Source organism: Canis lupus, chromosome 18 (genome assembly GCF_011100685.1).
Source record: "Canis lupus familiaris isolate Mischka breed German Shepherd chromosome 18, alternate assembly UU_Cfam_GSD_1.0, whole genome shotgun sequence".
Taxonomy (NCBI): domain Eukaryota; kingdom Metazoa; phylum Chordata; class Mammalia; order Carnivora; family Canidae; genus Canis; species Canis lupus.
Window position 1 is genome coordinate 40,299,533 of NC_049239.1, and position 72,089 is coordinate 40,371,621.

General features: G+C 35.2%; 5 protein-coding genes and 1 pseudogene across 5 annotated transcripts; 5 read left to right on the plus strand and 1 right to left on the minus strand.

Moving 5' to 3' along the window:
• The first annotated feature begins 9,031 nt into the window (after positions 1-9,031).
• On the plus strand, positions 9,032-9,988 carry OR10AG63 (olfactory receptor family 10 subfamily AG member 63). Its single transcript, NM_001389025.1, is given in 1 exon segment — positions 9,032-9,988. A coding segment is annotated over 1 exon segment (957 nt).
• Positions 9,989-15,597: 5,609 nt separating this feature from the next.
• OR5T8 (olfactory receptor family 5 subfamily T member 8) lies at positions 15,598-16,572 on the minus strand. The gene is given in 1 exon segment (NM_001389029.1): positions 15,598-16,572. A coding segment is annotated over 1 exon segment (975 nt).
• A 17,716-nt stretch (positions 16,573-34,288) lies between these two features.
• OR10AG64 (olfactory receptor family 10 subfamily AG member 64) lies at positions 34,289-35,221 on the plus strand. Its single transcript, NM_001389033.1, is given in 1 exon segment — positions 34,289-35,221. A coding segment is annotated over 1 exon segment (933 nt).
• Positions 35,222-43,781: 8,560 nt separating this feature from the next.
• On the plus strand, positions 43,782-44,732 carry OR10AG1 (olfactory receptor family 10 subfamily AG member 1). Its single transcript, NM_001389035.1, has one exon. The coding sequence runs from the start codon at positions 43,782-43,784 to the stop codon at positions 44,730-44,732; it is 951 nt and encodes a 316-aa protein (NP_001375964.1).
• On the plus strand, positions 51,083-51,963 carry OR10BJ1P (olfactory receptor family 10 subfamily BJ member 1, pseudogene; annotated as a pseudogene).
• Positions 63,298-64,263, plus strand: OR10AG65 (olfactory receptor family 10 subfamily AG member 65). Its single transcript, NM_001256446.1, is given in 1 exon segment — positions 63,298-64,263. A coding segment is annotated over 1 exon segment (966 nt).
• The last annotated feature ends 7,826 nt before the right edge of the window (positions 64,264-72,089 follow it).

Below are 72,089 nucleotides of genomic sequence, written 5' to 3' on the forward strand. Positions count from 1 at the left end.
ATCCCCTGAGGATAGGCTGATAACTTCATGTGATACCCATATGAAGTAGCTGTCTATTATTGATTGGTTCAGATGAACAGATCCTAATATTTTTGCTGTGAAAACATCCTAATTCCTGCAGTGATTCTTCAATGGTGAAAATTGACATTCCAACACAAAAAAAAGCAATGTTTTACATTTTGTCACCAAATAGACTTTAGAAAATCTGAATATCGATAATACAAATATGAAGATATATCTAGTGGTGATTACTAGATTAGCTTGTCTATAGTATCAAAAATATATGTGATTATGAATGATATTAATAAGTGATTTCAATGTTTTCAATCAAAAAATAAGAAGTAAAAGAAATGTAGAGGACTTCAATAATGGGGGACCAAGGACCTCCATGATCACTATATCTTTAATAAAACAAATACTTTAAAAATGTTAAGTCATTTTTTTCAGAGCTCTGGATATCAACCAAAAGTTAGAAACAATGTGAAGAGCAATAAAACTGATGAATTTTGGTAAGAATAACAGGATTTATGGCACTGTAACTTGACCTAATATCATCACAGTTCGCATAGTTGTACAATAGTCATGAAAACTAACAGTTTGACAATAATGTTAACTGCTACGTAGACACTGGATTGTGTAGAATGAGTTTGGACTCCTAAGGATGTCCCAAACCCAAAGCAATCAATATATTCTATAAAACATAAGGATATATAGCATTTTATATGATATCATAATTAAATAAAAAGACATTAATAACATTGAAAATTCCCATGTACATGGATATTGAAAATTATCAAAGTAACGTGCTCCAAATGACAATATAAATTATAAATACTGGACAATGTGAACTCAAAAAATAAAATAAATTATAAATTTTCATATTAAAAGTGATGTAATTTATGGAAGTCATTAAAGAAGTTTAAGTGCTAATACTAGCCAAGACATAGTTAAAATATATTACAAATAATTAGCCTTAAATACTCAAGAATGTATGAACAGGAGGCTACTATATGCAAGGCAGTGTACACGAATTATAAAGAGAAAGCCAAAGAAATGGATGGGATTTTTAAGATGATCTTTTATTCCATGCATGCAGAATGTGTTGATAGACTGATTCAGCTAGGGACTTTTAAATGTTTTAAGAGGAGTTTATGTACCAGGTAAACAGCACAAGAAGGAATGAAATGAGCAGACTAAATCATGTATGCTCAGGAACCATCTGACTCATTCTCTTTGCTCTAGCTTCCTTATTCCACTTCCCTGTCATTACCCCTTTGTTACTTCTCTCAGTGAAAATGTAACTGTCATTATCACCTGTGCTCACCTTACTGGGGAAGAGACTAGGATGACACTAACACTTCAGGGTCTAGGTGACAAGAGTTTCACGAATTATTTTTTACATACAGTTAATGTTAGCATCTGATTGTGTGCCTCTCTTCACTGAGATTTGGCATGGAGAAACATTTGGCAGCTAGATTTCTAACTAAAAACTGCAGAAATACAAAATAAACTCACCAAATTGTAATAGGATATACTGCATGATTAATGGACTGTCTCATAGTACCCATAGAAGCTGCCAGAACCTGAGCACAAGATCCAGATCTGGGAAATAACTTGAAAAAAGGACTCATATCTTCTTATGTCAAGTGTTTTTTTTTTGTTTTTTGTTTGGAGTTCAATTTGGCAACATATAGCATAACACCCAGTGTTCCCCCCTCAATGCCTGTCACCCAGTCAACGCCCCCCTTCCCTTTCCACCACCCCTTGTTCATTTCTCAGAGTTAGGAGTCTCTCATGTTCTGTCTCCCTTTCTGATATTTCCCACTCATTTTTTCTCCTTTCCCCTTTATTCCCTTCCACTATTTTTTATATGCCAAGTTTGATAGTGTTCACACACCTGTTTAATTTTCCTCTATGTATCCTATGTCTGAGTTCTGACTTTCCTCCAATCAGTGTGGAAGGAGATGTGTCCAGCAATTTCCAAATTCAAAAAAATACATCCAGAGGCACAGAGGGTAAATGGCTTCCTCTTGGTTCTTATTCACACCATTGCAGGAAATGGTTCTGGTTGAACCATGTTTGGTATAACAACTACTATGGAGCCAATCAACGGGGGCCAGATGTGTGCAGTCAGGTGGTACATAGTGGCCATGTATGATGAGCAGGTCAGAGTGAAGAATATTCTTAGAAAATGTGTGCAGAGGGTGAGTAGAAAAAGCAAGGTATCTATGTTAATTTGCTAAGCAGAAGAATCAAAAATCCCTATGATTCTGAGGGTTTTGAGGAAGAATAATATAGGACAGGATCCCAGGTTTAGTGTGAGGTTCAAGTCTAATAATCATTCCAGGATAGGTGACTTTGACATATTTTACTGGCTGGTCCCATGGTTGCTGCGGTCATTTCTGGGCCAGACAACCAAAGTGGGGAGGAGTGGAATTGCAGGTGATATCCTCTCAAGCAAGTGAGTAAATGTGCACACAGAGTTCTACCTTCTATTTCATTGCCAAAAATTAAGTCAGAAAAGGTGCAAAAGAGACTGGAAATACATCCTAGCTACTATGGAAATCAAAAGAAAGGAAGAAGGAAAATTGAATTTCACAGACACAGTTTCTAGCATTTTGCGTGCTACTATCATTAAAGCCAAAGAGAGCCAATAAAAGAAATGAAGTGCAAAAAATGCCATGATTTAATTTTCATTGTAAAAAATGTTATCTTTGAAATATTAAAGAGAAGATTGATGAATGTGAGATAAAAATTTTATCTTTTGAAAAGAAAGAATAATTTTTTTAAAAGTATTTCAATTAAGAAAGATTGCAAAGATATGAACTAAGGGAGTGTCTATGTCCATGAAGGATATAAGTGGAGTTAACTAATATCTAAAACATAGAGTCAGCACAATTTGATGATTGACTAGATTATGTGGGGAAAGTGATGGAGAATGATAAATATGTCATATTTTCTAATGTAGCTGATTTTTTATGTGGTAAAATTGAGAATCAAAACCAAAAGAAAGCCATTGGAAACAATCTCTATGTAAATCCTGTTACCATGCCTCACAATGGATACACAACCTCAATCTTCACCTTAGCCACCATCAGATCCCACATAGATTACTGGAATCCACCCCCTTAAACTTGAATGTCTTCTGGCTTCCACTCTTGTCCATGACAGAGTATGCTGTACTCTTATCTAATCCCATTTTCAGACATTTTAGTCAGTGATAACAATGGAAGATAACACAATAAATATGATTAGTGACTTAGAAAGATTAAATGATACAAGTGTGAATTATTGAGTCCCTAAAAAGCCCCAGAATGTTCTATGTGGCTGGCTCCATACTTGGAGCTGAATGTTAACCAGTAAACAACACAAATGCCCTGGAATAAAGGAGCCAATGACAAGAAGAGAAGGTCAAATTATGGAATAAAAATTAAAACATAATATCATAAGGGTCAAATTAGTTGTATAGGAGGGCTATGAGAGCATTATAGTAGAAATATTTAACTTTGCCTGCAGGAATAAATGGGTCACTTTAATAGAAGAACAGATGTTTGACAGTCAAAACAATCTATAGAGTACAGAGTTTTCTGAGCCTCATGTAGTCCATAGCACAACACGTTATATACTTAGACACTCGTTGAATGATTCAATAGAGAAAAGCTGCATGTAGTAACTTAATTATTTTGATAACTTACCAAAGGTTTATAGCAACAATATTCAGTCTACCTTTCCCTCCTAATATTTTTAAAACCCTCATCATGTCATTTTCCCATCTTCAACTTCATGATTATAGAAAATTTGAAATTCAATGTACTGAATCTTCCTGTCCAAATTCATTTTTTTCTCATGTAAGTATATGTAAATAAAAAATCCCACCTATGGCACAGAGGACCTTCACATATAAACAATCCAGATGATGCATGGACTCAAGATAATCGCAAAATTGCATTATTTGAGTTTAAGAAATGGTGTTTTAATAATTCTAAATTTAGTATCCTCAGATTTCATGCATAAATATAGATCAACTTTAAGAGTAGTAGGGGAATTGCTCTATTCTCCAAAGAAGGAGAGGATGGCAAGAAAGGTAAAGAGGAGTAGCCAGGAGGCTACTGATCCTCAGACCATACTCCATAGGGAGGGAATCTTCAAGGTAGCACTGATCCAACTGGAGACAGCCTTGGTTACTCTCTAAATTACCACCTGATAAACAGATTATTGAGCTTAAAAATGCAACATGTCATGGAGAGAAGATGCCCCTGCAATGAATAAGGGGCTATTTTCTACCAAACCTCCACTACTCAATTTAAGTAAAGAATGAGTTTCATAGAAAAATAAGAATGGCTGGAATTTGTTCCTTGAGTAATAGAAAACCAAAATTTACATGACATAAGATCATAGTCTTTATTAAAGAGTGACACGGTGATTTCTCCACAGTATAAAGAGGTAAGCAGTAATTATTTTACCCTGCTTATTTTATTTCACATATTTTTCAATTCAAGAATCAAAAGCCATAAAGGAAATACTTTCTTCCAATTAGATTCTTTTATGAGATAAATCTTCTGAACTTGAAATATACAAACTATAACTACAGGTATCAATCTTTCATTTTTATAAAAGTAAATGATACATAAAATGGACATGGAATCTTTTTGTGATTGTGAAATGTTTTATATTTCTTAGTTGTATTCATATTACTAAAAATATTAAATTCAAAATTGTATTTCCTATTCAATATTCTATGGACCCTATTAAGGTTATTTTTTTAGTATAATTGACATACAAACACACAATATTACATTAGTTTTAAGTGTACAACATAGTGATTCAACAACTCTGTAAATTATCCTATACTCACAAGTGCAACTACCATCCATCACCATAAAATTCTATGAAGCCCACTGTATTTTTATTAAGAAAATTGACCCTTTGATTACATGGGTGAGTTTGAAGTCAGGTCACATCCGAGCTTCCTGATATTGGGCAAATTGTTTAATCTCTGTATGCCTCTGGCTTTTTATGCAAAATGTGAATAATAATAGTACCTACTTCATTCAGAATGCAATAAACAAGATAACACAGGGAACGTCATTAACAGACCGGTTAGCACATAATAATTGTTCAAAACCTAACAATAAAAAAGTAGTTTCAAATAATCAGGCCTCTCAACTGTCCATAGCTATGCTTGTTCCTGCTAAAATAGAAATATTGGTAAAGGAAGAACTCAAGTTCTCATGCTAAAACTGCACAATGTCTTTAACTGTTAATAAAGAAAATAGATCAATTTCAGAAAAGAAAATAGTTGAAGAAAGTTCTCTCAGGATGTTTTCATTATTAAATAGGATTTGAATTAAACTTTCTTTTTTTAAATTAAACTTTCTAATTTAATTTTGCTTATATACCTTTAACAAAGCCTACTTGTCTAATTTACTCAAAGTACAGGACACTGGCACAGATGAGAGAAAAAAATTGAAAATAAAATCCCAGTTAGAGTGGTTTTTCCCCAGATATTGCTGCTGGCTAGTATCTTTCCAGCATAGAAGAGTCTATTGATTTTTTTAAAAGATTTTATTTATTTATTCGAGAGAGAGAGAGGGAGAGAGAGGCAGACACACAGGCAGAGGGAGAAGCAGGCTCCATGCAGGGAGCCCGACGTGGGAACTCCATCCCAGGTCTCCAAGATCACACCCTGGGCTGAAGGCAGCGCTAAACCACTGAGCCACCCGAGCTGCCCAAGTCTATTGATTTTTTTTTTTAATTTATTTTTTATTGGTGTTCAATTAAGTCTATTGATTTTAATCTGTTTTCCTGCCAAAACATGACCTGTACATTCTCTCTTCTCCTAGGTTAAGAAAAGTCTTCTCCAGGGAAGAGTTTAAGATGAGAAAATTTCAAAAGAAAAAATATATGTAAGTTAAAATCATAATGATATATCAATAAGTATGATAATTATCATAATAGTGTCTACTAGAACTACAACTTATTTTAAGTAAAGTGATTAATGCAAACTATGCTGCTTAGTCTGCAAAACAACTCCTTGAGTTACATGTTATCATTACAGCATCAAAAAAGGAAAATTGAGCTCTGATCATTTGAATAAGGACAGTTTTCCAGAACATATCTAATTTCTGTTGTAAGTTACTCAATATGAACTTCTTTGGTCAGTGAATTTGAATCTAGTTGAATGCAGCGTGATTGCTGAGATAGATGGGAAATATTCATTTGTGCCACTACCCAGGGGGAATTATTTAAAAGATCATTCATCCTTGTAAGCATTTGACTAGCTATTGGAATATGAAACTGAAGGAGCACATGAGGGCAATTTATTCCTGGAATATGCTTTATTACTTTCTCTTAAAAGTAAACATCACAAAATTATTTCTTTCTTTTTAAGATTCATTTATTCATGAGAGACACACAGAGACATAGGCAGAGGGAGAAACAGGCTCCATGCAGGAAAGCCCGATGTGGTACTTGATCCCAGGTCTCCAGGATAAGGCCCTGGGCTGAAGCCAGCGCTAAACCACTGAGCCACCCCGGCTGTCCCTACAAAATGATTTCTGTGATACCTTAAAATCTGATGAAGTCCCAGATTAGACATCATGACCTTAATAAATTGTCTGGCGCTCCCTTATTATCCTTAGTCTACTTTGTATTGAATGCACTAAATTTGTCCATTAAAACCACACGTATACTACAAAATGTACGTTGATTGATTGCCTGGTACATTCATCAAACATGTCTGGGTCATTGAAAATTTAATTCTTCTATTGCAGTTGTTTTTCATTAATGTACAACTTCTGAAGAAAAAGAAATATATAAGAAAGGTGGTATAAAATCTTGAAAGTTTTGAGAAGGTATAAGATGGAGAAATAATTACCAAAGTGTGAAAAGAGGAGAAAACAGAGAAAGAGATCAACAAAACAAAGGTAGAGATGATGGCAAAAGGGGATTTGGGGAGCGTGCACTTGGTCTCAGTTTATAGAACATATTATTTGAACCTGAAACATCCAGGTCTTGATCCCTTTTCTTGACTTATGTTAGCCAGGAGAGGGCTTTTATCTTCAGAGTATTCTGAAAGTTTCTGAAAATTTTCTGAAAAATTAAAGTCAGAATGGAGGATTCTCTGAATGAAGGAGGGAAATATTTAGGATTGGTCAGAAGTAAACATAAAATATAAATTATACATTGTTTCAGTCATGTGGGATCTGTCAGAGGTGAGAAGAACCAGGTCTCAAAAGAAGAAAAGTGGGGATTGTATTTTGGAAGAAGGAAGGAGAATTTGGAGACTGGGAAATTGAGGAAGAGACTTCAAAAGTCATGGCAATATGGGTTTTGGAGTATGTAGCAATCTTAAAAAGGTCACAGGTTAGTAATAATGAAGTCTAGATGGACATCACAAAAAGGGTTGTGGTGTCTAGAGTGTAGTGCCATGGCAGAGACCTAACTTAGGTGGTCTAAAAATGCTTATTTATGGAAGGAGCTAGGTAGACTCTGTCTACACTGCATTTAGTGCTGTACTCCCTGGTGGTTAGTCAGCTGTAGATGTTTAGAATACAGGTGGCCCTTGAACAATAAGGATTTGAACCACACAGGTCCACTATACATAGATTTTTACAGTACACACTGTAAAAGTGATTTCTCTTCCTTATGATTTTCTTAGTAACATTTTTTCCTCTTTCTTACTTTATTGTGTGAATACAGGATATAATACATAATATATACAAAACATGAGTTGTTTATATTAGTAATTAAGTTTTGAGAGAGCCAAAGTTATACGCAGATTTTTTCTTTTTACTTCAATTCAATTAGCCAACATATAGTACATCATTAGTCTCAGATGTTGAGTTCAATAATTCATCAGTTAGTTGCCTGTAACACCCAGTGCTCATCACATCACATACCCTCCCTAAAAGAAGATTTTGGGCTGCCCATAGTAAGGTTGGTGCAGTGTTCGAGGGTCAACTGGATATATTATAGTCATAATACACAGTATTTATCCAAAATAAACTATAATATACTACAAAATATATGTTCATAATATATATTTAAATTAATCATGTATTGTATATTAATAATATATACTACATATATTTAGAAACTCATACTTAGAGGAAGAAGAAAAGGTATGCAAAAACAGATCTCACATTATGTTTGGCATCAAGTGTATGAACACTAAGATCAAATTCTCTTGCACATTTTATTTTCCCTTTTCCTAGTTTAAATATCTCATAAAAGAACCAAACTTATTTAATTATTCCTGAATCATAATATTTGAAAGATAAGCAGAGTTACTATGATTTTGGGGGCCATGGTAGGGTTAAGGACTTATTATAATAAAACTGTATATAATTTATTTTACATTTTAAATATATGACTTGCTATGATGCATTATTTCTAATATAACTTTGTATGATATATTAAATGAAATAGTTTTCTATGATGGAAGCTAGGTAATATTCTCTGTTTTTCCAAAGAGTCTCAGTCTCTTTCCCAGATACTGTAGCCAGGGTTGGCCTGAACTGGGGCTGGCTATGCAGTCTTACTGACCACCTTGTCCTGTGGTTATCTGAGATGCAGTTCACAGGGGAAACATCAAACCAAACAAGAAAGAATAATATAAATGGATTGTAAATTAAAAGATGCTAGGCAGAAACAATACAAACAAAATATAGTAGATTCCAGAGTGATGAGGAAGGAGGCACATTTCTCATTAAAGAACGTCCTGTGTTAACTAGCAAAGTTCTTATCCTGAGAATAGGGTACCTGACACGTTTTGCTTTTATTTTATTGTTGTCTGTTTCAGTGTGTTATTCATTTATATATCTATTAGTATTTGCAGGGAGATTAGAGTTTAAGATTGCTTTCTGTTTTTATATACTGCAATTTTTATTACCAACAATACAAAACAAAATAAAAGCTGAATATCTATTGTTTGTCAGTGGATTTTAAACCATCTGTTTAATTTGCCCCTGTTCTGCAACTGAGCCTAGCAACAAGTGAATTCTAAGCCTTGAAATCATTTTGCTTGTAGATGGAATCCACAGGACAAAATCCTCTGCAGGCGAATCACACTACATTAATGGATTTCATCCTGGTTGGTTTTTCTGATGTTCCTAACCTCCGAGGACTACTTTTTGGGGTGTTTCTGATAATCTATGTGATTATTCTGATGGGTAATAGCCTCATTATCATAATAACCAAGGTCAATCCCTCCCTCCAGACTCCTATGTATTTTTTCCTTGGGAACCTTTCTTCCTTGGAAATATGTTATGTGTCGGTCACTGTCCCCAGATTATTAACAGATCTTTGTAGACAAAATAGAAATATTTCTTTTCTGGCCTGTGCTACTCAAATGTACTTCTTTCTGATCTTTGGAGCCAGTGAGTGCTTCATTCTGACTGCAATGGCTTATGACAGGTATGTTGCCATTTGTAACCCCTTACTCTATCCTCTCATCATGAACAACAGGCTGTGCATCCAATTGGCAACTGGCTGTTGGATCACTGGAATTCCAGTACACATAGGGTTCACCTACCTCATCTTCTCTCTACACTTCTGTGGGTCCAATAAGTTGAATCACTTTTTCTGTGACATACCTCCAGTACTTAAGCTTGCCTGTGGGGATACGTTCATGATTGAAATGTTGGTTTATGAGGTTGCTGTTCTAGTTGTCACTATTCCTTTTTTGTTGATTCTTGCATCTTATGTGAAAATAATCTCAACCATCCTGAAATTGCCATCAGCAGCTGGGCGAGCCAAGGCCTTCTCCACTTGTTCTTCACATCTCATGGTTGTGGCTTTATTCTTTGGATCAGGCATCATTACATACTTAAGACCAAAGTCCAGTCATTCAACAGGAATGGACAAGTTTCTTTCTCTTTTTTATACCATTGTGACACCAATGTTTAACCCCATAATATATTGTCTAAGAAACAAAGAAGTTATGGTGGCATTCAAAAAATCCCTACCAAAATGGATTGTACTATGACTCAGAAACATAACTCTATAAAATTTGTTACTTATTTATCAAGTCCTCATATACTCATGCTGGTTCTTCTCCAGTTTTGCAATGACTCTTACTTATTTTATGTAAATGATGTCATATTTTTATCTAACATAAAATAAATCTGGAGGTTATTTTTAAATAGTAAATTAATTTCAAACTTAATCCAAGGTATTGAAATACTTAAAATAACACATTTCTATTAAAGGTTCTATTATTAAAGGTTGCTGTTGTTGTTACTTGTTTAAGATTCCAGAATATGGCCAATGTTTTCTTTTACACAAAGAGGTTATTCATTTTTATCTCTCCAGTCCCAACACACTGCATAAAAAAATAACAGACATCTAATTAACTATGTTATATTAAAAGCATGACTAATAGCAAAAGTTGAACTACTGATGTCTTATCTGCTTATGATCAACAATTTCATTATAATCAGGTGGGGTCATGTAAAGAAAAGAAAAATTTGAATCCATCAGCAATGAGTACAGTTAACATGTTACAGAGTTGACATCCTATCTGTTTTTATTGGTGATTCATCAGCTAATTCCCTAAAGCTGAATTCACATATGAAAAGGGGTGCCACATTATCTCAGTTCCAGAATCCAGTCTTAGTATAAAATACTAGCTCATCCCCTTTACTTTCATTGTGTTAATTAGAAGACTTGATGATAATTTAAGTAGATATACTGTAAATATATATAGAGGATAAAAGCATGTGTGTGTGAGGGGGGTGAAGATAAAGGTACTTGAGTAATTGAAACACATTTTTTATAAAACTATTAAAATGTTAATTCTGGGTTGTGTAAGTTACTTTTTTTTACCTCTTTCTCCCTTCCTGAAGAAGAAACCAGCAATTTCCCTTCTTTCTTTTTTTTTTAAAGATTTTTATTTACTTATTTTAGAGTGAGAGAGAGGGAAGGAGAATATTCAAGCTGATTCTTCCCTGAGTGCAGAGCCTAGTACAAGGCTCGATCCCACACTCTGAGATCAGGACCTGAGCCAAAAATCAAGAGTCTACTGCTTAACCTACTGGGCCACCATCCAAGAGCCCTATCTCTTTTTTTTTTTAATCTTTTTTTAAAAGAAATTTTATAGTGTTTTAATGACAAAGAGCTGTGTTGAAAGATAGGAAAGGGTAATTTTGAACATTAAAGAAAAAAATTTATAAAACTCATATTAGTCAACATTGTTCTTCCTGTAACCATTTCCTCCACACAATCCTGAATTCTGTAAACCTCTGTGCACCACCCGTTCCAGGACCTTGGGTACTCCTACCAGGCTTCTTATAATGTTCCTTTCCAAATACAGAGTACCTTTACTTCCCTCCACATTCTGCATCACCCAGCTGTATTTACCATCAGAGTCCTTTAAAAGGAGAGAGTGCACATAACACAACTTCTCTACAATTTTTCTTGGCATAAAACCTCAACTTATAGAAGAAAAATGAACAACATATATTAAGAAACAATTATCAAGGTAATAATAATAATATTCAATTTTAACAAAATATAGCTTTGTATATAAGAGATAGACATATCATAAGAAAACAGATCTTAGAGATGTTAATGTGAAAGCACGGCCAAAACAAATATCACGGGACCAGTCATTTTAGTTTTTAGCAACGTCACCTCTAGAACTGCCCCTCCTCCGATAAGATCAGACTTGTCTATTATGTTTGGAATATTAAAATTCTGAAAGACGTCTGCAGCAGCAGAACAAAGGGTGAGTATCAGTGTATACAGTGTTGGTATTCTAAACTATGCTATCAGTCTATACATGAATATCAAAATTTTATTTCCCTCTAAAATGTATGCCCCTAGAATGTTGTATTAGACACTACATATGGGAAATCCAGTCTAAAAAGGATGAAAGGGGATCCCTGGGTGGCTCAGTGGTTTGGCGCCTGTCTTTGGCCTGGGCCTGATCCTGGGGTCCCGGGATCGAGTCCCATGTTGGGCTCCTGGCGTGGAGCCTGCTTCTCCCTCCTCTTGTGTCTCTGCCTCTCTCTCTCTCTCTGTCTATCATGAATAAATAAATAAATCTTTAAAAAATAAAAATAAAAAGGATGAAAGAAATAGGAATATCATAGAAAGGCTATTGAAAGTGACAAAACTCTTGTGTGTCTGGAGAATTGTCCCAGTCATGTGAATCCCAGGAGAAGGGTGGACTTTCTAGGTTCAGCCTGACTTCTTGGATGAGGAGGGCAGCCATGCCAGAGGCAAGTCCCATGTGAAGATGAGAACTTGAGCTGCAAAATACTACCAAGTTTTTGGAGACATAGAACATTAACTTATAGGCATTTTTATCTCTGTTGACTCCCACAGAGGAAACAGTACTAATATACAACATTTGACCTGAGGGAGGCTTTTAAAATTTTCTGCATTTATATCAATTGAATTTTGTGGCAACCCCGCACTGAGCAAGCCTATTGGCACTCTTTTCCCAACAGCCTTTGTTCACTTCACGTCTCTGTATCACATTTTGGTAACTCTTACAGTATTTCAAGCCTTTTGATATTATTAGACATGTTATGTTACTCAGTGATCAGTGATCCTTGATGTTACATTTGTAATTTGGGAGGATGCCATGAACTGTTTGCATATAAGACAATGAACTCCATTAATAAATATTGTGTGTGCTCTTACTGCTCCACTGACCAGCTTTTCCTGTCTCTCTTTCTCTCTTTGGGCCTCCTTAACCCTTGAGACACAGCAATATTTAAATTAGGCCAATAAATAATCCTATAATGGCCTTTAAACGTTCAAGTGAAAGGGAGAGTCACACACGTCTCACTTTAAATAAAAAGCTAGAAATGATTCAGCTCAGTGAAGAAGGCATGCTCAATGCCAAAATAGGGTGTAGGCCTCTTTCACCAAACAGCCAAGTTTTAAATGCAAAAGAAGAAAAAATCTTTTTTTTTTTTTTTTTACTTTTTTAGAAAAATTCTTGAAGGAAATTAAAAGTGCTTCTCCAGTGAACATATAAATGATAAGAAAGTGGAACAGCCTTCTTGTCAACATGGTCAATATGGAGAAAGTCTTAGTTGTGTGGATAGGAGATCAAACTAGCCACAGCATTCCTGTAATCCAAAGCCTAATCCAGAGCAATGGACAACTCCCTTCAATTCCATAAAGGCTGAGAGAGGTGAAGATGCAGAAGAAAACTCTGAAGCCAGTAGAAGTCAGGAGGTTTAAGAAAGAAAATGTCTCCATAACATCAAAGTGCAAGATGGAGCAGCAAGTGCTGATAGGGAAGTTGCAGCAAGTTATCCACAAGATCTAGCTAAGATATTAATGAAGGTGGCCTCACTAAACAACAGATTTTCACTATAGATGAAACAGCCTTCTACCAAAGAGCATCACGTGCTACAGGGATATCTTTCATGAAAGGAAGAGTCGATCAATGCAATAAACGTTACTGTTGTCCTATTTTAAGAAATTGCCACAGCTGCCCCCATCTTCATCAGCCACCACCCTGATCTGTCAGCAGCCATCAACACTGTGACAATGACCCCCCCCCACCCCCAGCAAAAGGATTATAACTTGTTGGAAGTTGAGATGATAGCGTTTTTTTTGTTTGTTTTTTGTTTGTTTTTTGTTTTTTGTTTTTTGTTTTTAGCAATATAGTGTTTTTAACTTGAAGTATGAACATTTTTAAAAAATCATAATGTTTTGGCACACTTAAGCTACAGTATAGTGTAAACATAACTTTTATATGCACTGGAAACCTCCCCCAAAATTCATTTGACTTGCTTAATTGTGATATTTACTTCATTACGGTGGTCTGGAACTAAACCTGCAAAGTCTCTGTTGTATGCCTATAATTAACTTTGAAGGAGATCTATCCTTGCAATGCAAATAAGGCCTGTTGAAAGCAGGGCTTAGGGGAGCTTGGGTGGCTCAGTCAGTAAAGTGTCTGCCTTTGGCTCAGTTCATGATCTTGGGATTCTGGGATGGAGCCCTGCATTGGGCTCCCTGCTCAACGGGGAGCCTGTTTCTCCCTCTTCCTCTGCTGTTCCCCCTGCTTTTGCTCTCTGGCTCTCTCTCTGTCAAATAAATAAATAGATGATTAATTACTTTTAAAAAGAGAAAGCAGGGCTCAATGTGTGTATGATAAAGACTCTCTTCTGTACCTGCTTCTTAGGCATGGGCAATGAGGAGCTTTGCCATCTGCAAGGGCATCACAGGGTGGAGGAGAAAACAGAGCCAAAGCTGAGTTTGTACCAAGCTTGTAGAGAACCCGTAAAAATAGATTGGGGCTTAGTTGTGTCAACCTAATTCTGCCAGCTGGTTGTAATTTACCCCGAATCGTGCTTGTCTTTTGTCATTCTTGAATTTAAGTATAATTTTGATTAATGCTAATGCCTGGTCTCTGTGTTCTATGAGGAAGTAAAAGTGGATTTAATGTCCATGTCCTGCATAAAATAATCATAAGGGAAGAAATGCATCCTTAAAAACACATGGTAAGAACACCAGGGACTTGAACACACTATCTGTGGTCCCAGAATCACAGGCTGGGATTAGACTGCTGCCAATGCATAGATTAAAGGTTAGAAGAGAGTGTTCAATCTGAAGTCAGATACAAATGACTCCTTGAAAAGTGAATTGGGATTATGTGAGTTGTGATTTTGCTATGAATGAGGTGGTATTTGCTCAAGATAGTCAGATATGAGTATAATGTTCATTTATAATTGCAACTGTGGGAGCCTATACAATTTGAGTTACATGGAGATGAAAGATAGTACTACAATTTAATCTGAAGAGTGAATGCATATGTGACTCCATGAGTATGTATGTGTAAATAAACCCAATATTTGTATGATGAAGTCTTCTCCCCTAATACTTCAGAATATAGCTCTATATGGAGATTGGGTCTTTGAGGAATAATTAGCTCAAAATGATGTTGTATCCAATATGACAGTTAGCCTTATAAAAAGTGCTAACCTTAAAAATAAAAACAGCTAATTATCTTAGTGGCAAAATGAGTTTATTCAAGTAGCAGAGAATTACATTTGGGCCATGCAAGCTATGGGAAAAACATTGGCAAGTTCAAACAACAAAGGAGAGGAGTTTCTCTTTTGTAGAGGAAGGGGAGACTTGGGAAAGGCTATTATAAACAAAAAGTCTATTGGAGTAAACAGAGTTCAAAGTATAGTGGTTTTGCATTGGCTGGGTTGTGACTGTCTCTCATTGGCTGGGCTGTTGCCAGGGGAGGAGGAAACCTTCCTTCCTCTTGCTGGAATTAGTAAAATAAGAATTCTTCTTCTATTAGGAATATAAGATACATCTCTTCCTGTTGGTTCTCTTACTGACACGTGGTAGGTGTAAGTGCTCCTTCTGCTGGCCTCCTGACTCCTTTTTAAATTGGTTTCTCTTTATTCAGTTTCAGAAACAAATGGATGACACAGTTTCTGCTTGTGTGAAAACCACACTAGCAGTGAGTTGACTATGATCTTTATTTAAACATGTCCAAGAAGAATAGAAAGACACTAATAAATGAAAACAAAACACTTTAATCATAGCTTTTTGATATGAAGACAATTACAGCAGTCTTAATTTCTTTCAATTGGATGTTTAGTGTGAAAAGTATACTTAATTGGCAAACCAGTTTTTACCAAATACCCTTTTCACTGCATCTTTCACATCTTTGTTCCTCAAACTATAGATGATAGGATTCAGCATGGGAATCACAATTGTGTAAAATACTGACACTATCATATCATGATCCAAAGCATAGCTGGAATTGGGTCTCACATACATGAAGAGAACCGTACCATGAAAAATTGACACTCCAGTTAGGTGAGAGCCACATGTAGAAAAGACTTTCCGCCTCCCTTCAGCAGAATGCACCCTCATAATGGCCACCAGAATGAAACCATAAGAGACCAGGACTATCAGAATAGTGGATATCTCAATAGATCCCGCAAAGTAGAAGACTAGCAGCTGGTTTGTGTGGGTGTCAGAACAAGAAATGGCAAGGAGAGGAGGGATGTCACAAAATACATGTCTAATTTCATTGGATGCACAAAAGGATAGAGTAAAAGTAGCCACAGTGTGTAAAGTAGCATGCAGGAATCCACATACATAGCAGGAAATTATGAGTGGCACATAGACTCTGGGTGACATTCGAACTGAATACAGGAGAGGGTTGTAGATCGCTTCGTAGCGATCATATGCCATTGCAGCTAAAATAAAGCATTCTGTGGTCCCAAAAGAAATAAAGAGAAACATCTGTGCTGCACATCCAAGGAATGAAATGGTTTTATCCTCTGCTAGGAAATTGACTAACATTTTTGGAGTGACAGCTGAAGAATAACAGGCATCCAGGAATGATAACACGCTCAGAAAATAATACATGGGGTTGTGGAGCCGAGAATCCCCAAGGACCAATAAAACCATTCCCAAATTTCCTATCATTGTAAAAAGGTAGATTGCTAGAAATAGTAAAAATAGGAAAACTTGCAGTTTAAAATCATCTGTGAAGCCCGTCAATATAAACGTGGTGACTTCAGTCACATTTTCCATCTGAACCCTGCACAAATCTGAATCTGACAGCACTGCTGACATTTCAGTCTCTACTCATAGATTCTAAAGACAATATATTTTTTTTTGAAAATATAATCTACTCAGTCATATCCTCATGTTTGTCTCTTAGAAGGATGTATGGATACCTTTGGCACTGAAGGAATAAGCAGCAATGAAGAAACAGAGTCCTCATGGATGCATTACCCTGAACAAACAGATTAAACAAGTTACTTCATTTCATTGTTGGCTAAATTTACCATGGGAAAAACAATGGCACTTCATGTGGTTCAATTTCCAGTTTTCCCATGTCTCTCCATAGTTTATTTTACTTTTATTGTTTTTCAAATTTTAACTTGGTACCAAGTCAAGATCTTTCTCTACACATATGGTCGTTATCCTCACAGAGCTCTTGGGTGTATTTTGAAATACATTTCTGTGAAAAATGATTCATGGCCATTCCTTTACTGGGTTATGGTTGCATATAGAATTTCTATATTTACTATGAAATAAATATCACCTGATAATAGATAATAAAATTGTACCAGTGAATTCTAAAACAATAAAATCATTATATAAGCACACCATAGTGTTTTATTACTGCTCTATTTTTCTAGGCTGTCAGACTGTTTCCTACCCAGTGGAGCATGAAGAAACATAAGCACATAACAAATGAACAAAATGTTGCAGAGTCACCAGTAAATGGATTAAAAGCCTCCATCCCTGAAACAATTAAATATTGCATCTACCATATTTAGATGGCAGATTTTGGCATGGCGACTCTTGTTTTTCCTCTGCGTGTCATAGACCAAAATTTATAAAGGAGTAGAAAATCTATAGTGTATAGGACTGGTGAATTCAGTGAGCTACAATTGACTTATAACTTAAATGAAACACACCATGTTTGTTATACTGAGATACCCACACATCAAGGAGAGAATGGGAAAATCAGCTTAGAACTATTATTAGAAGGGAAAAAAAATCCACCTTTATTTTCCCCCAAAAAATTCCTCCCAGATTCATATGAAAATCTTTCTTAATACATAGAATAAATAGCTTTTTGAATATGAGGGTTTCAAAGCAAAAAAAAAAAATGTTCATTTGATCCTTAGAGAATTATAGAGCAAAAAAAAAAAATGTAATGAAGCTAAATATTGACTTCTCTGTTAATTCAGGCAACTTATACATTACTCATGAGAACACACACACTCAAATGTTTTCTTAAAAAATAACTTAGTTTGAATGGTTATGTGATAAAATAACTTATAAAACCATCAATTAGCAACATTAAAATGTATGATTGTATTGCTTGACCATCAAAAAATACATTATGTTTCAAAATTTTTTGTTTTCTCTTTCTCTCTCTCTTTCAAGAATCCATGTATTGTGTACATAAATATTTACTAAAGAGAATCAGATACAAAATAGGAATTAAGTAGGTAGAAAGAAACAGAGTGAAAAGAAATTAAAATATGAAAGCAAATTTTGAAAATGGACTAATAGATGGTCTACTAGAGGATTCCATTAAGAAATACATGTTGACTGACATACATATGGGAAATTCCAGTTTCAATACAGTTCTAACCTTTACTTAACTGATGTGTCTGAAGTAGCACACCTGTGGAAGACAAAGAACATTATACTAAGACTCTAAAATCCTGGATTAAAATCTCAGAATTAGCACCTAATATGACCCGGCAATAGAATTCTATGCTCCTAACAAAAGATTAAGATTGACCAAAATTTTTGTGCATCTCTTGTTCATCTACATGAACATCATGTGATTGCAGAGTGCTTATATATGAGATGCACTAAAATATGTTTTAGTAAAGTATTTGTTATACGTGAGGGGCACATACACATGAAATATGACTTCCAAATTTTATTTAATTACAACAAAATAAATATGGAGTTAGAAGATCAATTTTTCATCAAAGCATTGAATAATGAAAGAATCCCAAGTGGTTATTCTTTTATTGTGTATATATCTCTTAGATGACACTTACATATTAAAATACCAATCTCATGAGACTAAACCTAATGAATCCTGATATCCTGTGGTATCAGACATCTTAAAAATGTAGCTCTGTCACTGCATACTGACTTTGGACATGTCAGTAAAATAATAGTATGTTTACTCAAATCCCCCCCATAGTTTTGTCCATAATAATTTCCCATAACTCTTGATATCTGATCATTTGTGTAGGGCAAGAAGGTAGTTTATGAATAAAGGTACATTTTGTTCCAAATTATGACAGAAAATATGAGGTTCATTTACTTTATCCAAGATGGTTCTTCAAACAGGCATTTCTGTCAACTAACATTTAAAGACATTAGAACTGATTATTTTTACATCTAGCTGATTTTCAAAGACAGAAGCTTGAAAGGCAAAATACAGATCCCAAACTAAAATCAAGAGTTCCTCAACTCTAATACAGTCAGAAATAGACCACATGGACGCCATGAGAACTGTACTACAAACACTAAGCTTGAGAAGAAAGCAAGATCTGATGACAATTGCCATAAATTATGAAGTGGCTACAAGATGTTAGGAATTTTGTGTGCTTCATTGTGTGCAACCTACAAACTAAATAATTCAGATCCCTTTATTGATGATAACACAGAGGACCAGCTGGAGCTGTAAATTAACCCAACTCACATAGTAAATTACTAACAGAGGCAAGATTAAATTCCAGGTTTCTCTGTCACACATATTAAGCTACTTCCACATGTCCATATTGAAAACCCGCTGTGACATGCGCTAATTCTGGAAGTGCTATCCCCTCGAATCAATACAAAATAACATCTGCATATATTTGAATTTCTTTAAAAAGCCATCGGGCTTAAGTACACTTAAGACACACAAAATAAAAACCTGCAGTAGCTTGTAGATTAGCTAACTAGCAAAATAATTTTAAGTTGATCTATGATCCCAAAATGGCATATACCTAATGCCTGTTTTATAACTGATTTTTCCACCTAATGCTTTTCCTAAATTTTAAATATAGCCATTTATTACTACTATCCTCATTCTCACTGTTACCGCCCATCGAAGAAATTAAAGCAATTTTCTAATTTATAGCTCTATTGATCTAAATATAATGGGAACTTTCCAATTTCTCCTACTATATTCCCTGGAATACCTTCATTCAATTTTTAATTCAACAGTAAGTGGACTAGAAATTTCTATCTTAGATTTAAATTTAAAATGTAGAATCTAGTTTGAAGTTTACGTTCATAGCTTCTAAAATAGTTTGTAAGGTATGAAAAACCTTTCCTCTTACCTGTGGAAATAAACTGCTCACTCAGTTAAGGTACACTACAAATATTAAGCATTTGGACTCGTGTGCCAGGTTCTCAAGCTCTTCTTGAAGTCCACAATGATGCCCCAAGGACAAAAAGCATTAATTCTCTTCTGGGACAGAAAAATAACAAGATGACTTAATTTTTTTTTTTTGCATAATGAACAAGTGACTAGTTCTGGAGTAATTATCTACATGAGAAAAATGACTATGTGATGCACTTTGGCCTCATACAACCTGATTCTCAGTGGGAAAAATATATGCGTAGGGCTGGGAAAGAAATCTAATGCTACACAACATAATCCTGGCTCTGATATAAATAGCTACATGCCATTGGGTTGATGACTTAAGTTCTTCGGAAAATGTAGTTTCTCCTTCATGGGAAAAATATTTGTTTCCTTCTTTCAAAATTCTGTAATCATGTACATAATGAAATAATTTGAAAGCATAACCTATAATGGACTTCAAAATCACTTAATAAGGCTTATCGTCCTTACTGAACTTTTATTTTTTAAAATATTTTATTTACTTATTCATGAAAGACACAGAAAGAGAGGCAGAGACATAGGCAGAGAGAGGAGACTCCTTGCGGAGAACCCAACGTGGGACTCGATCTGAAGACCCGGGATCACACCCTGATCTGAAGGCAGACACTCAACCACTGAGTCACCCAGGTGCCCTGTACTTATTTAACTTTTAAAGTGCTATACTTCTAAGTAGTTCAAGAGATATATATAAGTTCATTGAGAGTTTAACAAAGGAGATATAAATAAATGAATAGCAAGTATTGACAGGAGATATGATGTAGGGTACAGACAACTACAGTATTTTATATAGTTCATTAGAATATTAGAGATGTGGCAGAGATAAATGTCAATTTTTTGCCTTGTATGTGGTCCTGTCTTGTCTTGGGGATCCCATATACTAATCTATATCTTAGTACTTAGTTATGTACTTACATTTTTTTTAAATTGTAAATAATACATAGATACCTGAACTGTACACTCAGAGTTTCTAAATTAGCAAAGAATGTTGGCCATAGAATATGGGTGAAAAAGAAAAGGAAGAAATAAAGGGAGACAGAGAAGAAAGAAGAAAGAGAGGAAGAGAGAAAGAAAGAAAAAAAGGAAGGAAGGAAAGGAGGAAGGAAGGGAGGGAGAGGAAGAGAAAAAGAGAGGAAGAGACAAATAAAGAGAAAAAAGGACGAAAGGGAGATAGAAAGGAAAAGAAATGGAAGAAAGATGAGAACGACGGAAGGACGGACTTGCGTCCAAAAGAAATTTTCTGCAGAAAAACTACTCCCGACCCGCCCCCCCCTCCCGAATAAAGCTCCCTCCCCCCCTCCCCCGTCCCCCCCCGCTACGCTCCTCATCCCAATCCCGCGCCAACGAAATCGCTCCTAAGCCTCATCCCGCAGCCATACCTCCATCCTCCCTATCCCGCCAAGCAAGAAAGAAAGAAAGAAAGAAGAAAGAAAGAGAAAGAAGAAAGAAAGAAGAAAGAAGAAAGAAGAAAGGAAGAAAGAAGGAAGGAAGAAAGGCAAGGAAAAAAAGAAAAGAAAGAAAAAAGAAGAAGGAAGGAGAGAGAGGATGAGGAAGTTAGGGAGGCAAGAAGGAAGGAAAAAAATGATAGGCATCCCAACTGAGAAGACGGTATTTGTAGCCAGTTCTATTATGAACAAAGATATATTCATTAAATGCAAAATACCCACGTATTCAGTGTAACTCTAATTAAAATTAAACAAGTGTTTTTGCAGAAATTACAGGATAATTCTACATTTCATATAAAAAGGCAAAAGAAATATAGTAGTCAAAACAATTTTGAAAAAGAACATAGCATTGGAGGATTCCCATAAGTTGATCAAGATTTACCACAAAGCTAAACTAACATAGAGTGTGGCATTCATGAAAAGATAGACTAGATCAATGGAGTACAGTAGTCTTCAGAATTTCATTCACAAAACATAATCAGTTGATTTTTGACAGCTTCTAAGAAAAATTCATGGAGAAAATATAATCTTTTAAAAAATGATGCTAAATATGTAGAATAACCTTACTCCACAAAAAGGAGACAGCGACTCATTCCTTGCCCCAAATAAAACCTCATCTCAAAATGGACCTTAGGCCCTAATATAAAACCTTATTCTATAACGTTTATAGAGAGAGCATAAGACATTTGTGTGACCATGGGCTAGTCACAAATCTGTATGTAAAACACAAATTCATGAATCAGAGGAAAGAAAAATGATGAAGTGTTCCTCATAATTAATATCTGCTTAGTGGAAGACAATGTCGCGGGAGTGAGTCAGCCACAGACTTGTACAGAATATGTAATAGCTACCCTATAAACAGTATATCCAGAATATATAAAGATCCTAAAAACTCAGTAACATGGAGAGAAGAATAAACAATAAAAGATAGACATAAATTTAAATAAACACATCATCGCAGAAGATACACAGATGTTAACTGTGTATCTTTCAAGCACATGAAAAATTTTTCGATAGCATTTGGGATGAGGGAAATATAATTTAAAACCACAATATAATCCTATACACCTATTAGAATGACTAAAAGTTTTAAAGTATAATAGTAACAGGGCAGCCCGGGTGGCTCAGCGGTTTAGCGCCACCTTCCACCCAGGGTGTGATCCTGGGGACTCGGGATCGAGTCCCACGTCGGGCTCCCTGCATGGAGCCTGCTTCTCCCTCTGCCTGTGTCTCTGCCTCTCTCTCTCTCTGTCTCTCATGAATAAATAAATAAAATCTTTAAAAAAAATAGTAAATAACAATAGAAAGTTCTCTTAAGGATACAGGGCACAGGGAGCTCTCATGTGTTGCTAGTAAGAAGCAAAATGGTACAGCCACTTTAGAAAACAATTCGATGGTTTCTTACAGTGAAAATACAGTTACCATTTACTTCAGAAATCTTGCTCTGTGCTCTTTACCTAAGACAAATGAAAACATATGTTCACACAAAGTCCTCATTGCATTATTTATAACAGCCTTATTCACTATATTGCAATGCTAGAAATAATCAAAATGTGCATCAACTAGTGAATGAATAAACTGTGTACTTCATTATCCTTACTCATTTCTGAGCTTGTTTTATTCTGGACTTTCTGATATATCCAGATTCTGCTGCTGCCCATGAGAAACTAATTTTTCATTAAGTCTCATATTTAGTGAGCTAGTAGTCTACTGTCCCTAAGAAATTCACTGGTAATTAGGGACTATTTTACTGAAAAATAAAGCCTCTCTTATTTAACATTTAATGTCCCAATACTATTTCCCTAAATATAGAAAAAAATGTGAGAATATTCTTGTTCCTTTCCCCCATCATGTATTTTTTTATTCATTTCAAAAAGACATCAGCTAATAAAGAATACTGTATCGTTAGCCTTTAGAGAATAACTTCTGAATGATTCTAGTTTATATTTTTAGAAGTTTTGTGCATTTAACACATGCATGTTACCTCTTTTTTATTTACAATTTAAACTGTCATTAATCTAAGAATGGATGAGCAGTAGAACCTTTAAAAAAAAAGATATTGTAGAAGTTGTACAATTTAGCAATGCATATCAAGTTTTTCCACTCCCTAAAATTTTAAACTAGTGGAGATGGATAGCTGTTAAGAGAAATTGGAACTAGTTATCTGAACAATCCAGGACTTTTTATAAAAGGTTTATTTATTTATTTATTTATTTATTTATTTATTTATTTATTATAGACATAGAGAAAGAGAAAGAGGCAGAGACACAGGAGGAGGGAGAAGCAGGCTCCATGCCAGAAGCCCGACGCGGGACTCGATCCCAGGACTCCAGGATCGCGCCCTGGGCCAAAGGCAGGCGTCAAACCGCTGAGCCACCCAGGGATCACCGTATTCGTCGTTTCTAATGGCTGAGCAATATTCCATTGTATACAAAGACCACATCTTCTTTATCCATTCATCTTTTGATGGACACCGAGGCTCCTTCCACAGTTTGGCTATCGTGGCCATTGCTGCTATAAACATCGGGGTGCAGGTGTCCCGGCGTTTCATTGCATCTGAATCTTTGGGGTAAATCCCCAGCAGTGCAATTGCTGGGTCATAGGGCAGATCTATTTTTAACTCTTTGAGGAACCTCCACACAGTTTTCCAGAGTGGCTGCACCAGTTCACATTCCCACCAACAGAGCAAGAGGGTTCCCTTTTCTCCGCATCCTCTCCAACATTCGTTGTTTCCTGTCTTGTTAATTTTCCCCATTCTCACTGGTGTGAGGTGGTATCTCATTGTGGTTTTGATTCGTATTTCCCTGATGGCAAGTGATGCGGAGCATTTTCTCATGGGCTTGTTGGCCATGTCTATGTCTTCCTCTGTGAGATTTCTGTTCATGTCTTTTGCCCATGAACAGAAATTTCACAGAGGAAGACAAAGATAAACTCAAAATGGATGAAAGATCTAAATGTGAGACAAGATTCCATCAAAATCCTAGAGGAGATCACAGGCAACACCCTTTTTTAACTCGGCCACAAACTTCTTGCAAGATACATCCACGAAGGCAAAAGAAGTAAAAGCAAAAATGAACTATTGGGACTTCATCAAGATAAGAAGCTTCCGCACAGCAAAAGAAACAGTCAACAAAACTCAAAGACAACCTACAGAATGGGAGAAGATATTTGCAAATGACGTATCAGATAAAGGGCTAGTATCCAAGATCTATAAAGAACTTACTAAACTCAACAGCAAAGAAACAAACAACCCAGTCATAAAATGGCTCAGCAGTTTAGCGCCGCCTTCAGCCCAGGGTGTGATCCTGGAGACCGGGATCCAGTCCCACATCAGGATCCCTGCATGGAGCCTGCTTCTCCCACTGCCTGTGTCTTTGCCTCTCTCTCTCTCTCTCTCTTTCTCTCTCTCTGTCTCTCATGAATAAATAAATAAATAATCTTAAAAAAGAAACTAAAATCATTGTGCTAGAAGTATTCACTGTATCATTCTGCCAAGTCTTCCTAGTTGAGAAAGGTGACATCTGAAAAGAGAATCATGATGGTGCCCAAACAAATAGCAAGAAGTTCCATTAAGAAAGCCATTTTTTTTTGGTTTGTTTTCTTTCAGAGCATTCCCAGTAAATACTGGCAACTCATTTGAGTCCATTTTCAATCATACTGGATTAAATGATGAATGAAGTTTTATTTTTTTAAAATCTCTCTCTCCTTTAACATAATACTTGTTCACACTATTTATTTTTGGCACACCCTAATTTACCTAGTTAGTTCTTTTGTAATCTAAGTAGATATGGTTCCAGTAATATCATTTTATGAAAACAACACCAATGAATTAAGACAATAATTTCAGAGCACAGAATGTTAATAGTAACTGATGATCAAATATTTCTACATGGTGCCAATCTAGAGAAATAATGGAAGAAAAACTACCAAGAAAGTTGATTTTATAACAATTATGTAATGCCTCTGTTCCAGTATTCTACTGCTTCATTAAAAAAAAAATACTCCAGACTTTTTAACTTAGAATAATACTACTTCATTGTATCTCATAAATGTATGGAATTCAGGCAGGACACAGCTGGGTGACTATTTTGTCTTGTGGCACTGATTGTGGTCACTCAGAAGTAGTCAGAAGGTGATAAGTCTGATCTAGAATGTATAAAATGGCTTGAAAAAATCTATTTTTGTGTAACATATTCTATTGGGGAAAAACAGTTAAAATTAGGAAAACACATTGTTAAGCTTACATAAAATAACCAAAAAAAATACAATCATATGCATAAAAATTGTATTTCCAGTACTTGGTGGTGTTTAATTTGTTTTGGGTAGTCAGAAATTACAAAACAGCTTCCCATAATAACTGGTATTATGTATCTCTTTTATCTCACCAATGAAACTTTTGCCTAGACAACAGAATTTTATATGTGATTAACTATATAAAAGAAAAGAAAAATGATAATTAAGTGCAGATTAAAAGAGAAGAAAGGCAGAGTAAAAATTTCGACAGTTACTATAATTGTCACATGATATAAATGTATGTCTATAGAGAAAATATTCCAGAATCTTCAATGAAATTATTATAGTTCATAAATGAGTTTAACAAGTTTGCTGAATACAGTCAATAAATAGAAATTAATTTATTTTTATTAAAAGAGGCAAACATAGTTTGATATATAAAGCACTGTGCCAAAAATGTTGTGCAAATAGAATCAAATATATCAAATACTTGAGTGCTATAATTCTCATAAAAATATGTAGAAAGTCTATCTAGTAAACTATGAAATAATTTGAAGGACCTTTAAAATAAATAAATAAATGGATATTAAAACAATGTACTGGAAGACTCAACATTGAAAAGAAGCCAATTTTCCTCACTATGAACCACAAATTCAATGACAGAGTAGAATCCCATCTGTGTGTGGGGGGGTGTATTTGTGTGTAATTTAACAGGCCAATTCTAAAGTTTTGAAAGTGATGACAGCCAACAATATCTAAGGCATGCTTGACAAAGAGCAAATGGAAGGACTCCCTACCGGAATCAGATTGGGGAACCATGGGAACTTTCATTCAATGCTGGTATATGGACAGGAACTCAATTAAAAAAAGAGCTTGCCTTCATCTAGAGACTCTCAGCCTTAGATATGTATCCAGCAGAATTGCTTACAATGCTTCCAAAACTACAGAGACTCATATGTGTGTAAGTTGCATTGTTCAAGGAATAAATGATGGTGTACCATTCCTTCCCACAAGGCTTGCACACCCTCACCATTAGTATATAAAATGTGTATTTCCAAGTGATTACATTGGGAAAATGTCCTAAGATTTCTTATAAACTAAGTATCTGTGCCCTTTAAATATTTATTCCTTTTTCTTTTCTTTTTTTTTTTTTTTTTTGGAGGGAGGTACTAAAAAACTTTTTAATAAAATTGATTGGGGAACAGAAATATCTGGAGACCACTTCTCCTTTAGCCATAAATATTCTCCCTTTCAAATCACGTTATTGATCTTTTTTTAAATTTTTTTTTTAATTTATGATAGTCACAGAAAGAGAGAGAGAGAGGCAGAGACATAGGCAGAGGGAGAAGCAGGCTCCATGCACTGGGAGCCCAATGTGGGATTCGATCCTGGGTCTCCAGGATCGCGCCCTGGGCCAAAGGCAGGCGCCAAACCACTGGGCCAGCCAGGGATCCCACATGTTATTGATCTTAAGCCATTTTTGAAACAATTTAATTCCTAATGCCACAATGATGACTTTGTAATTCCATCATTCCATCATCTGTCCCATCCTTATGTATCAGAAAGTTTGGCACTCTGAGAAGCTAAAGATAATGCTAAGATTTTTCTGATAATCATCTGGCCTAGACATACCTTGAGTCAGAGGGGATTTCTCTGACAGCACAGTAAAGTTAGGACAAAGCAAAAATAGCTTTCACAAATTCTAAATTGCACAAAGTTGATCTTCAAAATTCTATTTTCCCCAATTAGTCTTTTTTTTTCTTGAGTGAAATTGAGGATCCTTTCATGTGTTTAAAGGATGATTTTCTTTCCCTTTCTATAAATTATCACTTCATTTATTTGGCCAATCTGCCCACCTGCCTTCCTTCCTTCCTTCCTTCCTTCCTTCCTTCCTTCCCTCCTTCCTTCCTTCTTTCCTCTCTTCCTTTTTTTCTTCCTCTTTCTTTCTGGACTTCTTGATATTTAAGTAGAGGTTATTCATAATGGCAAATAGCATTTTATCTGAGATACTACATTATATCAACATTATCGATAGTATTTTGATTTTACTTTTGGTCCAAGTTTGTTTCTATCACATAGAATTACTATTTTTATGTAGCTGTTTTATTTTTTGTTCAGTTTTGATGGCCTGCATTTCTAATCTTGAGCCAAAGCTTTCCTGTGCTTCAAAACTATAAAAAATTCGAACTCTTTCATTATCTCTTTTTCTAAAATATTTAACCATGTGGATCATTAGATTTCCTTACTGTAGTGTAATGTATTACTAAAAAATCTGTATTTTTTTTTCTCCAGAAGTTTCCATGCTGTCCCAAGTGCATGTATTTTAAATGTCCACATTTAAAATAGCCAGTTTGGTAGGCTATCTTTACTGAATGACAAATTCTTTTGTATTTGAGCCTTTCTCTGGAATTGTACTCTAGAGCATCAGAAGATCTTTGTGTCTATGCCTGGCACTATACAGTGCTGATTATGAGGCTTTGAACCTTCAGCAGAGCTGCTTCTTAGATGTGGTCCCGCGGTAGCTCCTGCCCAGCCCGCTTCTCACTCACTTGCTGTGCTCTACCACATCTGACTCCCCTGTGAGGACTCTCACCTTCTCCTCTCTGGCCTTCTATGTTCTTCTGCACATGTTCCTGATATATCAATTAGCTTTCCTAATAACTCTTTGCTATCACATTACTGTAGGAGTTCCCTCCCTTGGAAATATTTTCTCTTCCTACTCATAAACTTGTAGAAATCACTGATTACTGAATAATAAGAAGCAACATCTTATTTTTGACATGAGGAATCAATTCCAAGCCAGGATTCTTAAACAATCTAAGTGTTGGAAACCGTTGTCGTTGAAGCCTAGAAGATACCAACTGTTTTAGTGGCATCTTTCCACCACCTTCAGTTGGAAAATTCAAGACATTTATTATCCTACATGAGGTGGATAGCATTTCCACTTAAAAGTGGGTTCACACTGAAAATAAAATTAGGGGAAGGTGGCAAAATGCTGTATTATGCAGAATTTCTCCCTGTCAATAGTCATATTGGTTACAAAACTAATTTTTAAACTAGGTATGATACATCCAACAGCTGGCTTTCAGGCTGCCTTGGTACTCATGAAGAAGTCAATAAGATATCAGTTTTTAAAAATATTTTATTTATTTATTCATGAGAGACACAGTGAGAGTGAGAGAGGCAGAGACACAGGGAGAGGGAGAAGCAGGCTCCATGCAGGGAGCCCGACGTGGGCCTTGATCCCGGGTCTCCAAGATCACACCCTGGGCTGAAGGCAGTGTTAAACCGCTGAGCCACCCAGGCTGACCTAAAATATCAGTTTGATGAGTTAAAATATTACTTGTCTTCAAAACATTTATAGCTATAGGCAGAACCCTAAACATGGATCCGGAAATCTTTTATAGAGGAGAGTAGACGAAAACAGTTCAGGAAAGTGTGATGGGAGCAGTCTAATAGAAACAGAAGCTCGGTATGGAGTGTTCATAACAGAAGATGAATTGGATGTATGTCAGTTTTGGATGGACTTAAATGATATTGCTCAACATCCTATCAATAGGTAACAAATAAGATGCGCTCCATGCTCTATTCCACAGAGTGTCTGAGAGAAAGTATTCTGGGTAGAGTGAGAGCTATCTGGAAAAAAATGTAACAAATCACAGAGTGCCCAAGTGATACTTTTAATTAGAAATATAAGTGTGTCTGATGGGAGAAATCCCACAGTGTAAAGATAACTTTTTTATTTAAAGAGCACTTTATTTTTGGAAAGAACAGAACAATTAATAGTTGAATGGTGGAGTAAGTGATTGCATCTAAAGTAATATGAATATTTAAACAGTGAGAAAAAAATTAGTATCTTTCCAAATAAGAAAGGTAATTATGAACCATTTTATACTGTTATAAGCTTTGATCATAATATATTTAAGTTTAAAAATTAATATTTAATATATAGCAGCAAATGTGTCATATTAAAGCAAGTGCTACATATTTATTTCTGTTATTAAATATAATTTACAGTCAAATAATAATATTAAATAGTGATATTAAATCTCTTTGAAATACTGAAAACTTGAATAACTGATATATTTTCTGTAAGTATGGTAAATAAATAACAGAGAAAAACTTCATTTTGAGCCAAGCTCTGGTAATGAATACACATTATTTCTTAATTTTAGCTTTAATGATATTGTACTAAGAGATCTTAAAATTAAACAATTTAGCTAATAAAATCACAATTTTAGGGAAATCCAGGGAATATTTTATTCTTTAAAATAAAAAAAGTTTTAAAATTAATTAGAGGGTTTAGTTTGCTAATGAATAGCAAATATACAAAGATAACTGAAGTAGGTAGACATGTTGATATGACCAACCAAACTGATTTAGAGTACTGTTGTCCAGTCCCTCTCAATCATTTGGATTTTTCAGGAGAATAGAAGTTTGAATGTAAAAATAGCTATATTAGAACATTAGGTTTTATTTTTCTTGATGAATAAATATTTAAACATTTACAAGAAAGGAGAATAATATCGATGATTTTGTTAGAGCACATGGAATAAATATTTGCTCTTTCTACTCCATTCCCTCATGAGAATAACATAAGCAAATCTTACGTGTTTTGTGTTTTACCTTGATAATTTAAGTGTCAAAAAGTCAGATTTGTCCAACTAGAAATTATATTTTATTCAGCACTGGAGGTTATTACATTGAAATAATTAGAGTGAAATTATTTAAATTAAATGCTGCCATTCTTAAAAGTGAGACACAAATATTGGATTATTTTGTTCTTGCTTGTACTAATTCTTTTATCCTTTTTAAGAGTGATGATTCCATTTAAATAGTATCTACTGCTTCAGTTCATTGTAGAATCAAATACTCAGCACTGTGTTAGCTATATTGTAATTTGGGGGAATCCATATAAATCCCAAGTAGGAAAGGAATTATAGCCCATCCTCTTAGATAATTTAGTGTCAGTGAAAGAAAGGCAAACAAAAGGAATTTAGCAAATTGCAGCACTAAGTCTTGAACAGAGATGCATCCTGTAGGCAAAAATAATACTACAGAAAAACTGTATATTGGCAGAGAATTTATCGAGAGTTTGCAATTTGAGTGTTGAATTGCTTGGAATTTTTATAACATTTCATGATTGCTTTGAAATCTCATTGCATTTTATAGTACTTGGGTGACACAAAGAGAAGTTATTTATGGGGTGTTTTTCCAAGTTGTGTGGAACTCTGAGTATAATCCAGAAGAATAAAACCTAGTTTTTTTTTTAAATCATAACTAACACTTGCATAAACTTTTATAAATGCCAGGGCTTCTTTAAGGTTTTTGCATATATTAAATGATTTAATTTATGTAATGACCAGAAGCATAAGAACAACGGCTGGCTCATTTTTAGCTGAGAATAGAGTCACTTGCATGAAGTCACACAACTAGCAGTGGTGTGAACATGTTTCAGTTCCATTCATCTGTGGAGGACTGTACTCCTTACCCACGACACTGCGCTGATGCTAAATTTTGTAGACAATGTGCCACCCCATCAAAACAGAGAGATTAAAAAAAAAAAAAAAGACAGAGAGATGAAAGACAAGCTGGGCGGACCTCGTGGTGAGCCAAGAGACATGGGGGTGCAATGTCCGAGGAGGGACTCATAGGGAGATAGATCTGTACAAGTGTAGGAGCAGACCTGAGCATGACTGAGCCCCTCTTAAAGTCACTTTCCAGAGTCTCCTTCTTCTCACTAGTCCTGGCCCCAGTGAAAGGGAAGAGTGGAAAAGAGTGATCAACAACAAGGAGATGCGATAATTCTATTACATACAATTTTGTTAGATGTTGCACTATAACCCTGCAGAGTATGTTCAAAGAGCAAAATATAATCATAACTTAATCCCAACTAATAAACAATAAGTTTAAATTTGATAGGTAATAGTGTTGTCAATAGTCTCCCATTCATTTCTTATGAATGAGGAAGCAGAAATTAGAAAGGTTAAATAATTGCTTAACATCTTACAGATGATGATAAATCATGGAAATAGAATTCACACCAAAAAGAAAAAGAAAAAGAAAAAGAAAAAGAAAAAAGTCACTAGTTTACAATTGAAACATGGGTGCAATTGGCCAATGATCTACCTCTCATGAGACTCAGTATCCTCACCTCTATAGGATGGTGAGTTTAGAAAAGGCTATGAAGAAGTGTTCTCTGGAGGGACGACAAAGACAATGGGGCGGCATATAGCATGCAGGATTAAGCCAGATGTCAGATATCTTTTCTCCCTGTGGCCACATAGATACAAACCACAGGTGGTGAACACACTCCTGGCTGTCCCTCTTTTCCCAGGATCAATCCTCTTTAATGTTTTTTATCTGGATCAGTATTCTCAAGTTAATTTTTCTGAATAAAACTCCCTTACGTTTTCCACTTAGCAGCCTTCTAAATGTGCACAATAACAGTTCTAACAATATATGTTTTTAAAATTTAATAATTTGGACTGAATAATAGGGATATTTATGCTCAAGATCAACAAGTGAGAATAGAAGAATGAAGGCCTAATATCCGTAGCTGAAAATATATGTGAAAGGACACTTTTTGAAAAAAAAAAAAAAAAGAGCTACTGAACAGAAAAATGCATGGAGAAGTACAGTATGATTGTCAAAAAGTACAGTTAATTGTCAGGTCATATGGCAAAGCTCTGGGTCTGTCTTCACAGTAGTCAAGGTTCCAGAGCCTATGCTGAGTGGAGTATCATTTCTTTATCATGGGCTCTTTTCAGAAAGTATTGTGAAATGGCCCTAATGTAACTAACCGGGGAGCTTTTACAGTGATAATCCACAGGATCTAAACTGGAACAGTGGGACACATATAAATAGTAATACCCTTAAATTAGTAACCAGCTCAATGATCATGAAAGCCCATCTGGACACTTTGAGACAGTCTGAAGAACAAGCAGTCAGGAGAGGTAAATTGAAAAGTACACACTAAGTTTCTTCCACTGCTGAAAAGCCAGGAAAAGTGACCAGAAGAAAAATCTAACCAAATTCATGAATTTGTTCTCTTGATTTTGCTGAATTCCCCATATCCAGCGGTTTCTACTTGGATTGTTCTTCATTGTCCGTATCATAAGGCTGATGGATAATAAAACCATATTTCTAATAAAAAAACTGAACCTTGTTCTCCAGATTACCGGATAGTTTTGTTTTTTCTTGACAATTTTTCCTCCTTGGAAATCTTCTATGTATCTGTTACCCTCCCGGAATGCTCATGAATCTTGGGACCCAATAGAACTTTTTTTTTTTTAGGCATGCAACTCATTGAGCCTAAGTACCTCCATCTATAATGTACCACAAAGACATCGACACTTAATTCAAGAAGATTATTTTATACTAAGTAAGAGATCTTATTGCACACCTTTGAGCAACATAATGATATCTTAGTTAAAATCAATTGTCTTTTGTTTCCCAGATATTACTTAATGACAATGTAATTCCCTTTCTTGTTTAAATTTCTATATTGTCCACCTATATCTCAATACATGAAAAGTTATTGGGTCTCTGTAGTTCTCATTAATTACTCATGATCAAAATATACTGCTCACTCTCTAGCTAAAATACATATTCGCTGCCTTTGATATTTCTGGGAAGAGTCTAAAAATGATATTTTATAATAATTTATAGCATTCCATTATGATTTTTGTGTTTTTAAAAATTTGTTTATTTACTTATTGAGATAGAGAGAGAAAGCGAGAGCAAGAGAGACAGCATGAGTAGGGGGTGGGGGATAGGGGCAGAGAGAAAGAGAGAGAAAGAGAGAGAGAGAGAGAGAAGCAGACTTTCTGCTGAACAGGGAGCCCATTGCAGGATTTGATCCCAGGAGCCTGGGATCATGACCTCAGCCTAAAGCAGATGCTTAACCAACTGGGCCACCCAGGTGCCTGATTTTCATGTTTTAATCTCTGACAGTTTTATTTTTATTTTTTTTTCTCTGACAGTTTTAAAATGAAAATTGGCCAATGGCATGTAGCAGGTCACTGGAAAATAAATTTACTAGGCAGAGTTTCAGAAATCATATCATTGCTATAATTCCTTCAATATTGTCATTATTACTTAAATAATATCAAACATCCACTGCATGTTTGAATACGATAAGTAAAAGATCTTGCATTATATACCTTATAACCATATTGTTTATTTTATTTTGATAAATAAATGAAACCAGAATGGTTTCAAATAACATGCTTGCACAAATAGCAACACTGCTGTACCATGTGGAATGAAGGCAACCCTTGTACTTACAGAAGATTTCATGGAAGAACTGAGAAATTTTAAAAATATGTATATAACTCAAAATTTGATGGTACATACTACTGAGAAAATGTGGTGTAAAAGTTTCTGACTCAGGACTCTGTCAATATGAAAAAAATTGACTAATTTGGTCTGCACACAAACATACAAAAATTGAAAACTAGTAATTCTAGAACACACCACTTTCATTCAAGTTTAAACCTAGTATTAAATACTAAATAGATAGATATATTTAGAATTTAGCATATATTTTCTGTTAGGCCTCAGTTGTGTTCTTTGAGCCTAGTTTATAAAAAGCTGGAAATTAATAAACAATAGAAATTTTATGTGCTAATTCCCCCCAAATCTATTAGTCTATTAGATATTAGAAAACAGCCCCCGAAAGATAACCGATGAACTTTTTTTATAAAAGATAAAAATAATTTCACTATTTTCACAGATGGAAAAAAAAACAGCAGAAGTAAATCTCACTTCGATGATGGAATTTATTCTTTTGGGATTTTCTGATATTCCCAATCTTCAAATGTTTCTTTTTGTAATATTTTTCTTTGTCTATGTGATAATTTTGATGGGAAACGGCATCATTGTTCTCATAACCAAGACTGACCAGGCTCTCCAGACTCCCATGTATTTTTTCCTCAGTAATTTTTCCTTCTTGGAAATCTGTTTTGTATCTGCCACTCTTCCCAAAATGCTCACAAACCTTTGGACCCAGAAAAGAAATATTTCGTTGTTTGCCTGTGCAACACAAATGTGTTTTGTCCTCATGCTTGGGAATATAGAGTGCCTCCTTCTGATGGTGATGGCCTATGACCGCTACGTTGCCATTTGTGACCCTCTGCACTACCCTCTAATCATGAACCACAAGGTCTGTGTTCAGCTGGTGACCGCCTGCTGGATCACCGGGGTTCCAGTCGAGATAGGGCAGACATGCCAGATCTTCTCTCTGCCATTTTGTGGGTCTAGCCAAATCAATCACTTCTTCTGTGACATCCCCCCACTGCTTAAGCTGGCCTGTGGGGATACTTTCCTGAATGAGATGTTAGTCTTTACAGTCGCTGTTCTCTTTGTTATGATCCCCTTTCTGTTGATACTTGGATCCTACAGTAAAATCATCTCTACCATCCTGAGGTTGCCATCCGCAACAGGACGAACCAAAGCTTTCTCCACCTGCTCATCTCATGTCATAGTTGTGGCCATGTTTTTTGGTTCTGCAGTCATCACATATTTACGACCCAAATCCAAACATTCTTCCAGAACAGACAAATTTCTTTCTCTTTTCTATACCATTGTCACCCCAATGTTTAATCCCATGATATACACTCTGAGAAATAAGGATGCCATGATGGCCTTGAGAAAATTGTTGCCTTAATATTTAATGTATTAGCTGATGATTTGAACTCATTGTCAGTTTTCTTATTTAATTCTACCATTGTGTAATCAAAAATCAATGTTCAGTTTGCTTTCCTACTTTATTATATATTTATTACCTCTGCTCATTGCTGAGCTTGTTGTTTTTTGCTGGACTCTGATACCAGGATTATATCCACAGGTTTGTCTTGCTGATAAGACATCAAGAAACTATGTATCCAGCCAATCCTATATTCAGGGCACCACTCTACTTCTCCCTTAAAGTTAGTAGTGATGGATACTTTTTACTGAAAAGTATATATAGCTTATCAAGTAATTGACATCATATACTTTTTCCCCCTAAAACTATAGTTGTTTTTTTTACTTATAGCAAATAGGCTTTATTTCAGAAATAGGAAACTAAGGAATAGTATAGTTAATGTTTTTGATACTTTCCTTTTTATATATTTTTTTCTTTTCATGAAATTATTAGATTGTAAAGGATATGGTAAGCCTTTGGGCAATATTTGAAAATGTTTATATGCTTATACTTTTAGATATTTTACCATTCATCAAACTGAATTTTCTTTGTTATGATTTAGAAAATACCTAAGGAAAAGCTCAAATAAATAAAAGCCCTCTCCTCATTCACATAGAAAATGTGTAAAAGATGTAGCAAGGAAACTTTCATCTGATGTTAGCATGTGATTTGTTACCCCATGTAGTCTGCCTTTGTCTAGAGAATCCTACTCCTAGGTGTGTATCCAGCAGAACTGCATACACATGAGTGCTGGAGACCCCTCTAAGAATGTTTATTTTAGCATCCTTCATAACAGCAAACACTTATCAAATAAAAATTGTAACATAACAGTGTAAATTTCATAGAAAGGAAAAGCAGAGTTCTATCAAAATGAACAAAACACAGTTGTGCACAACCTGAATGAAATATATCAATGAATAAAATAAACCATAAACATACTGTATATGTCCTTTTAGAGAAATGTCAAAAGACAATATTTTGGGATACCTACTGATTTAATGGTTCCCATTGGAGAGGAATGAATGAAGCACCTGTAGCCTTTATATTTTTCTATAGCTGACTTGACCAGTGGTTGCAAAGATTTTTGTTTTATAAGGATTCACATGACTCTCAATTCATAAATATTTCTGCCATAGGATTTAAATCAAACACAACTATGTTTTAAAAAGATGGAATACACCAAAATGTTCACACAGGAGAGACAATTTTGTTGTTTTTGTTTTTTTCCTCTACATTTTCTTTAATGAACACATCTTGTCAGTAATGAAAACAAAAACCTAATGCTCTTTATTCTTTCAATGTAATAATTTTGTCTTGGGCTGAAATCAAGTCAATAAAGTCAATTGACTTTTTCCTCAAAAATCATGACAACCAACCAGAAACCTCATGATCCAACACTGGTGATACCACTGAATTGTGTTGGATCAATGAATCAAAAGTGCATAGTAGACATCCTTCAAATCAAGTTATGTATAATTTACAATATTTAAACAAATAAAAATTAATTTCCACTTCTGGTTGTGATGCACATGGTCACAGCAAGCCTATTTTCCTGCTGAAAGCACTAGACAAACTTAGACATACTATGAAAGTTTTATTTGGAAGGCATCTGATTAGCTGTGAAAAATAATAGATGACAATATCAAAATTAAGACTCATTAAATCAGAGAAAGGTAACTGACATGATCACAGTAGTTGGCTCACCATCTTTTGTAAGTACAACAATGTTGCCAAAAGCAAAACTGGGTAAACTCACAAGCTGGTTTGATTCAGAGTGAACACAATTGGAATAGGGGTCAATGCCTGGGTCCTGTCCACAGGGCTTGTGCATTTCACCCATGTGATCAAGGTAAATAATGTGTTTTCCCAAGGGAATGCTTAGAAATGTTTATTTTTTTAATAAACTGATTTCAGTGCAGTTTAAAATTTCTTTCCTTTTTCATGAACAGATTTGAGTATCTTCTCATAAGGTTAGAGAATGATTTCCTTCTCTTATCTGTAGGCTATTTCTTCATCTCAGTCAGCCCATTTCTTTTTTTCTTTTCTTTTTCTTTTTGACTTCTTGATATTTTAAATACTGAAAATTTGAATAACATATAGTTTTTGTCAATGTAGTAAATAGTAAAAGAGGAAAAAAAAGCTTTATTCTGAGTCAAGATCATAACAAATAAGTATTGTATTTATTCATCTTTGTTTTGATGATATTTTAAGAAGAGATTTAAAACAAAAAAATCCAGCAAATAAAATCATAAACACCCAAGAATCCAAGAGCATTTATTAAAAGAAAAGAAAATATTTTATAAAGTTAAAGATGTATAAAATAGTGAAAGTGAGTTTTCAGTTCAAAACTGGTTTTAAAATAAATTTCAGGATTTAAATAGCTAATTTATATAGTATGCAAACATGGCTGAAGATTAGGTACAAATCCTGACCGTGACTAATATCTACTGATTTAGAATATTGTTACACATTCTCTTAACCACTTAGATTCTTTTCAGGTGATTCAGAATAGAAACATTAGAGGTCCCTGGGTGGCTCAGTTAAGCATCTGCCTTTGTCTCAGGTCATGATCCCAGAGTCCAGCCCTATGTGGGGCTTCCTGCATAGCCAGGATGCTGCTTCTCCTCCCCTCCCACTCCCGACCCCCTGCACTCAAGATAAACTCAAGTTTATCTTGCTATTTTTCTCAAATAAATAAGTAAAATCTTTAAAAAATGAAACAAAATAAGATAGAAATATTAGATCATTAAATTTTATTTATTCAAAATAATTCACAAGAAAGTATAGTTACATAAGTAACTTTGTGACAGCATCCAAGATAAGTGCATTTTTTTCTACCTGGTGGAGAAAAACGCACAAATCTTATGAATTTCATGTCATACATTGATAATTTGGTTGCCAAAAGTTGGGTTTGTACATTTAGAAATTACATTTATTTAGCACTTGACATCATTTTATTTATTGAGTGTAATTATTAAATGCTACTATTCCTAAAAGTGATACAGAAGGACTAGATTTTTTGAATATTAATTTTTCCCTTTTAAGGCAATGATTTCAATTAGATAGATTTTTAATTCATTTCACAAACTGAGCATTGTATTATGTGAAAAATATTTATTATGCATGTTTTGACCAAGAATTTGTATCCAGAATACATAAAGAATATTTGTCAATCAACATAGTAACAATGAAGAAAGAAAACAAAAAAGAACAAATGAACTGAACACTCATCAAAAAAGTAAGCAAATAGGCAATAAGAATATAAAAATATGCACATACTTAGCCATTAGATAAATGCAAATCATGACCATAGAAATACCACAACCCACCATTAGTATGGCAAAAAGTGAAAACTTAATGATATATAGTGTTGGCAAAGATGTCAAGCTATTATTACTCTTATACACTGCTGGTGGAAGTGTAAAATATTGTAACCACTTTGAAAAACATTTTGACAATTTCATAAAAGCCTGAACATTATACCTAAAATCTAACCCAACCATTGCAGTCCTAAATATTTACCCAAAAGTAATGAAAATATATACCCCACTCCAAAACTTGTTCATAAATATACACAGCACTTATAATAGAAACAACTAAATAATAGAAACAACTAAAATAATAATTTTTTTAATAAACTGAATTTCAGTGCAATTTAAAATTTCTTTCCTTTTTCTATAATAGAAACAACTAAAATCCCATCAGCAGATGAATGAGTAAGCACATTAAAGCATATTTATTCAATGGAGTCCAATTCTTTAGTGACAGTGAATGAAATATTGTTATATACACCATAGATGAATCTTTCTCACACTGAGCAAAGACTCCAGGATAAAAGGGGACATTCTAACTGATTATGAATGATCTAAAGCTACAGAAACCAGATCAGTGGCTTCCCGGAAGTGGGGGTAGAAGGGAAATAGATTGTGAAGATGCCCATAGAATGTTTCAAGATGATGTGAATATTCTGTATCTTGACTGGGGTGATAGTTTCACAAGTGTATATACATGTCAGATTTCATCAAATTTTAAATCTCATTGAATATATTTTGAAGGTTGCAATCTTTATGTAAACTGTGTCTCAATGTTGCTAATTTAAGAATAAAAATGACATTGCATTAGACATAAATAATATCTTCAAAAAATGCAAAAATATAAATATGTACCACAAATAATTACTTTTAGGTAAATGCCACATTAGAGCTTCAATCTAAAGGTTTACATGTTATAGCATGCTATAGCATACTGCTAGTGACTAGAATTGAGCACGGTGGTAGAAGCTGGCTTGATGCTCTCCAAACGTATTTCCATTTCTTTGACCTACAGTAAACAATATTTCCTAGCCCTCTCAGATTAACATTAGACCATGTGATTAGTTTCTACAATAGCACAAAGACAGAAGTGATGTGTCTATTCTATGTTGAGGCTCCTAAGAGTGTATTTGTTTCCTTATTTTCTATCTTTAATTCTCAGCTGTCTGAATGCTGAAGGTGCAATAGGGAATCAAAAAATGAACAAACTAGTAAACAATGGGATTCTAACATGAAACAAAGCAGAATTTCTTATTTGCTGATCACAAAATTGTACTGTAGTAAGAGTAGAAGATGTTTATTTTGTGAAGCAACTGGTATATTTAAGCCATTCTTTTAGTTTTTAAATTAAGTTTTTTTCATGATGGTAATATTTAACTGAATAAAGAAACACTCAATTCTGTCTTAAGAATAAGATAAGGATTAGATCAGTCTACTCCAATGGGGGATGGACATTCAATTTGTCCCAGCCTATAGGAACAGGGATCTTATTTGAGGCAAATCATGAATGAAGTTCCCATTTGTATGTAAACATGAATGAAATCCCTCAGCAATACCAAATCAGTCACAATAAAAGAGTACGGAGGGCCAATGTATAAGAATCATGTTATAGAGAAGAAAAGCAGACTTAAAATACAAAAATAAAAGGCAGTTTTGGAAACATACTATCTGGACAAACAGAAACACATTATTATGACAAATAGAAGCACACTATATTAACAAATAGTCAAAGAACCACAAAAAGGAAGAAACAAATATAATTACAAGTAGGAAAGGGTAGCCCCAGTGGCCCAGCGGTTTAGCGCCGCCTTCAGCACGGGGTGTGATCCTAGAGACCCAGGATCGAGTCCCACCGCAGGCTCCCTGCATGGAGTCTGCTTCTCCTTCTTTGTTTCTGCCTCTCTCTCTCTGTGTCTGTCATGAATAAATAAATAAAATCTTAAAAAAAAAAAAAAAAACAACAAGTAGGAGTAGATATTGAGTTTGCAACTTTATGTATGATAATTTTATCTCCATACCTGCCTAGAAGTAGCTGAGCTAGGAAAAGGCTTTTATTTTTTTTTTATTTTTTTTTATTTTATTTATTTATTTATTTATTTATTTATTTATTTATTTATTTATTTATGATAGTCACACAGAGAGAGAGAGAGAGAGGCGCAGAGACACAGGCAGAAGGAGAGGCAGAGACACAAGCAGAGGGAGAAGGAGGCTCCATGCACCGGGAGCCTGACGTGTGATTCGATCCCGGGTCTCCAGGATCGTGCCCTGGGTCAAAGGCAGGCGCTAAACCGCTGCGCCACCCAGGGATCCCGGAAAAGGCTTTTAACAGGAAATTTGTTTTTTCCCTCTTTCTTTCTTAAGTAATTTTGTTTAAAATGCTTATTTTTTAGGTAGTTTATATTTTGAGTCAGCTAGATACTTTCCCTGATGCCTGAGTAGATACCATAACCATATCTGGATTTCTCGTGCCAGCAGACACGACATGCTTCAATTTTCACAAAATTTAATCTAGGAACACAGTTCTCCACTTTAGAAAATGGATCTCACCCCTTAATATATTTAAGAACCAAGCATACCATGTTCATGTGATAAAATATGTGACACATTTTTCTAAGGCCGAGGATAATCTAAATCTGGGTGAATTACAGAATAAAAGTCATAAAAGCAAATCCACACCAATTATTAAGGATATGAAATATAATAGATAAAAGCGTTTTTAAACTCTTTCCCTGAAAGTAATACTAGACAATGAAATAGAATTTCTCTCCCAAGGGACTCCCCCCATAATAGGGGAGCTTTATGCCAAGAAGGGCCTGAAGAGAAGGACAGGTCATCTATAAAGTTAAAAAAAAAAAAAAAAACTCAAATGATTACTAAACAGAAACAGTCTCCTGGAAATCAAAACGATACACAAGAGAAGATGTCCCCCAGGATGAACATGACTACTTCTTATTTAAAAGCAGCTAATGTTTGAAGCCAGCAAGAATACTGTCAAATTACAGTGACTTATTGACAAAGTTTACAGGTTACAAAACACCTACATTCACATAGATAGCTTCATGCAAATCTTTAAAGGTAAGTTGTAATTGTGCTGCTGGGCTATTTTGTTTAAGGATACTTTTAACTTTGAGGCTAAAAATACAAAAAACAAAATAGAAAAGTATACAGTGTCTAGATCTTTATCTGAAAATGAGTTTCCTCCCCAAATACTCTTGGGGAGGAAATATTTTTTTCTACCCTTCAAGATTCTTCTGTGGCTTAAGAGAAATTGACATGAGACAGATTACAGGAGGAAAAAAAAAAAAAGATTTAATTTTGCATGGACAGATGCCCAATACCAAAAAAATAAAAAAACACAAAACAAAAAACAAACAAACAAAAAAAAAACGACTCAAAGAAGTGATCAAAGCATGTTGCTTTTATACATTTTAGACAAAGGAATTCCAAACAGAATTTGGACTGGGGTAGTAAATTAGTAAAAGTTACAAAGTTTGTTTGTATATGGTTTTCCACCCTGAGTTCCCTATTTCTAAAGAGAAGAATGTCTCTCTACCTCTTGGCACAGAGAGTAACTTTCATATGGGAAATTTATTTTATACTTTCTGGAGACCAAGGAAGGAGTCTCAGGGTGCTCTTCTTGCACTGGCTGCTTCTTAAGTAACTCTGATACAAATAATCATTATACTATTATGGCAGGTTTGGGGCCAGCCTCAGCTCTATTTAGCATGATCCTATAATTCTTACCTTTCTTAATGATAAAGCAAAATTAGATATATGTAAAAAAAACAATAATAATGAATTTATAATAAAAATGATTCATTTAAAGTAATTTTAAAAACTAGTTCTAATGGAAATGGGAAATATGAATTTGCTCAGTTTTATTTATCAAAATATTAAACCCAAATACATCTGCTGATAGGAAGAAAGATAAAGTGGGGATGGGAGTAATGGATTTGATGAAATAGAAAAATGCATAAGATTTGTTTTGGAAAGTTGGAGAACAAATATTAATAAAGTGTAATGGAATTCTTAAGTGGTATTGACTGCCTAATATTAGATGGCAATATTAAGTGAAGACTCTGTGTGTGTGTACAGCATATGTGTGTTAGTCCCATTCTTATCCTCTGGCCATTTGCATGCTCAGAATAAATAATAATTAGGTTTAATAGAAGTTGTACTTTAATAGTCTAAATTACCCAGGGAATATAAAGAAAGTGAGTTGGATTTGGTTGCAATGGAATTATATGACAGTGCATCGCAGAATCTTACATAGGTAAGAAGGAATATATGGCAAAAGATTGTGATGAATGAGTCATTTTTCTTGATTGGATTAAAGATTAATTGGAATTTATCATGCATTACACAGAGGGTATAAACAGGAAAAGTTATTGAATAGCATGATGAGATTAATGCTCTCAATATTTAGCAGACTGATGGGAGAGATATATAGAGTAGAACAATAATATTGCATATATTTATTCCCCCAGGAACAAAAGATCGGTTTAAGAAATTGATTCTCATTGGAATATAAATGGGAAGATTTAAACCTCATTTTGAATGAGAAGTGAAAAAAATTTTGAGGGCAAATATTTGAATTGAAAGAAGATAGAATAAACCAACCAATACAGAAAAAAAAATGATGAACCCAGACAAAAGCAATAGAAAAATAATTTCACTTAATAGAGTAAAATAACTACATATTATTCCTGTACAATATGCTGTAAATAACAATGTATACTTCTCATTATCTCTACTGTTATTATATTCAAGTATAAAACATATATATTAGGATTTTATTTCTTGAATTGATTGACAATGCATATCAGTTCATTTCTGAGGTTTCACATATCATTGCCTAGAAACAGAGCAAAGTGATGGTGGAAATAATTTAAGAGATTACATAAATTCAATCATGCATCTACTCCAGGTAAAAGGAGAGAAAAATGTGGTTCAAAAATGTTAGTGAATTGGGGCACTTGTGTGGCTCAGTCGGTTAAGCTTCCAACCCTTGATTTTGACTTTGGTCATGATCTCAGGGTCATGTGATCAAGCTCTGTGTCAGGCTCCATGCTGGGTGCAGAGCCTGCTTGAAATTAATTCTCTCTCTCTCTCTCCTCTCTCTCTCTCTCCTCTCTCCTTCCCCTTCCCCCCCCCCCCCACTTGCACTCTCTCTCTCTCGGAAAAAAAAAAAAGTTAGTGAATTAACCATCTTGAATTTACTGTATCTGTGGATGGAGAACACATTAAAAACAGAAAATTTTAATGTTACTACCATTGTGGAATTTGTTCTCTTGGGGTTTTCTGATATTCCCAATCTCCAATGGATTCTTTTTGGGATATTTTTAGTCATCTACCTAACTATACTGATGTGTAATAGCATCATAATATTGATAATAAGAATTGACCCTGCTCTCCAGACCCCCATGTATTTTTTTCTTAGCAATTTTTCCTTCTTAGAAATCTGTTATGTAACAGTCACTATCCCAAGAATGCTCATGGACCTATTGACCCAGAAAGGAAATATTTCTTTCTTTGCCTGTGCTGCACAAATGTGTTTTGTCCTTATGTTTGGAGGCTCAGAATGTCTTCTCCTGACAGTGATGGCCTATGATCGCTACGTGGCCATTTGTAACCCTCTGCATTACCCTCTCGTCATGAACCACAAGGTCTGTGTCCAGCTGGTGACTGTTGCCTGGATCAGTGGAGTACCAGTTGTGATTGGACAAACATGCCAGATTTTCTCTCTGCCCTTCTGTGGGTCTAACACAATTAATCATTTCTTCTGTGACCTTCCCCCAGTACTCAAGCTTGCTTGTGGGGACACATTTTTGAACGAGATAGCAGTCTATGTTGTTGCAGTGGTCTTCGTCATGATTCCTTTTCTGTTGATTGTTGTTTCCTATGGCAAAATCATCTCCAACATTCTGAAATTGTCAACAGCCAAAGGAAGGGCTAAAGCCTTCTCCACCTGTTCTTCTCACCTGATAGTTGTAGTCTTATTCTATGGAACAGCTACTATCACTTATTTACAACCCAAACCAAATCAATCTGAAGGAGTTGGGAAATTGATTTCTCTTTTCTATACCATTTTGATCCCAACATTGAATCCCCTTATATATACTCTGAGGAACAAAGATATCATGGTAGCACTGAGAAAACTACTAACGAAGTTATTACCGTGACTCAGATACTTGAAATTACAGAAAGAATTTGCTTATATGTTTGTCATGTAGAGACAGTGGAAAAAAAAATGTCTTCTAGTTTTGTTCCACAATAATGATATTTAATGTAATCATATCAACCTCACATTATGTTAAGGAACCTTAGTTTCATAGGATTAAGTCAAGGGCTTCTGTGTAATCAAAAGACAAATAATCTCAGTTGCAACAATCTGATTTGAAGACCCATCTGTCCTCTATGACAGGGAACTATGGTGAACTAGGTGAGTTAAGTGATTCCATGGGCAATACAATGATACTGAACTCAGTGTATCTTATAAGCAGGGATTAGGGTCATGTGCCGTGATCATTTTTTTTTTAATTTTCCTGTTGCTTCAGATATATTTGCTAACTCTTTTGTACCTATGATTGAATTTAGCCAATAACAAAACCCAGCAGCAGCCAAGATGGTGAAAGCAGGAGAAGCTTAGTGTTTTCTTTGTATTTGCCTGTCTATCTCTTGTCACTGCCCATGTTGCTTTAAGACTACAAATCTGGAGGATTCCCCTTTACTCTGGTGACATAATTCCCTTCCATTACAGTTTCAGGTTTTTTTTTTTTTTAAATTTTTATTTATTTATGATAGTCACAGAGAGAGAGAGAAAGAGAGAGAGAGGCAGAGACACAGGCAGAGGGAGAAGCAGGCTCCATGCACCGGGAGCCCGATGTGGGATTCGATCCCGGGTCTCCAGGATCGCGCCCTGGGCCAAAGGCAGGCGCCAAACCGCTGCGCCACCCAGGGATCCCCGACAGTTTCAGGTTTTGCTTTGGTAATACCTCTTTAGTATTACACATCTCTGGAATTTTCACCATAAATTATTTTTTTTAATTTCATTTATTCATGAGAGACACAGAGAGGGAGAAGGAGAGACATAGAGAGAGAGAAGCAGGCTCCATGCAGGGAGCCTAATGTGAGACTCGATCCTGGAACTCCAGGATCACGCCCTGGGGCAGGCACTCAACCCCTGAGCCACCCAGGGATCCCAAACACCATAAACTATCTAAATGAATGTGTAGCACATTGAAATGTTGGTCTCTCTAAAATAGATGTCCTTTTAGAATCTGCAAATATGCCTCACTTGGAAAAAAAAAAAAAAAGAGAAAAAGTTCTTTGGGGATGTAATAATGTCCAAGGAATTGAGATTGTGTTCATTTAACATGGGCCCTACATCCTATGACCAGTGTCCTTATGAAACAGAGAAATAGAGGAAATTTAAAAAATAGATAGAGGGACTTCTGGGTGGCTCAGTGATTTAACACCTACCTTCAGCCCAGGGTGTGATCCTGGAGCCCCGGGATCAAGTCCTGATCAGTCTCCTTGCATGGAGCCTACTTCTCTCTCTGCCTATGTCTCTACCTCTCTCTTTGTGTCTCTCATGAACAAATAAATAAAATCTTTTTAAAAAATAGATAGATACACAGAGAAGAAAGTCATATGAAGGTGGAAGTAGATATGGGAGTGATACAACCAAGAATAAAAAAATAAAAATCAAGAGCCCCCAACAATTAGAAGAAACAAAGAATGATTCCCCCTTAGATCTTTTAGAGGAAATGAGGAGAGCCTGACAATACTGTGATTTGGGACTTTGGATTCTAGAACTGTGAGAGTTTCAATTATTATTGTTTTAAGCCACTCAATTTGTAATATTTTGTTACAGTAGCTCTAAGAAAGTATTGCACCATGTAAATAGTCTTTGCATTGAAGCACTTGTATTGAAATCCTCTGGAATAAATTCTGTATCTTTTTGGGAAGTAATTTGGCATTTTTTTTCTTTTGAATGAAAAAGTAAAATACCCTTTTATTTTAAGAACTCTATCAATGAAAACTCATCTTGTAGAAATAATATTTATCCAAGAACAATTGTTACCTGCATTTAAGAATTTTTATTAAATGTGTTTGTTCAAGAGTGTCTATTAAAGGGTTTTTTATAGTGCAAAAGAAAATAAGAAGCAAAGGGAAAGTGCTCTCTGTTGGAACATATTAAGACAATAGAATACATCTACACCATAGAATACAACACAGCCTTTCAAGACAATGATTTATAGCTGCTTCACTGAAGAAATTCCAAGATTTCCTGACATGTGAGAAAGTAAATGTATGTATAAAACATAACTATTGGGGATCCCTGGGTGGCTCAGCAGTTTAGCGCCGCCTTTGGCCTAGAGCGCCATCCTAGAGTCCCGGGATCGAGTCCTGCGTTGGGCTCCTGGCATGGAGCCTGCTTCTCCCTCTGCCTGTGTCTCTGCCTCTCTCTCTCTCTGTCTATCATGAATAAATAAATAAAATCTTGAAAAAAAACCATAACTATTTTTGTAAAATAGAGGTTAGCACTCCATAATCTCATACAACATTTTACATGTGCAAGTTGGTAGTGGGTATTGTGCATGTTAGCCTACTTTGTATCTGAGAGGATGTGGATTTGAAGAGAAAACTGGCTTCCTGACAGGATTTCAATGATTTCTGTTTTTTATTATATTTTTATTTGTATTTTTTATTTATTACAAGATAATAAAATATGTAAATTATAAGAAATAACTTTTGCTCAGAATATATAAAACCATATAGCAAATAAAATTCTTACATTACCCTTTTCTCATTGCTACTAAATGTCTTATGGAATATTTAGCATCTAGCAGAGAAATTTCAATATCAATCAAATCATCTTTGACTTTTGAAAGAATCAATAGATTCTTTTTACTAAGAGGATTCAAGATACATAACACTAGCAGTCATTTCTTTTTAAAATAAGTAAAATAAAATAAAAACTACCAAAAGGACTTTTACAATAGATACAAAGAGACAAATTTAAGATTATAAATTGGACATAGTCAAAAATAAATGCCTCTTAGTAATCATTAAATAATGATAATAAATAAAACAATCTTGAAATCAAACAAAGGAAGAAAAGAGAAAAATGTCAATGAGTGTAGAATTAACGAAGGGATTCTCAGGTTTTGACAAATCAGACAGATAATGTAGAATACAAAAATTACACAAATATTGATCAATAGGGTTTTTTTGTAGATTTATAAATCAAATTTAAAAAATGAATGTGCATGATTATCTGAGATCATATAGATGGTAAATTTATAAATTGGGCATGTCTCTCTTTCAGTACCAAAAAAGATGTATAGAAATGCTTTGGGGTACTTTCTGACAATAATAATTTGAAAAAAAAAAAAACAAAAATATCTAAATATTTTTAAAAGCCCTAAAAACGTTAAAAATTAAATATCTTTTGAAATAAAGCTTATGAAACAACAAATTAAGGTAAGTCTATTTAAACTCAATGACAATAAAATAAATAAATAAATTTTCTGAGACTTCCTATTGACATCCTTCTGAATATGCCAAATCATGAATCAAATATTTTCTATTCATGAAAATAGTTATTATTAACCCTAAAAGAAAATAAATACAGTTGCATTGCTTTCTCCAGTTTGGTTATGGAAGGTTTCATTATATGCCGCAGAATGTACTCACAAGGATTTTATTTAAAGGCAAATAATGTGTACCAGGTTCTATCATTTCCAACACCCCAGCCCTGGGCAAGCCACAGAGGCATGCTTCCGGAGCCTCCAGAGGCCACCATGCACCGCTTCGCTGGAGCCCTTCTCTCTAACACAGGGGAGCATTAGAATTTTGAGATAAGACCAAGAACCTCCCAGGTCCCTTTTCCTTCCTATATTGAGGAGTGTTCACTTGCTTGAAATCAAATGAATCCTGCAAGGAATCTACATGTTTAGGGAGTTCACAGAGCAGGGGGAGTTGAGTCTGGGTCATGTAATCAAGCAAGGATTGCCAGACCGGTTAGGTAGTTATAAACCATCAATAATGAAACTGATTGGAGTCTCCAGGGTAGTATTAGATCTTACCTACCATATCAAAAAGTCCACCGGTCTTATCTTAACCAAGAATTAAAAATGAAGCATTCAGACATTCCCAAAGTAGAGATTAGACTTTTCCAAAAAGTCTACTCAATGCTAACAATTAAATTCAATACCTGTTAAGCTATTGCATTTGTTTTCAAATGCTGTATAACAAATGGCCACTAACTTAGCAACTTAACACAAATTTATTATTTCAGTTTGTATAGGTAGAAGTCCAGCATGATGGGGCTTGTTTTTCTGCTGAGGATCTCAGAGGCTGAAATTTGGGTACTACTTGGGTGACATTGTGCTCCTGGAAGCCAAAGATATTCCATGCCCTCTTCCTTCTTCCACTTCCCTCACCTTGAATCTCTGATATTTTTCCTGGATCTCGCTGCTGTACTTAGACTTTAAGAACTTTCGTCATTAGGTCAGGCCCAGTTGGACTACCTCCCTAATTTAAATTCAACTAGTATTTGACCTTAATTACAACTGCCCAATGCCTTTAAAGTAATTTTAAGGTCATGATATAATTTATTGCAATAATAACTCAAAGAAAAAGACAAAAGATTTTCTTGAAAAATATTGAAAATCAGTTGAATATGTATGTATCATAGTTTCATTTAAAAACTTACAAACTGAGGCAAGCTTGGGGAGTTTTGTCTTGGAACCAGAAGAAGGGAGAGAAAAGGGAAAAAAAAAGTCAAATATTTAATTGCAAATTAAAATGTTATATGGGAATAAGCTAATACATCTGAGTTATAGCCAACAAAAAAATTTCACACAGATTAAGGAAGTAGACTGGAAACAATAGCAGACCCTGTAGGGGTTTTTTTTCCCCTCTGATGTATTTTCTATTTAAAATATTTATTTTGAACACAGACTGAAGGTATAAATTGAACTAGAATCCATATTATCTGATAAAAATTAAAAAATAATTAATTAGATGTGCCTGGGTGGCACAGGCAGTTAAGCATCTGAATCTTGATTTCAGCTCAGGTTATGACCTCAGGGTCATGGGATGGAGCCCTACAATGGGCTCCATGCTCAGAGAGGAATCTACTTGTCCTTCTCCCTCTACTCCTCCCACCATTCATACACTCTTTTGCTTTCTCTCTCTTTGAGATTTCACTATATAACAAATACATAAATAAATTACTTAATTAAATCTTAAAAGTAATTAATTAATATTCCAGTCAGGATTGTGTCAGTTAAAAGGAAAAAAAAAAGGAAAAGAAATTGATCACAAATAAAACACGCACGTGTAATGATAATAGAATTCTAGTGTTTCTGTATTCAAAGGCCCATATGGAAGATCAAATGAAAAACATTAGGGAAAGTGTATTAAGAAAAGGTTTGACATGCACAATTTTGACTTTAGATATTCTCCAGTGAATATTAGTGGACAATTAAGTGGTGCTGCTTTCTCAAGAATTTTCTTTCTCCCTGCCAAGATCTAGTATGGGGGTAAGGTGGATGGCCAGGGGACTTGAATTCCATTGGGTGACTGTCCACAAGGTTGTCTTTGTCCAGGATATCTGGAAAAACAAATTATAATGAGTGACAAATAGAAACATAAAGTTAAGGTCATATATGAAAAAGAAATGTAGAATAAAAGGGATGCTCTTATTTAAAGGAAACTTGGTATTTTGAAAGCATGTATATTTTGAAATAAATATGTTTCAGTTATGAGAAAAAATGTCAATTTCCTATTAAAACAAAAGTTTCTTTCATATATATGATTATAAGCCTATGTATACATTTATATTACATATAGTTATATACATATACAATATATAATATATATAAAGTGCATGTAATTAAACTGTTCTACTGAAGATGCAAATAACAGCTATAACTAAACCTAGAAGACAAAGTATGAATTATTTTATGTCAATATGTTTTTGTATTAATATTCTTCACTTATTTTAGAACATTATAGGGGCACCTGGGTGGCTCAGTGGCTGAGCATCTGCCTTTGGCTCAGGTGGTGCTCCTGGGGTCCTGAGACTGTGTCCTGCATCTGACTCCCCACAACAAGCCTGATTCTCCCTCTGTCTATGTCTCTGCCTCTCTCTCTCTCTCTCTCTCTCATGAATAAATAAATAAATTCTTTAAAAAAAAAAGAGAAACCACTGTAAAATTCAAACCTACTAATATATGTTAACGATGTTGATATGTTTAGGATATAGCACACATTCACCTTTGGATTCAGTTTTGCTCTTTGAAGCTAGGATATCAAACGCTGGAATTTGAATGGAGATAAATTTTATATATTAATTCCTCAAACTCCTCTAGTCCACAGAAAATAGTTTGGACTCACAGGATAAATGACTAAATTCACTATTTTCACAATTGGAACATAAACACACATGACCAGAGGCAAATCTCATTTCAGTGATGGAATTTGTTGTTTTGGTATTTTCTCGTTTTCCAGTCCCTGAATGGTGTGTATGTGTGTGTGTGTGTGTGTGTGCGTGCGTGATATTTTTCTCATCTACATAATAATCTTTATGGCAAATGGCATCATTATTCTCATAACTAGAATTGGCCAGCCTGTTAATTTTTTCCTTAGTAATTTTTCTTTCCTGAAAATATTTTATGTATTTGTCATTCTTTCTAGAATGCTCCTAAACCTTTGGACTCAGAAAAGAAACATTTCTTTTTCTGCCTGTGTTACAAAAATATGTTTTCTCTTTATGCTTGGAAACATGGAATGCTTTCTCCCGATAGCGTTGGCCTATGACCACTACATGGCCATTTGTCATGTTCCATCCTGTCCTCCAGTTATGAACCACAAGCTCCATGTCCAGCTGACATTGACTGGCTTTTGGATCAGTAGAGTTCCAGTCAAAATAGGGTAGACATGCCAGATTTTCTCTCTGCCATTTTGTGAGTCTAACCAAATCAGCTACTTGTTCTGAGACATCCCTGTACTACTCAAGCTGGCCCGTGGGGACACTTTCCTGGATGGGATGTTAGCTTTTATAGTTACTGTGCTTTTTATTATTATTCTTTTTTCACTGATACTTGGATCCTATAGTAAAATTATCCCCTCTATCTTGAAGTTGCTGTTGGCAACAAGACCAGCCAAAGCTTTATCCACTTACTCATCTCACATCATAGTTGTAGCTTGATTCTCTGGATCCCAAATTGTTACATATTTATGACCCAAATCCAAATATATTTTTCAGAATAGACTAATTTATTTCTCTTTCTGTATACCATTGTCATTATGATGTTTAAACCCATGCATGATATATACTCTAAGGAGTAAAGATTCATGATGGCCTTGAGAAAGTGGCTACTTAATGTTTCTTGCATTAGCCAATGATTTGAACTTATTATCTGTTTTTCCTCTCATTTTGCTGTTGTCTAATCAGGAGTTATGTTGTAATTTACTTTCCTGCTTGAATATGAGTTGATTATCTTTACTCATTCCTGAACTTCCCATTTTATCCTGGACCTTCTGGTAGCAGGGCTACATCCCAAGTGGTTGTATTTAAAACAAGAAACAAATATTTTAGCAAATTTCTTTTTTTTAAGATTTTATTTATTTATTCGTGGAAGACAGAGAGAGAGAGAGAGAGAGAGAGAGGTAAAGACATAGGCAGAGGGAGAAGCAGGTTCCCTGTGGGGATCCCGATGTGGCACTCGATCCCAGCACCCCGGGATCATGACCTGAGCCAAAGGCAGATGCTCAATCACTTAGCCACCCAGGTGTCCCTCAGCAAATTTCATATTTAGTGGACTAGTTTCTGTCAACACAAATTCACTGCTGATGTGAGACTGTTTACTAAAATATGTAGTATCTTTTATCTAGCAATTCATGTTCCAAATTTTTCCCTAAAATTCATAATATATGTTCTAGTTCCTTTCCCTCTTTATCATTTACATTAAGAAGTCAACAATATTATATATGGAAAGGTTTTTTTATGGAAAGGTTTTTTAAAAAATATTTTTCTTATTTATTTGAGAAAGAAAGAAAGAAAGAAAGAAAGAAAGAAAGAAAGAAAGAAAGAAAGAAAGAAAGCACAAGTGGTGGGGAGGGGCAGAGGGAGAAGGAGAAGCAGGTTCCCTTCTAGGACTCTGGACGCTGGACCCTGAGATCATGACCTGAGCTAAAGACAGAAGCTTAACTGACTGAGCCACCCAGGCACCCCATATGTGGAAAGCTTTTATAGAATATTTGTTGAATGAATATAGAATATAGATACACCTGAATATGTCAAAGTTTGTACTACAGAATACTGCAGAAAAGATGGCCTTCTAATAAATTGTATTGATTTAAATGGATACAAGTGTGGAAAGAAAGAAAAGAAAGAAGAAAGAAAAGAAAGAAGAAAGAAAGAAAAAGAGAAAGAAAGAAAGAAAGAAAGAGAGAGAGAGAGAGAGAAAGAAAGAAACTTGATTCTTATTTCATGTCATTTATATAAAAAAATTCTAGATACTTTGTAAAACTGAATACAAAATGCAACACAATGAAGCTTTTTAAAGGTAATGTATATTATCTGTATAACCTTGGGCAAGAAAAACATTTTAATCAAATTAGCTGCTATAGTTGAAAACATTGATAAGTTGAACTGTGTTACATCAGTACTTCTTCATTCAAGGGAGCCATTCAGAGAGGAAGTTTTCAACACAAGGGGTTCAAATCCATTATATATAAAGAAGTTTTCCAGATTAAAAACAAGGAAAATTTGGAAAAAATTGACAAGAAACTTAAGGAAGTATTTCACAAAAGAGAATAATCCAAATAGCCAGTGAGAGAAAAGGAAGGAAGGAAGGAAGGAAGGAAGGAAGGAAGGAAGGAAGGAAGGAAGGAAGGAAGGAAGGGAGGAAAGAAAGAAAGAAGAAAGAAAGAAAGAAAGAAAGAAAGAAAGAAGAAAGAAAAGAAGAAAGAAAGAAAGAAAGAAGAAAGAAGAAAGAAAGAAGAAGAAAGAAGAAAGAAGAAAGAAAGAAGAAAGAAAGAAAGAAAGAAAGAAAGAAAGAGAAAGAAAGAAAGAAAGAAAGAAAGAAAGAAAGAAAGAAAGAAAGAAAGAAAGAAAAAAAAAGAATCATAATGCAAATGGAAACCAAATAAGAAACTATGGCTCTTTTGGAAAAACTCAGCCTTTCTCTCCTGTGATAGGGAAAACTCATCCCTCTCTACTGTGTGTTCCTTCCCTGTGAATCTCCTTTACTACTCACAGAGCATTTCCCTTCTGACACTTCTGGTCACCAAATAGATGGGGTTTTTCCCTCCACAACTAGCTATAGATCTGAGGTTCCCATGACTCCTTCCTAGGGTTCAATTAAATTGCTAGAGTGATGCTTAGAACTCCAGGTAATATTTACTTCTGTTTATGGGTTTATTAAGGCATATGATAAAGATTACAGATGAAAAGCCAGATGAAAGATACATACATATTGTGAGGTCTTGGAGGTTCCTGAGTGCATGAACTTCTGTCCCTATGCAGTGAGATGTGTCAATCTTTTTTTTTTTTTAAGACACATTTATTCAGCGTCATGATCAGACTATTACATTTAGAAATCAACAGCATGGGTGCAAAAAAAAAAATCTACATTAAACCCATTCATTTGGGGAATATAAATAATAGTGAAAGGGAATAGAAGGGAAGGGAGAAGAAATAGGTGGGAAATATCAGAAAGGGAGACAGAACATGAAGACTCCTAACTCTGGGAAGCGAACTAGGGGTGGTGGAAGGGGAGGAGGGCGGGGAGTGGGGGTGAATGGGTGACAGGCACTGAGGGGGGCACTTGATGGGATGAGCACTGGGTGTTATTCTGTATGTTGGCAAATTGAACACCAATAAAAAATAAATTTATTATTAAAAAAAAAAACCCTTTGTTGGAATGCTTTACACTTTCCACAGAACAGAAACTAAAACAACCTGTTATACAATTAGTCACAAATAGAGTCATTGAGTTTTTTGCCCATACACATGAGTATTGTCTAAAACATGTGTTCTTTGTAGGAGCTAGGCCCTGCCACCACTGTACTTGGCTGAGTTCACAAATCTGTTGTAACCTGTAGCTTCCCTGTCACTTCTTTGGCTCTCCTCTCCTGCTAAGCTTTGTTTCCTGGCAGTAATTAAAACCTTCTGCCACTGCCATAGCTGCTGCTGCTGCTGGAACCACCATAGCCACCTTGGTTTAGTGGTTTGGCAAAGTATTGGCCTCCGCCACCATAGGGGCCAGAGCTTCTGCCTCCAAAATTTCCTCCTTTCATGGGTCCAAAATTTGAGGATTGATTGTTGTAATTGCCAAAATCGTTATAGCTTCCGCCACCTCCAAAGTTGCTTCCATCATTACCAAATCCATTATAGCCATACCCACTGCCACCATATCCACCACCACCTTGACTGCCACTGAAGCCACCTCAACCACTGAAGTTCCTTCCATGACCAAAGTTGTCATTCCCACCAAAACCACCTCCACGACCGCTACCAAAGTTTCCAGAACCACTTCGGCCTCTTTGGCTGGACGAAGCAACTAGCCATCTCTTGCTTCGATAGGGCTTTCCTCACTTCACAGTTGTGGCCATTCACAGTATGGTATTTTTGAATGACAATCTTGTCTACAGAGTCGTGGTCGTCAAAGGTCACAAAAGCAAAACCTCTCTTTTTGCCACTTCCTCGGTCAATCATGATCTCAATCACTTCAATTTTCCCATACTGTTCAAAATAATCCCTTAGATGATGTTCTTCAGTGTCTTCTTTAATGCCACCAACAAAAATCTTTTTCACAGTTAAGTGGGCACCGGGTCTTTGATATTCTTCTTGGGAGACAGCCCTCTTTGGTTCCACGACTCTTCCATACACCTTGTGTGGCCTTGCATTCATGGCTGTGACCACCTCCTCCACGGTGTGTATGTGACAAACCCAAAGCCTCTGGAGCATTTAGTGTTGGGGTCTCTCATTACTACACAGTCCCTAAGCATCCCCCGTTGCTCAAAATTACTCCTCAGACTCTCATCGGTTGTTTTGAAGCTCAAACCTCCAATGAAGAGCTTCTGCAGCTGCTCGGGCTCTTTGGGAGACTACGACTTAGACATGGGAGACTTTAATGATGCTTACTCAGCGGCATCCAGGGGCAGAAAGGACAATCTTTGGACACGTGGGTGTGTTCACCATCCTGGAAAGCTCTCCAAGCCCTAGCTTCGAAGATGTTTATGGAGGCTTCACCACATAGGAATGGCAGGCCACTAACTCCATTTTCAACCCCTCTCTCTTCTCCATAGAATGTAGGTGAGGGAAGCTGAAAATTCTAAGACTTGTCATGGCTTGGTCCTTTCTGGTGATCAGTCAATCCTCATCTGAAAGCCATCCAGGAGCCCACCCAAGGTTGCCTCATTAGGAGAAAAGACACTCCTTCTACCTAAGAAATTACAAGTTTCAGGGGCACTGTGTCAGGAACCAGGGTCAAAGACCAAATATTAGAAGAAAAGATACTCCAAGTATGCTTATAGCTTAGGAAATTACAAGAGTTCCAGGAGCCCTGTGTCAGCAGTCAAGGCCAGAGATCAACATGAGATCTTCCTATTAAGATCACAATATCGGAATGGCATACCCATCAGAAGGACAAAAATTTAAAACAAGAAGGACTAACTATATCACATGTGTCAAATATGTGGAGTAATGGAAACTCTCCCCATGCCAGTATACGAATTGGTACACAACTTTAGCAGACAGCCTGCTTTCATCTAGAGAAATTACTCCTATGTATGTACCAGCAGAAATGCAAGCATTTGTGGGCAAAGGGACATCTCCAAGAATGTTCGTCTTTGCATCAATCATAAAAGTAAATCCTTATCAAATTAGAATGAGAAATAATTGTGATTCTTAACACAGAGGCAAACCAGAAGGAAATAAAAATGAATAAAACAGGGCAGCCCCAGTGGCACAGCGGTTTGGCGCTGCCTGCAGCCCAGGGTGTGATCCTGGAGACCCAGGATCGAGTCCCATGTCCGGCTCCCTGTGTGGAGCCTGCTTCTCCCTCTGCCTGTGTCTCTGCCTCTCTCTCTCTCTGTGTCTCTATGAATAAATAAATAAATAAGTAAATAAATAAATAAATAAAATCTTTAAAAAAAAAGAATAAAACACAAGTATATATAACATGGATGAAGCATATTGTTGAGTAAGACCAGCCATAACTGTATTATATATACATAAACTTTTAGTTAAGGTTAAAAGAAGTATTTAGGAAGCCCACTAATTTTATACATATATTTATTTGCTAAGTTTTCTTTAATAAACATCATGTTTGCACTGGAAAGAAAAAAAACTAATACTTTTTTATTATTTTTATGTCATGCTTATATTTTTTCCTGAAATTAATTCAGAAAAATGACTTGCTTTTCATTGAAAAAAAATTGACAACAAAAGTGGTTTGGGATTGTTGATAGTACTGAATCATTTAGAAGACATGAATTAAGACTTCTATAAATGGACATTCTTAAAAATAAGCCACCTATTATTTTCAACATTGAAATCAAATAAGTAATTTCCATTTCTGTTTCAGATGTGCTGGGTGGCAGCAAGCTGTTCTTGTTGCAAGCAACTGGAAAAATTTGAGTAAATTATAAAATTCATATTTTAGAAGCACAATACCGCTATGGGAGAAAAAAAAAATTGAAGACAGTATCAAACTTAAGGCTCCTTAAGTTAGTGATTTTTCACACTTATGGGACTTCCAATATTTTGCAAGTGTGCACTTGTTGCTATATCATGGGACTGTGTAACTTCATGTGTGTGCATGTTTTATTGATTGATACAAAAAGGAAACACTAGGGCAGCCCGGGTGGCTCAGCAGTCTAGCGCTGCCTTCAGTCCAGGGCGTCATTCTGGAGACCCGGGATAGAGTCCCATGTCAGGCTCCCTGCATGGAACCTGCTTCTCCCTCTGCCTGTGTCTCTATCTCTATATGTGTGTGTGTCTCTCATGAATAAATAAATAAAATCTTTAAAAAAAAAAAAAAAAAAAAAGGAACCACTATTGTGAGACTGGTCAATGGTCCCCACTTCCTCTCCACGTTTTAATGCATAGGAAAATGCCCCTAATATTTTTAAACTAAATCATTATTCAGATTAAAATTTCATTATTAAAAATAAAGAAATAGATAAATAAATAATACAATTTAATTATTTTTAATAAATTAGATTGAATATCTGTCCTTATTTAAGGAATATTTTTTCTCTCTTTTCTGTCAATTGTTACTTCATCTGTTTAGTACATTTTTCTGTTTATAGTTTGGACTTTGGGCTGATATTTAAGAACAAGCCAAGAGCCCTTCGTTTGAGATATCATTTATAATTATTTTTGCTATTGTATCAATTCTAATGATCGTACTTTGAGGATTGTTTCTTTTGTCTTGCAGTATTATTTAGTTTGACACATTCTTTTTTTTTTTTCAATTTTTGTGTCCTGACTTCTAAATTTTAAGTCCTAAGCTTTCATCACTCCAAAATTATAAGACCTTCTCCTTAGAATGCTTTCATCACTTCACTTACCAAGGTTTTTGAGCCTATGTGAGCAGTGAGTTTTCCTGCTGTAATATATGCTCTCTGGCTGCCCAGTTATCCCAAGAACATGTGGTTTAAATGTCCATTTTTTGCCAATTTGGTAGGCTATATTTATTGAATGACAAATTCTCATTTGTATTTGAGTATTTTTTCCTCAATATTCTATTTTATGGCATCAGAAGACCTCTGTACCCATGCTGAGCACTACACCTTGCCAATAGACTTTAAGTCCTCAGCAGGGTTGCTTCATAGATGTGCATCCTCAGTAGCCCCAGCCAGGCTGACCTTTCACTTCCTTGCTGAGCTCTGTGACATCTGGCCTCCTGTGCAGCCCTTGTCCCCCTCCTCACAGCCTTCCATGATCTAAGATGTGTGTTCCTAGTAGACATAATTGGCTTTCTTAATCACTCCCTGTTATCACATTGCTATAGGAGTTCTTTCTCTCTGAAATAATTTCCCTACCTAATCCCAAACTCATAGACATCATTATTTACTAAATAACTGGAAGGAACATCCTATTTTTGACATGAAAAATTGATCCCAAGTCATAATTCTTAAACAATCTGTTGGAAAAAATTGCCTTTCCCAGAATTAAAACTTAGAATTCACAAACCATTTGCTCAGAGTCTTTCTCATGATTTCAGCTGGACTTATTTCAAGATTCTGGTTTTATCCTAAGTAAAACTTGAAAATATTCACACCTTAATGATGTAAAATGAAATTGGAAAAAGACTGTGGTATGCCTGCAAAAGAAACAAACAAACAAAAAAAAAACCTCCCTATTCAGATGAACCTTGAGTTAAAATGTCAATTTTTTGAAACTTGTGTAATACACTCAATAGCTAAATCTCAGAATGTGCAGGTGGCCATGAAGAAACCAATAGTATAATAGTTTTGTACATAAAAATAACATTTGTCATCAGAATATTTAATACAATGATTGCACAGGCCAGCCTCTAACTAGTGATCAAGGAACCTATCATAGAGGAGAACATAAGAAAAATGAGTTCAAGATCTCAATCTGATAGAAACAAAGGTTCCTTATGGAACATTTATGATAGATAAAGTGAAAATTGGTTGTGTGTCAATTTTGGATGTTCTCAGTAATGTTCAACACCCTGTTCATGTCTAAGAAATAAGATGTCCTGTGCACTGTTACATGGAGGGGTTGAAGCGAAAATATTCTGGGAAGACCAAGAGCTATGTAGAAAAAATAAAATACCACACATCAGAGAGTACTATAGTGATGCTTCTAATTAGAAATGTAAATTTGTGAGGTGGAAGAGATCCCTGGGGTAGAGCTACCTAACTTTCACTTAAAAAGCAATTCATGTTTAGAAAGAACAAGGTATTATAAAGGTATCTTGCATATCTTTGATGAAATAAGTGATTTTCAACTATAGTAACTGAACCATTAAACCCTCTGTAGTGAAAGAAATCAGCAGCATCCCAAAGAAGAAAGGTAAATATGAACTAATTTATAATGATATTAAACTTAGATCATATTTTTAATTTAAAATTAGTCTTTAGCAAAGTAACAAACATATCATTTTATAACAGTAACTCATATAATTCTGATTTTATTAAATAAAATTTACAATGAAATCATAATAATGAATAATAGTATTAAGTCACTTTGAAATACTGAAAACTGTAAGATCTGAAGTATTTTTTCTAGGTAAAGACAATATTATAGGACACTTCATTTTGAGCCAATACACTGTAACAAATTTGTGTTATATTTATGCATGCAACTTGATAATTCAGTGAGAGATTTAAAGCAAAGCAATTCATGAAATAATGTTACAACCATTGGGGAATCCAAAGAACATTTACTTTAAAGAAAATAATAATAATAAAATTAAGGACAGGAAATAGTAAAAATAATTTTAAATTCAATATTGCTTTTAAATTAATTTTAGGTTTAAGTTGATAATTTATATTAAATATATAAATATAGCTGAAGCTCAGGTGGCTTCCAGCATTTAACTGAAGTAGAGTGCTGTTATATCCTCCCTTAATCAGTTGGAGTTTTTCACAGAGTCAAAGCTTGGCTTTAAATAAAACTATTACAACGTTAAATTTTATTTCCCCTTATCAATAAGAACTTAAATATTTACAAGAAGTAAAGTAGCATAATTTTGTGGGAGCACATGAAGCAAATCTCTGTTCTTTCTGCTTTCTTCCGCTTTTTTAAAAAATATTTTTATTTATTTATTCATGAGAGACACAGAGAGAGAGGCAGAGACACAGGCAGAGGGAGAAGCAGGCTCCATGCAGGGAGCCCGACATGGGACTTGATCCCTGGTCTCCAAATCATGCCCTGGGCTGAAGGCAGCGCTAAACCACTGAGCCACCTGGGATGCCCTGCTTTGCTCTGCTCTTGAAAATACATACATAAATCTCACTAATTCATGTTATACATCAATTGTTTAATCATCAAGATGTTGGGTTTGCACAGTTAGAAATTACATTTTATTTAGCACAGGAAGTAATTTTCTTCCAATAATAAGCATGGGATTATTTATGTTAAATAAATGCCATTCATAAAAGAGATACATAAAGATTGGAATTTTGTTGTCTTGTTTATTTATCCATTTCTCTCCTTTGAGAATAATGATTCTTTTTAAACATGTCTGCTTCTCTACCTAATTTCAGAATTAAATACTCAGCACGCTCTTAGGTGTACAAGATCTATAGATCCATATTAATCCCAACTAGGAAAACAGTCAGTCCTTACTGCCCAAGGCCTATAGTATTAGTGGAAGAAAAGGCATATAAAAGGAATTAGCCAGATTGCAACACTCTTGGCTGAACGGTGATAAGTAATCTTGACATTAGGTTCATAGAGTAGAGATAATAATATAAACAAAATTATTAGCAGAGAATTCATGGAGAATTCACATCTTAAGAGCTTGACATTTTTATAACATTTTGTTGATTGCTCTGAGATCTTATTCAATATCCACATTAATCATGTGAAACAAAGAAAAAGTAAATTAGAGAACCTTTTTCATGCTGCTTAGAACAGAGAATACAATTCAGAAGAATAAATTTTATTTTTTAATAAGTGATAGTAGCTACCTTTAGAGAGAGTTTTATAAGTGCTTCGAGTTGTTTTACACATATGAAATGAATTAATTAATATAAAAATACTAAGGATTGGTAAAATAGTTAGCCAGTTTTGTAGTTGAATAAACTATGCACAAGGATGAAGCATCTCTCCTGAGGTCACAGAGATACCCGATGGTGGAGCCGTAACTTAAATCCAGCCCATCTTGGCAAGACTGTATTCCTTTATCCATGGCACTGTAGTATGCAGTTTGGTGGCCAAAGTCCAAACACACCAGAATGGAGAAATGGAAGGCCTGAGGACGAATCTTGAGCCCAGAAATTCCAAGGGTGAAATGTCTAAGAATTCATTCACTTTCATGTTTATGCAACACAGAATCAGCTCTGAGAATGAGTGAGTGCCTCTTAAATTTTGTATCTGAGGAGTCTCACTCACCTTACCCTAGTCCTGGCCCTGATGAAAGGAAAGAATGAAAAAATAAACATGATCACCAACAAGTAACTCAATAATTTTATTAAATATAATTTCATTAAACAATGTGGTGCAACCCTGGAGACTAAAGACCTAAGAACATAATATCATATTCATAGTATATTCATAATTATCATTATAAAACCATAACTAATAAAAAGTCAGAATAAAATTGATAGGTAATTTTACCAGTATTATTTAATTGAAGTATCACAAATAAGAAAGCAAACTTTAAAAAATCTAAACAATTTTGCTTAATGTCATAAAGGGACACCCAGGTGGCTCAGTGGTTGAGCATCTGCTTTGGCTCAGGGCATGATCCCGTGATCCTGGGATCAAGTTCCACATCAGGCTTCCCGTGGGAAGCCTTATTCTCCCTCTGCTTATGTCTTGGCCTCTCTTTCTGTGTCTCTCATGAAAAATAAAGTCTTTTTTTAAATACCACACAGATAATAAATTATTGAGTTAGGATTCAAACTCAAGTCCAATTTTGAAAAGTAGGCACTGGGACACCTAGGTGGCTCAGTTGGTCAAGCATCTGACTTTTGGTTTCTGCTCAGATCATGATCCTGGGGTCCTGGGAGTAAGCCTGAGTCAGGCTCCATGCTCAATGGGGCATCTGCTTGGGATTCTCTCCCTCTTCCTTCTTTCTTTGTGTCTCCCCCCACTCACATGTGCTCTCCCAATCTCTCTTTATCTCATATAAACAAATAAAATCTTTAAAAAATAGGCACTGATTTGTATTCAGAACACCTATATGCACATCATCAAATTATCTATCATTAGTGAGTCTCAATATTCTTATCTCTAAGAGAAATGAGTTTATAAATTTATCTGGAGAGTTTTTGAGGAGGAGCAGAGATAGTGGAGATGCATACTGCACACAGACGCACATCTTTTCTCCCACTGCTCCCACACACATACCCCAGATAATGAACACACTCCAGGCTATTCTTGTTTTCCTAAGATCACTCTCTTATGTCCATCTGTATCTATGTTCCAAGGCAAGTTTTCCTGAATAATATGCCCCATTTAGTATCCTACCAAAAGGTATTTGTTTTATTCCCCCATGTGTGATAAAATATTCTCTTTTTTGTAGACTGCCCAATAATAAGAACTGTATAATAAGAAAATGTAAGATCAAGATCATCAAGTGAAGAAGTGATAGAGTAATGAAGAGTTCAAGTAGAAAGTTGCAAATGTATGGGGAAGACAAAGTCTGATACAGTTCTACTAAAGTATGGTAGAGAAAAATCATAGGGAAGTACAACAGGATTGTCAAGAAATATAATTAAGAATTAGATCATATGGCATAGCTGGAGCTCTATTTTCAGTGATTGCCAATTTTCCCAGTGTCTATGTTGAGCAAGGCATAGTTTGGTTTTTCAGAAAGTGTATAGAATGCTCTTAAAGGAAATTTCAAGGGAGTGCGTTCAGTAATAATCCACAGGATCTAAACTGAGAAAGTGAGAAATACACAAATAGTAACATTATTAAATTAGAAACAATTACAGTGACTATAAAAACTGAATGTAGATACCTAATAAAACTTAGAGAATGGGAACTGATCCATTAAGGTAAAATAACAGTACATGCTAAATTTACCCTTTCCACAGATGAAACACCAAGAAAAACCACCAGAAGATAATCTAACTGAACTGATAGAATTTGTTCTCTTGGACTTTGCTGATGTTCCCCATCTCCAGTGGCTTCTATTTGGACTGTTCTTAGTCATCTACATCATTATTGTGATGAGTAACGGCATCATTTTTCTAATAACAAAACTGGACCCTTCTCTCCAGACCCCTATGTACTTTTTCCTAGGCAATTTTTCCTTTTTGGAAATCTGCTATGTATCAGTTACTCTCCCCAGAATGCTCATGAACCTTTGGACCCAGAGAAGAACAATTTCTTTAGTTGCCTGTGCTACCCAAATGTGCTGCATTCTTGTGCTGGGAACCACCGAATGTTTCCTTCTAGCAGTGATGGCCTATGACCGCTACATGGCCATTTGCAACCCTCTACACTACCCTTTAATGATGAACCACAAAACTTGTATTCAGCTGGCGGCTGGCTCCTGGATCAGTGGAATTCCAGTCCAGATAGGGCAGACAGTCCAGATTTTCTCTCTGCCCTTTTGTGGCTCTAATTTAATTGACCACTTCTTCTGTGACATCCCCCCAGTACTCAAGCTTGCTTGTGGGAACACATTTGTGAATGAAATGATGGTCTACATAGTTGTCATCTTGATTGTCACAGTTCCATTTCTGTTGATACTTATTTCCTATAGCAAAATCATCTCCACAATCCTTAAATTGCATTCAGCCACAAGTCGAGCCAAGGCCTTCTCCACCTGTTCATCTCATCTTACGGTTGTGGTGCTGTTCTTTGGATCAGCCATTATTACCTATTTAAGACCCAAAGCCAGTCACTCAGCAAGAATTGACAAAGTGCTTTCTCTTTTCTACACAGTTGTGACTCCTCTATTTAATCCTCTCATATACAGTCTAAGGAACAAGGAAGTCATAACAGCTTTGAGAAAATTGCTATGTAAATAATTCACTTTATTAAAAATGTTATACTTGCAGGAATTGATTCCTTAGATATCGGTGTTGAAATATCAACTGGTATTTATTTTAAACTTTAATATTTTTTATACAATGGTAAATTTTTTTCCAAATTAAGTTACTTGTAATATTGTAATGTGTCAAGTCATACATTTATGTACATGTCATCAAATACCAAGTCATTCTATTGGTAATTTTATAGTTTTATTGTATTTTATTGTCCTCTCTTAGTAAGAACTTTTGACAAGGATTGATGTAATAGATGTAGCTGTAATATAAACTCTGTTATATCACTTACTGGAAACCATATCATTCATTTCCGTGGAATTGTAACAGATACTTTAAGAACCAGGTTGACAATGAACATTTTTTTTTACAACGAACATTAAAATAAGGAAATGTGTATATCTAGCAATGACTCTACAAAAAAAATCATTTTTTAAAGACTAGTTATTTGAGAGAGAGAGGGAGAGAGAGAGAGAGAAAGAGAGAGAGAGCGCGCGGACAAGTATGGGAAGCCACAGGCAAAGGGAGAAGCAGACTTCCCACTGAGCAGAGAGCCTGATGTGGGGCTTGATTCCACAAAAGTGAGATCATGACCTGAGCTGAAGGCAGACACCTAACTGACTGAACCACACAGGTGCCTCAAGAAATCATTTCCTAAAGAAAAAAGCACTGTTCACTGGAAACATAGTTTTCTAAATGATTTTGGTGCACCAATATCAGTCAATATTAAGCACAATTTATGCTACTAATCAGATTAATCATTTCTATACAATTGAGTCTTATGATTTGATAAAAGCGAATATTATTATTAAAATTCGTATATAAAGTGGAGAAAGTTATGGGAATATATATTTTAATATGATTTTCTAGAGATGATAGTGTGATGGGAAAATTAGGGAAAAGAAAAGAAAATTGTATGAAATATATCTACTATAGGGGCACCTGGGTGGTTCATTTGATTGAGCCTCCAACTCATGGTTTTGCTTAGGTTATGATTATAACTTATGTTCTTTCTCTATTTGTATTGATACAACTAACCTTATTAATTGTCAATATTTATGTCTATATAATGAATCCTTTGTATATGTAGGCAACAGATCTCAAAGGAAGCATGACTTATGACTAGTTTTTCCAATTAAAAAAGAATACATTGAAGCTTGCACCTGCCTTTAGAACTTTAGTCCATAAGTGAAAAACTCAGTTCTATTCAATTGCATATGAACATATCAAAACTATAAAAGATATAATGGAAATGATTGGCTATAAAAACAAATTAAAAAATAGAAAGATAATATCAACAATAAAAAATTCCAGAAAAATTCCAATCAGAAATCAGATAATTCCCAAAGGTATTTATTATATGTGGAATGGAATGAGACAGATATAAAAACTTCCCTCCATTTTCCTTGTCCTTTCTGTCTAATACAGAAAAAAGAAAATTGAGATATAAGATAAAATAGAGGGAGAACATTTACAAATATTAATAACTCTAATAAATGTCAACTAATCATTCTTATAGAAGGGCAGATAAGAGCTATATTCTTGGGACACTGTGATTCTTTTTTGCTAGATAATGAATTTCCAGATATTCCCCCTCCAAATCTGTGAACAGTATCAACGATTATTTTCTCACCTAGTCATCTTACAAGGAAAGTATACACTGTATGTTAACTGAAATTTAAATAAAAACTTGAAACAAACAAGATACCACTTTCAGTGGTAATATCACACTAAAAATTTATGTGTCCCACAAATTTTTAAAAATATAATGAATATGTGCACCTAATGTATGTACTTTGTAGATTATAAATATCTTTATTTTCAAGATAAACTTTGTTTCTTATTTTTAGATTGTGTTATCTAGAATAATTCATTCATAGTGCTAAGAAGTTGACTTTTCTTCTTTATTTTTAAATCAATTTGCCAACATGTAGTACATCATTAGTTCCAGATGTAGTGTTCAATAATTCATTAGTTGCATACAACATCCAGTGCTCATCACATCACTGCCCTCCTTAATGCCCATCACCCAATTACTCTATCCCCCACCATTTCCTCCTGAGCAACCTTCAGTTTCCCAGAGTTAAGAGTCTCTCATGGTTTGTCTTCCTCTCTGATTTTTTTCCCATTCAGTTTTCCCTCCTTCCCTTAGCGTCCTTGTACTTGTTCATATATTCTGCATATGAGTAAACCATGTGATAATTGTCTTTCTCTGATTGATTTATTTCACTTAGCATAATACTCCCCAATTCCATTTACATTGATTTAAATGGTGAGTATTCATCCTTTCTGATGGATTATATATATATGATATATATGATTTATATATATGTATATATATATATATATATATATATGATTAGAAAGCAAAATGTTTTGGAAAAATGCTGCTAAAAGTTCAAAGGAGAATTGTCAAACTTTTCCATAATAAGCTGTATGCATAAAAAGTACCTAGGTGTGTGTTTGTGTTTACCATTGGCATATAAGGCAAATAGATCACTAGCTAGCTAACTAGATATATAGGAAAGATGACAGAGTTCTTGGATGTTTGTGTGTGTACTCCAGCACATTAGTAGACATTAATTTCTAGATGGTTTCATACAATTAATTATACTTTTGATAATTAACTATTGCCATACACATACACTGATATATATGATGTTTCTTTGAGGGTCATTATTCTATGGCAGGCAGAATATTTGGCAAAATAGTGAGTCCATTAATTAATCAACAGTCTTCTCCATACATTTTGTTTACATACTGAAAATATACGTAAACATTAAGAAATTATTTCATATCCTAAGTCAAATGAAAGGAAATGAGATTTCAGGAAATCTGTGCTCTTTTTTTTTCAAGCGGGGCCACGTTTAGAATTCAAGTAAAATAATTTAACAACTGCCTGCTTTCTTTCAGAATGATAAGGAAAAATAATACATGACAATGGGAAACACATTAGACAAAAAAGAAGTCTATACTCTGAAAATCAATTGACTGGAAGCAACAAGAGACATGACAAGAAAATAACATGATATGAAGAATTGATATAAATCTAAATGACATTCCATGTTTGCAAACAATTATAGATCATTGATGCCCAGGAACCCAAATCCTTTTTGTGTATAACTCGAGAAGCCAAATCAAACTAGATTTTTGTTTGTTTAAAAAGATACGGGAATTTTTTTAAATAAATTTATTTTTATTGGTGTTCAATTTGCCAACATACAGAATAACACCCAGTGCTTACCATGTCAAGTGCTCCCCTCAGTGCCCGTCACCCATTCACCCCCACCCCCCACCCTCCTCCCCTTCCACCACCCCTAGTTCGTTTCCCAGAGTTAGGAGTCTTCATGTTCTGTCTCCCTTTCTGATATTTCCTACCAATTTCTTCTCCCTTCCCTTCCCTGAAAGGGAAATACCCTTTCACTATTATTTATATTCCCCAAATGAATGATAGAGGAAATTTGGAAGCTGTTGTAGAAGGATTTGCATTAACATTCTGGAAGTTAAAATAATTTCCATGTTTAAACTTTTAGCCTTTAAAAATACAATGTGTAGGGGTGCCTGGGTATCTGTTGGTTGAGAATCAGACTCTTGATTTCAGTTCAACCCTGTGTCAGGTTCTGTGCTGAGCATGGAACCTGCTTAAGATTCTCTCTCTCCTTCTCCCTCTACCCTCTCCCCCCTTTCTCTCTCTCTCCCTCTCTCCCTCTCTCTCTCTCTCTCTCTCTCTCTATATATATATATATATATATATACCCTCCTCAGTGCCCGTCACCCAGTCCCCCCAACCCCCTGCCCACCTCCCCTTCCACCAACCCTTCCACCGCCCCTTGTTTGTTTCCCAAAGTTAGGTGTCTCTCATGTTTTGTCTCTCTCACTGATATTTTCACTCATTTTCTCTCCTTTCCCCTTTATTCCCTTTCACTATTTTTTATATTCCCCAAATGAATGAGAACATATGTTTGTCCTTCTCCGATTGACTTATTTCATTCAGCATAATACCCTCCAGGTCCATCCACGTTAAAGCAAATAGTGGGTATTTGTCATTTCTAATGGCTGAAAATATTCCATTGTACACATAGACCACATCCTCTTTATCCATTCATCCCTCGATGGGCACCGAGGCTCCTTCCACAGTTTGGCTATTTTGAACATTACTGCTATAAACATCAGGGTGCAGGTGTCCCAGCGTTTCACTGCATCTGTATCTTTGGGGTAAATCCCCAACAGTGCAATTGCTGGGTCATAGGGTAGGTCTATTTTTAACTCTTTGAGGAACCTCCACACAGTTTTCCGGAGTCGCTGTACCAGTTCACATTCCCACCAACAATGCAGGAGGGTTCCCCTTTCTCCATATCCTCTCCAACATTTGTTGTTTCCTGTCTTGTTAATTTTCACCATTCTCACTGGTATGAGGTGGTATCTCATTGTGGTTTTGATTTGTATTTCCCTGATGGCCAGTGTTGCAGAGCATTTTCTCATATGCTTGTTGGCCATGTCTATGTCTTCCTCTGTGAAATTTCTATTCATGTCTTTTGCACATTTCATGATTGGGTTGTTTGTTTCTTGGGTGCTGAGTTTAATAAGTTCTTATAGATCTTGGAAACTAGCCCATTATCCGATACGTCATTTGCAAATATCTTCTCCCATTCTGTAGGTTGTCTTTGAGTTTTGTTGACTGTTTCTCTTGGTGTGCAGAAGCTTTTTATCTTGATTAAGTCCCAATAATTCATTTTTTGCTTTTGTTTCCCTTGCCTTCATGAATTTATCTTGCAAGAAGTTGCTGTGGCTGAGTTCAAAAAGGGTGTTGCCTGTGTTCTCCTCTAGGATTTTGATGGAATCTTGTCTCACATTTAGATCTTTCATCCAGTTTGAGTTTATCTTTGGTATGGTGTAAGACAGTGGTCTAGTTTCATTCTTCTGCCTGTGGATGTCCATTTGTCCCAGCACCATTTATTGAAGACTGTCTTTTTTCCAGTGGATAGTCTTTCCTGTTTTGTTGAATATTAGTTGACCATAGAGTTGAGGGTCCACTTCTGGAATCTCTGTTCTGTTCCATTGATCTATGTGTCTGTTTTTGTGCCAGTATCACACTGTCTTGATGACCACAGCTTTGTAGTACAACCTGAAATCTGGCATTGTGATGCCCCCAGCTATGGTTTTCTTTTTTAAAATTCCCCTGGCTATTGGGGGTCTTTTCTGATTCCACACAAATCTTAAGATGATTTGTTCTAACTCTCTGAAGAAAGTCTATGTTATTTTGATACGGATTGCATTAAATGTGTAAATTGCCCTGGGTAACATTGACATTTTCACAATATTAATTTTTCCAATCCATGAGCATGGAATATTTTTCCATCTCTTTGTGTCTTCCTCAATTTCTCTCATACGTGTTTTGTAGTTTTTTGGCTATATATCCTTTACCTCTTTGGTTAGGTTTATTCCTAGGTATCTTATGGTTTTGGGTGCAATTGTAAATAGGATTGACTCCTTAATTTCTCTTTCTTAAGTCTCATTGTTAGTGTATAGAACTGCCATTGATTTCTGGGCATTGATTTTGTATCCTGCCACACTGCCAAAGTGCTGTATGAGTTCTGGCAATCTTGGAGTGGAGGCTTTTGGGTTTTCTACATACATTATCATATCATCTGCGAAGAGTGATAGTTTGACTTCTTCTCTGCCAATTTGAATGCCTTTTATTTCTTTTTGTTGTCTGATTGCTGAGGCTAGGACACCTAGCACTATGTTGAATAACAGTGGTGAGAATAGACATCCCTGTCGTATTCCTGATCTTAGGTGTAGGGCTCCCAGTGTTTCCCCATTGAGAATTATATTTGCTGTGGGCTTTTCATAGATGGCTTTTAAGATGCTGAGGAATGTTCCCTCTATCCCTACACCCTGAAGAGTTTTGATCAGGAATGGATGCTGTATTTTGTCAAATTCTTTCTCTGCATCTGTTGAAAGGATCATATGGTTCTTGTTTTTTCTCTTGTTGATATGATATATCATATTGATTGCTTTATGAGTGTTGAACCAGTCTTGCATTCCAGGGATAAATCCTACTTGGTCATGGTGAATAATCTTCTTAATGTACTGTTGGATCCTATTGGCTAGTATCTTGTAGAGAATTTTTGCATCCATGTTCATCAGGGATATTGGTCTATAATTCTCCCTTCTGGTGGGGTCTTTCTCTGGTTTTGGAATTAAGGTGATGCTGGCCTCATAGAACGAATTTGGAAGTACTCCATCTCTTTCTATCTTTCTGAACAGCTTTAGGAGAATAGGTATGGTTTCTTCTTTAAACGTTTGATATAATTCCTCTGGGAAGCCATCTGGCCCTGGAATTCTGTGTCTTGGGAGGTTTTTGATGACTGCTTCAATTTCCTCCCTGGTTATCAGCCTGTTCAGGTTTTCTGTTTCTTCCTGTTCTAGTTTTGTTGGTTTGTGGTGTTCCAGAAATGCATCCATTTCTTCTAGATTGCCTAATTTATTGGCATATACCTGCTCATAATAAGTTTTTAAAATCGTTTGTATTTTTGTATTTCCTTGGTATTGGTTTTGATCTCTTTTTTTTTCATTCATGATTTTATTAATTTGAGTCTTTTTTCTCTTCCTTTTAATTAGGCTGGCTAATAGTTTATCTATCTTTTTTAAAGGTTTTGTTTATTTATTCAAGACAGAGAGAGAGAGAGAGAGAGAGAGAGAGAGACCAGCAGAGGGAGAAGCAGGCTCCATGCAGGGAGCCTGACATGGGATTTGATTCTGGGTCTCCAGGATCATACCCCGGGCTGAAGGCGGCACCACACCCCTGGGCCATTGGGGATGCCCTCTCTCTCTCTATCTCAAAAAAAAAAAAAAGTGTACCCTTAATTCTCTGGAAAACTAGATTTTGCCTTCTTCTCCAAAATTTTTGAATTTTTAACAAGACTTTTTGGATTCAAATATCATGTTTATATTTTCATAATATTGCTGTGAGATAGCAATATTAGACATTATCACTATTGTATAGACAGAATTTTACAAATAACAGTTGAGTTGCTCAAGAATGAACATTTAAGGTAATTTAGAAATAAAAATCAGCTATCTTGATTCCTGAACTAATGCTATTTCCATTATACTATAGCATGTACTTAACAAAGAATAGATCAAAACAGCATTCTCACATATATTGTCATTATCTTCAACATCCTATCATTATCACCATGGTGAATATATGCAATTCTTCATATGTGTAAGAAAATATATGAGGTAGGTTAACATATTTACATCCATCCATACTTATAAAAACAAATATGACATAGGGCATCATGTTGAGGTGGAAGGTTAAAATGCTAGTCCTTAGAAATGAAAATTCAAACTTATACATCCAATATTATAATTAAAATGCAGGCCTTTCAAGTAAGGTGATGAACACTGATGTTATAGCAACTGATAAATTATTGAACACTACATCTGAAACTAATGATGTACTATATATTGGCTAGTTGAATTTAAATTAAGAAATAATTTTTTAAAAATGCAAGCCTTTATAAAGAGAAACTAATCCAAAGGGACAAATATCTACAAGGATAAGCAAACTTATAAAGTGACATAGTTGTTGGATAAATAATACAGTCTTCAAACATTAACAAAAAATGTTTAGAAATAATGACAGTATCCTCTGAGTTGCACACTCAAAACAGAGAAGTGGATTTTAAGTGCAATGTTGATAAATACCTTAAGTCTTCTTATCTGTAGGATACTTATGATTGATTAGTTCTTGATTTTATCTGTACTCTCTAGTAAAAAGAGTCTTATCTTATATAAATGAA

Bases quoted from the DNA above. Each gene is read 5' to 3' on its own strand.
- OR10AG1 (NM_001389035.1), top strand. From the start codon at position 43,782: ATGGAGAACACATTAAAAACAGAAAATTTTAATGTTACTACCATTGTG.